Raw genomic sequence first — 72,089 nt, 5'->3', positions numbered from 1 at the left:
CCATGATGGACCCACTAAGAACATCTACTCTATTGAAGGTCACTTCATTGATGAAATGGAAAGTGGGAAGAGCACATTCATGGCCCTCCATCCTGATGAGGCCCATGTATTCTTCCTACCTATAAGTGTTACATACATTGTTGAGTACATCTACATGCCTGTCACTGACTACGCTCGTGATCGACTAGTCCGGATCGTCACTGATTACATCTATACCGTAGCGGATAGATACCCATATTGGAATAGAAGCAGTGGAGCGGACCACTTTTTCGTCTCTTGTCATGATTGGGTAATATTTATTTTACAAATTGTGCATTTTTTTTAGCATCTTTAGCTAAGTCTCTTTTATTTTCTTTATCTTATGAATTTTTTTTTAATAAACAAATTTGGTTGGTTCTAATTAGAGCAAAAGTCTGCCCAAAGTCCAGATGTTCAATACTTCAATTAAAGTTTGTGATTTGGTCTTGGGCTGGTCCAATTCAAAGATCAAAAATCTTAAACTTAAAGCAAGACTCGTGGTCATGGTCTCGATTGAACTTAGTGAGTTGTATAAAAGACTATAGAAATTCAATATATTGTTAATTTGTTATCAGGCTATATAATACACTTAAAAATTTATTTGGGATAAGATTAGCACATTCTCAAGTGCACTAAGTTTTGGATTTGACTTCCATAATAGGAAAAGCCTATGAACTATTGGTGAAATAAAGACTTAGTACTCACCATATGATTTAATGTACCCAATGTGATATCTTATTATACTATTCACTCTCTAATCAACTCCACTTTTAACTTGATTTGATCATTGGATTAGTGAAACACAAGTAAATTTTGGAGTATACCTAAATTTATCCTCTATCTACAAAGAAGTAGTCCATCTAGGTTGAAGATTTGGTCCAGTTTAGTTCAATTTTCATTTTTCGAATTGTTCTTCTACTTCAAATTTTAACTAATAGTCTGTCTCATTTTTCTATCAAAGTAATATAGAAAGCTTTTCTCTATCTCTTGGGTGTAATAAACATAAATCATCCAAATGTTAATCAACCACTAGATTACATATTTATCTAGTAACGCATCTTCTTCTTGATATTCCAGGGACCAGAAGTATCAAAAGATGATCCTAAACTTTTCAAGAATTTCATGAGAGTACTATGCAATGCCAACACCTCAGAAGGATTCCAACCAGGAAGGGATGTCTCATTACCAGAATATAACTTGGAACCCATTAAGCTCAGCCCACCTCGCAACCTTGGCCTAGCCCCTAATAAGCGTTCTATCCTCGCATTCTTTGCAGGAGGGGCCCATGGAAACATAAGGAATGCTTTATTGGAGTATTGGAAGGACAAAGACGCTGAAGTTCGAGTCCATGAGTACCTTCCCAAGAACCAAAACTATAGTAAACTTATGGGACAAAGCAAGTTTTGCTTGTGCCCAAGTGGGTTCGAAGTGGCAAGCCCAAGATTGGTTGAGGCAATTTTTGCAGAGTGTGTTCCAGTGATTATTTCTGATTATTATGTGTTACCCTTTAGTGATGTTCTTAATTGGAGCAAGTTTTCGCTGCATATTCCATCAAAGAGAATACCAGAGATTAAGACAATTTTGAAAGGCATTTCAAACAGCAAGTACTTGAAAATGCAGAAGAGGGTGACAAAAGTGCAAAGGCATTTTGAGCTGAATCGGCCGGCTAAGCCATTTGATGTTTTTCATATGTTGCTTCACTCAGTATGGCTTAGAAGACTTAACATTAGGCTGCAATAATTTCCTTAATCAACTTTGTGCATAGATTTCTAATCATCATTTGTATGTTTTAACTGTTTATGTTAAATAAAATATAAGAATGCATGATTATTATTTTTTATTTAAAGTTAAATACAACAATAATATTATTAGCAAAAAAAAAATACAACAATAATATTTGTTAGTTATTACTTGTAATCTGCATTTTCTTCTATTGAAGTTTTCAAGATTTTTAGTTTTTACTCATAATCTAAACTCTAAACACACAAAACTTCATGTTCAACACAGATTTTGGTGACCATTATTTTACGTTGAAACACGGCCTCTATGTTGGCTGGTTAAGTTCACTAGGACTCTAAATCCTTCGTTAGTTGACAACTATTAATCATTTAGCTAGAAATATAAAATATCTTGCAACATAACATTGTCAATGCATTTAATGTTCTACACCCATACCTTCCCCTAAATCAGCTGTAGCAACTGTTAAAAGTATTTGTGTAGATTGTGATATGAAGGAAACAAAGTGGATTATTTGTTTCTAAAACATATCCTACATTTTAAAAAAAAAAAAAAAAATCGTGAGTACATAAAATAACACAATCGTTAACAAATAAAATAATTAAAATAATCTATGGACATTTATAAAACACATGTATGTGTGGCGCACTAGGCACATGCATTTTTTTTTTTTAATAAATAAAATGAGATGCATTGATCATTACTCATGATTTTATACCAAAGAAAAAAAAAAAAAAACTTATTTTTAAAATGTCACTGCTTTTTTGAAGTGCTATGAATAAATATAAAAAGTCACAATATTCATAAAATTAAAGGTGCCGTGATGTTCAAAAATGTATTTTGTACACGCATTGTAAGCTTTTTCTCCCTAAAAATGTTATATTTTAGAGTTGTTGGACTCAATAAGACCTGGCCCAATTTCATAAATTTTCATTAGCCCAAACTAAATTCACTTATTTATGAATTGAATGATATAAGGCCAGCCCAATTACATATATAAAGTGATTCAATATGATCCAAACAACATACAAACATATCGTATGATACATAAGTCTCTCCAATATAATACTCATCTCTTTGCTCCCAATTAAATAGGTACCGTACAGTACTATCAACCATGCACCAAAAGAAGAATGTTTATGATCAATGACCAGATTAATACAACTTACAAACATTCAAAGTCAAATAACTTCAAGAAATTACAACCAAAATAAGAAAATAGTCCTAAAAATTCATACACACAAACACGCATAAAGAACCTTTTGTGAAATGATTTTTGATAAGTTTAGGACAAAATTGTGTTTTAAGTTTTAACATACCTAGTTGGATCAAATTCATACCAAACCCACCTTTGGGTTTCGATGAATTGATGGGCTTGAATCTAATTTTATCAATTCTAATTAATTGATCAGGAAATGACTTGCAGCCCAACCTAATTTGCAGACTTTTTTTTTTTTTTCGGAAAAATAATTACAATATGATGCTAACCCCGCAGCTCGAACCCTTTCTCCCTTAGACCCCCAATAACTTTGTACATGGGGAGGTGCCAATTCAGCTACAAGGCCTTTGACAACCTAATTTGCAGATTAATTGTACATGAATATATGTTTTGAAACAGTCTTTTACATGAATTTCGTTACTATATAAAAAGAAAAGCCTAAGAACACATATTTTGCCACAACTTACACATATCAAGTGATAATTGGATTACTTTTCACCAAATAAGAGTGGTGGACTCATGTGTAAATGATGTAATCTAATCAAAAGTTTACACTACTTATGTAATAAGTTGTAGCAGAGTGTGTCGCTATACAAGAATTGCATTTTTGTTTTTTTTTAAATTGTAATAATTCTAAAGACACTCAATTTCACACTTAATTTCATAATATATTAAGTGGTTGATTGTGAGTGATGGACACTTTACACCACCCAATCCTTTAACACGACCCACCACTTTTATTCAACCGTGCACAATCCACTGCATCAATATCAATATATTGTGAAATTAGGTCTGTGGGGCCAGAGAACTTATGATCCGGCTCACGCTCTACTAGGGCCTAGGGCCCGTGCCGAGGAAGGTATTTGCCGAAGACGAATAGGGAAAGGCCGAAATGCCTGGGGGCACAGCCGAGGATGACCCTGTCCTCGACATTCCAAGACTTCAAAGGGAAGAGCAACATCTCGTTGAAGGTTGCCCCCAAAAAGCCCCCTGAAGAAGAGGCGAGTAGAATGAGACCCACGTGGGGGTACGGTGCGGAACTAGTTCAAGGTAAATACGTCCCCTCCGCATTAAATGCGCCCGCAAACGTCCTAACCATATTAATAAGAAAAGACGCCTGAACAGGGTGACTTCAGTCATCGCAACTAACAAAAAGCAAGGGAAGGCAGTTGATGGGACGGGTACTTAAGTAGGCACCTGCCTGATCAACAAGTGGAGGGCTAGGATCAACCAAGAAGGGCTATATAATGTGAAGGTTGAGGCGCCAAAAAAGGAGACTGGGAAAAAAGGCCAAGAACCAGAGCCTCCCAGACCGCCTCAAGGAGAAAGACTCCTCGAGCGAACACGATTTAATTCTGTATGAACATTATGACTAACCACCGTCCGGTGACCAAGGCCTAGCCTTTCAAACCCACGCTCTACAAATGATATTGTTTGGGCCTTTTTACGTGCGAACCCACTATCATTTTGGGTCGTTACAAATTGAGTCCTTACAATTGGCGCCGTCTGTGGGAAAGGCTTGTGTATTGGCACAGGCGGTCGGTTGAGACAGTCCCCCCGTCATTTCCAACAGGCGGTTGTAGTGTTCTAGCGTAAAGTTCCACTAGGGGCTACGTTTCTTCACTAGGGGCTACGCTTCGAAGTGTCAGTGGCGCGGATGGTTCTAAGGGCTTGGCCGAGGAGCTAGTCTCCCTAAACCAATGTCCCATGCCATAACCGAGGGGTTAATTCCCCCAACTACTTAAAAATTAAGTTTTTGACAGAACCAAGGTATTGCATGGTCCTCGGACTCAAACCTATGGGGAAACCAACTACTTAAAAATTAAGTTTTGGACAGAACCAAGGTATTGCATGGTCCTCGGACTCAAACTTATGGGGAAACCAATTACTTAAAAAAGCTAAGTTTTGGACAGAACCAAGGTATTGCATAGTCCTCGGACTCAAACCTATGGGGAAACCAACTACTTAAAAAAGCTAAGTTTTGGACAGAACCAAGGTATTGCATAGTCCTCGAACTCAAACCTATGAGGAAACCAACTACTTAAAAATTAAGTTTTAGACAAAACCAAGGTATTGCATGGTCCTTGGACTCAAACCTATGGGGAAACCAACTACTTAAAAAAGCTAAGTTTTGGACAGAACCAAGGTATTGCATGGTCCTCGGACTCAAACCTATGGGGAAACCAACTACTTAAAAAAGCTAAGTTTTGGACGGAACCAATGTATTGCATGGTCCTCGGACTCAAACCTATGGGGAAACCAACTACCTAAAAATTAAGTTTTGGACAGAACCAAGGTATTGCATGGTCCTCGGACTCAAACCTATGGGGAAACCAACTACTTAAAAATCAAGTTTTGAACAGAACCAAGGTATTGCATGGTCCTCGGACTCAAACCTATGGGGAAACCAACTACTTAAAAAAGCTAAGTTTTGGACAGAACCAAGGTATTGCATGGTCCTCGGACTCAAACCTATGGGGAAACCAACTACTTAAAAATTAAGTTTTGGACAGAACCAAGGTATTGCATGGTCCTCGGACTCAAACTTATGGGGAAACCAACTACTTAAAAAAGCTAAGTTTTGGACAGAACCAAGGTATTGCATAGTCCTCGGACTCAAACTTATGAGGAAACCAACTACTTAAAAAAGCTAAGTTTTGGACAGAACCAAGGTATTGCATGGTCCTCGAACTCAAACCTATGGGGAAACCAACTACTTAAAAAAACTAAGTTTTGGACAAAACCAAGGTATTACATGGTCCTCGGACTAAAACCTATGGGGAAACCAACTACTTAAAAATCAAGTTTTGGACAGAACCAAGGTATTGCATGGTCCTCGGGCTCAAACCTATGGGGAAACCAACTACTTAAAAAAGCTAAGTTTTGGACAGAACCAAGGTATTGTATGGTCCTCGGACTCAAACCTATGGGGAAACCAACTACTTAAAAATTAAGTTTTGGACAGAACCAAGGTATTGCATGGTCCTCGGACTCAAACCTATAGGGAAACCAACTACTTAAAAATCAAGTTTTGGACAGAACCAAGGTATTGCATGGTCCTCAGACTCAAACCTAGGGGGAAACCAGCTACTTAAAAATCAAATTTTGGACAGAACCAAGGTATTGCATGGTCCTCGGACTCAAACCTATGGGGAAACCAACAACTTAAAATCAAGTTTTGGACAGAACCAAGGTATTGCATGGTCTTCAGACTCAAACCTATGGGGAAACCAACTACTTAAAGGAAATTTGGACACCAAGTTGGTCCTAACGACACATATGACATTTCAGGTGATGCCTATATCCCCACTGAAATAGGTTCAGACATGAGTTCAATACCCTATGGGTGCGGGTGAGCTAGCATTCTGAAACATGATCCTAAACATGTCATATGCACAACCATTCATACATGTTAAGATAATTAGCTCAAAAATCATCAGCGATAGTAAGCATCGACGAGGGCAACTAGCATGTAATCAAACAGAAAAAGGAAGAAAAGAATTTCATATGCGTGTTCAACAGGTTCAACTACAGGCAAACTACAAAGTTTTCAAAATAAAAGAAAAACTAGTTAATCATTGAACTAAAAATAAATACGAAGGCTGGCCGGGGTTTCTACTTCTTCAGTTCTGTGTCGGCCACATCCTGGGAAGGCAGAACAGGACTGGTTTCGACGCCCTGGAGGATAGTCGCTTCTGGAGAAGGCTGAGCGGGATCGGTGTCGGTACTCTTGAGGACCTCAGTAAGGGGAATTGCCTGCAGGGGCTGGGCAAGGATGGCTGGCTCTTCAACATCAGGGATCTGAGCGCTGACCATAGGCTCGGCATCTTCTTTGGGCACCTCGGGATCCATACTTTCGGGTGCTTCTATCACATCAAGGAGCTCTCCCCCTTTTAGTGACTCGCCAGGAGGGACGCTGACCTATGCAGCTTCTGACTGAGTGACCCCTCCCTCGTGTTGATCGCTCACAGCCTCGGAGCTGGTGGAGGCGGCCTCACGGATGGCTGTAGGGTAAAATATGCTCTCCGCTTTCCACAAATCAGACGAAGCATCCACCCTAGCTCGCTTTAAGGCCTCTTCCCAAACCTGGGAGCAGTATAGCCTGCATACTCCGGGAATTTGGGCTTTAAGGGAGGCTTGGGTTTCAGCTACCCCCACGTTGTAACCCTCATCCTTGGCCGTTTCCTTGGAAGCCTCAGTCTCGTTTCTAGCAAACTCGCCTCTCGCTTGGCCCTCATGGTTTCGTCTCGGGCATACTCCACCACGCCTTTATCATTCTCTGCCAAGATCAGTCTTTTCTTTAAATCACTGATCTGCTCCTTGGCTATTCGCAACTGATCCTCGGCTTCGAGTAGACGTTTTGTCTGTTCCTTGGCCTATTTTTGAGCACCATCTAAACCCGCCGAGGCACTATCTTTTTCTCGGATAGCCTCCTTTAAGGCGTCCTTAGCCTTTACGAGGTCGTCCTCGAAAGCTTTGAGAGTTCGTGAGGCGTCTAGGTGTTTGGAGCGTTCATTCTCGGCGGCCTTACTCTGCTTGTTAACTTCCTCCTCCATTCTATATGTGGCCTGGAGAGCCTGTCAAGTAAGGTAAATACATTGTGAATGACAAACCGGGAGCAAGAGTTAATAAAGTTTTAGGTTTCAAGAGCCTTACCATTCCCAAGTACCTCTTCGTACTGAGGAAAACCTCCTGCATCCTCATTTTCTTCAACTCATCCACGTCATTGGGAAGCAGCATAGTTCTCCCTAATGCGTCGGCCACATAACCCCCTTCGCCATCTCCAAGGTCCCTCATGGACGCGGTTTCCAGCAGTGGTCCCCCGTGGAGCATTGGGGCGGGAAGCCAAGCGCTTGGCAAGGATTGGGCTTCGATCCCCTTTCCCTTGCTTTGGGCTGATTGGGCTTCGGTCTCTTTACCCTTGCTTTGGTGCCCAATCTTCAATTGTTTCACACGCGGGGCTTCATCCCTCTCCTTAGAAGATTGAGATTTTCCCCCATCCATGGCTTCCTTACCCTTGGGACTCCTCTTTCTCTTTGAGTTAGTGGGCTCCGGCCGAGGAGGCAGAGCTGGTTGGGGAGGAGCAGGAAGTTTGGGGCGGGGAGATTGTGGCTGCGACTTTGTGGAGGATGACCTAGTCTGGATGGTCTGGGGCTGAGGTGGTGGAGACGGAGCGTTGGACTGCGGTGTTCCCTGCGCACCCTTCTCCGGTTGACCCTCGAGGAGGTCGAATAAGCTGGTCGGGGGCTTTCTCTTAAGTCCCATCTCGGTTTGGGAAGATGTGTCTACTGATGACAATTCCGCCTCGGATAAGGCCGGGTCACCTATATCACCAGCAGGATCCTTGGATTGGTCGGCTAGGTCAAATACCCCAAATCCCTCCTCGGATTGATCTAACTCGCCTTCGTCCTCCGCTACTTGGTGAGATGAGGAGAGGTCCACCAGTGGGATGCCCTCTGGGACAGATGATCCTTCGGAGATTAAAAATCCTGATTCGACCATGGTAATTTTTGGAAGCCGAGGACGGCTGGCTCTGATCACGTGCCTGGGGTCGGCAAATGACTTCTGAAGGGGAGCGTACCCTAAGATTTTGTGAGCGGCTCGGACTTGACCATCCCCGTCATTTATGAAAACTGCCGCTTGAAGAACAGTCTCCAAGTCCACCTGGTTAACTAGGTGAAAGTGTTGGTGAAAAGCGTGTGGATCTGCAAGAAAAACACATGCGCATGGTTAGTTACCGAACCACATCAAATTAAAATGGCACAAAGGATTGGCACCCTTCCATTCTCTATACCCCACCTGGTTCTCCCTTTACCGTGGGGCAGAGATCGCCATCATGCCATTCACCGAATACGATAAGGAAATCTTTGTTTAACCCCTTGTTGGAATCAGGGAGGCATTGAATTAGTCGAACCCTCTCGTCTCTCGTCTTCATATAATAGGATTTCCCCTTCAAATTTTGGAGATTATAACACCAATTCACGTCGTGGTGGGTTAATCTTAGCCCCATCTTTTCATTTAAGGCATCCACACAACCCAGAATCCTAAACATGTTGCCGGTACACTGGGTGAGGGCTAATCAGAAGTGCCTGAGGTAACCCTTCGTTACCGGCCCCATGGGGATTCTCATACCCCCCTCTACGAAGGCGAGGACAGGAATTACCACCTCGCCCGTTCTCCTTAGAAAGTACCACTCCCCCATCTTACAATGCCTCAGACTTACGTTGGGAGGAATCCTGTAATCGGCGATGAACTTTTCCATCGTCTTCTCAGTATCAACCAATTTCCTCAGTCTCAATTTAACCATCTCTACGAGTTACTAAACAAACTCAACTAGTGACGGGAGAAGGAAGGGAACTAGAGAAAAATAAACCCAGAAAAGAAAAAGCACGAGTTAATGGAGGCAGGGAATTTACAGAAAAGAGGAAAGCCGCTTCGGACAGACTTTTTGTGCTGGAGATAGACTTGAGTTTGGACGAAAGTTCAGATGAACCCAAGGTATATGCGCTAGAACTCTTAAGTGCAAAACTGAAGAGACAAATCCATTCCAAAAATCATTTATGCCTCCCATTAAGAGTAACTGCACGATTTTTCCCGCCCATAAAGGCAAAGAAATCCCCACCGTTAGATCTCCATCATGCCGTAGAACGTGGGAAACACAAAGCCGCCCGCATTTAATGAGGCCATGTTTCACCTTCCAAAGTCTCCAGGAATGTGTCTCGGGCAGACGAAAAGTCTCGGGAACCGATAGGTGATAAGGATTGACAGGCATTGACAGATGTCTGATGTCATCAAAACCCTCCTATCCATCCAAGGAGCTGGATAGCAGGATTTTGAGGGACTATTGTGGGGCTAGAGAACTTATGATCTGGCCCATGCTCTACTAAGGCCTAGGGCCCGTGCCAAGGAAGGTATTTGTCGAGGACGAATAGGGAAAGGCCGAAATGCCTGGGGGCACAGCCGAGGATGACCCTATCCTCGGCATTCCAAGACTTCAAAGGGAAGAGCAACATCTCATTGAAGGCTGCCCCCAAAAAACCCCCTGAAGAAGAGGCGAGTAGAATGGGACCCACGTAGGGGTACGGTGCGGAACTAGTTCAAGGTAAATACGTCCCCTCCGCATTAAATGCGCCCGCAAACGTCCTAACCATATTAATAAGAAAAGACGCCTGAACAGGGTGACTTCGGTCATCGCAACTAACAAAAAGTAAGGGGAGGCAGCTCATGAGACGGGTACTTAAGTAGGCACCTGCCTGATCAACAAGTGGAGGACTATGATCAACCAAGAAGGGTTATATAATGTGAAGGTTGAGGCGCCAAAAAAGGAGGCTGGGAAAAAAGGCCAAGAACCAGAGCCTCCCAAACCGCCTCAAGGAGAAAGACTCCTCGAGCGAACACGGTTTAATTCTGTATGAACACCACGACTAACCACCGTCCGGTGACCAAGGCCTAGCCTTTTAAACCCACGCTCTACAAATGATATTATTTGGGTCTTTTTACGTGCGAACCCAGTATCATTTTGGGTCGTTACAAATTGAGTCCTTACAAAGTCTATGAGCGTTATTATTAGCTTTTTTTTTTTTTTTTTTTGTTGGTTTTATAATTGGAGATTAGGGGGCTGTTTGGTTTTTGTGTTTTCATCACCCATAACTCTGTTTCCATCACCCATAACTCAAAATATGTGGGTCCCATGGCTGAATGGTTTATTTGGGGATGTTTTTAGTTTTTGTTTCTATCACTCAATTCTCCGATTTTTGAGTGATGAGTTATGGAAACTAAAAACATATAAATGTGTTTTCAGTTTCCAAAACTCAGCTTCCATGGCATTTTCGTAATTAAACACACATATATGAGACCCATTATCAGTGCAAAGTCACACCAGCCCACCTTTTGATACAACTTGCAACGGCTCTCTTCATCAATGGGAACCAGATCACTCCTTCATCTTCATACAACCATTTTCTTCTTCTTTTTTTTTTTTTTGGTAAACTATACCACCATCTTCATACCACCACCGATCGGAGCTCAGACCCACCATTTTTTTTTTTTTTTGGGCAAACTATATCACCATCTCCATACCACCATCGATCGGAGCTTAGACCCACCATCTTCTTTTTTTTTTTGGGTAAACTATACCACCACTAATCAGAGCTCAGACCCACCATCTTCTCCATCCTTCCTAACTCCATCGTTGGCACCATCATCTCAGTCTCAAACCCATTAATCTCCAAAATCAAGAAACAAACTTTTCAATTCAAACAATCTCCAAAATCTCTAACCCACTACTCTGTTTTTCTCTCTCTTTCAGTTTCAAACTTTTCATCAATGGCGTCGCTCGTCGATTCGGCTTTGTCGCTCATCAATGGCGTCGCTTGTTGCTCGTTGGCTTTTTCAGGGGAAAAACGAAGAGAAAATCACAGAAAAACAGGGGAAAAACGAAGAGAAAAGCAGAGAAAAACGAAGGGGAGAGTAGGGAAAAAAAAAAAAGAAAAAGAAAGTCTTATGACATGGGTCAGTGTGTGGGTCCCAGTTTTTTTAGATTTTTTGGTTGAAAATATAACTAAGTGATATGTGCCAAACGGGTGGGTTTAGGAAATTGGGGTACTTTAAGTGATGAGTGATGAGTGATGAGTGAAGAAAATTGAATGAAAAGTGATAAGTGATTGAAAAAAATAAAAAAATAAAACCCTAGAGTTCCCGAGAATCTTTCGAGTATAAAAACATCAGCCCAAAGCCCTATGGACGAAAAACAGATCCCATATTTTGGGTGGGTAATGGTATCCGACCCGACCCGTGAAAATCATTAGTTTTCATGCCCTAAAACCCTCACTCACACACACGTACGATGTGTCTCTAAAATCCTTTAGCGTCTCCAGCCCCCTCCGAAGTCGTACTTTCACAATTCCACAAAACAAAAACAAAAAAAACCACCTTAAAATTTAAAACTAAAAACTTGGGTCTTCTTCGTTAAGCAAAAGCACTTTGCGTTTGCGTAGACCAACACAGTCCCAAAGCAAAGACTCAGAGAGAGACACAGTGAGAGAGAGAGAGAGAGAGATAGAATCCGAAGCACTGAAAATACAACAATAAAGCATCAATCAGCAAAAACAAATGGCAGATGATGCGGCGGCGGCGGTCTCCGTACCCGAACGTACCTCCATTCCCTCCGGCGACGACTCGGTCTGGGCTGACGTGTCGCCTCTTCTTGAATCCGCATGCAAAGGTTCTTTCCCTTCTTGCCCTAACTCCACTCTTTCTCTCTCGCTTTCCATCTCTGTTTGTTTCCCGAGAAAGTTGTGATTATATATGTTTTTTTTTTTTTTTTCTTGAAAGAGTATAACTCAAGGGGATTCTTCAGTTTGCGTAATTAGAAACAATGGGGTTTTTGATTGGTTGCTGAGAAAATGGAGGATTAAGTGAGGGAATGATGAGGGAAATTGGATTTTTTTTTTTTTTTTTGGTTCGATTGGGAACTGATTGTATGAGTAAAGTTTGAGTTTTTGGTTTTGTCAGAAACTGAACGGTAAAAAATGTGTGGAAAGGTTATTAATTTTATGCTTCACTTGTTGCTGGAATTGTACTGGAAACTAAATAAATGTGAACAATATTGAGGCTTTTACTATTGTTCTTATTTTAAATTTTATGCTTGGTATTTGATGCGACTTTTTTTTTTTTGATTCAAATACTTTTCTTAGGAATGCTAATCTTAACAATAAAAGAAAGTTTACTTATCAAAAAAACAATTAAAGAAAGTTTTACATTTTTTTCACACACACACACATATATAAATTATAATCTTCTCTGTTGCCTATGACATTCACATCAAATGATATTTCCTAGTGTTTTCAATAGAGACGTTTAAGGCTCAAATCCCCCTTTCCTACTTAAAAAATATATATATATATATATAAATATATATTATATATATATATATAATCAGTTGCCAATGACCTTCAGATCAAATGACATTTCCTAATGTGAACAATGGAGACGTCCAAGACTCAAATTCACCTCCCCCACTTAAAATGTGTTTAAAAAAAATCTATAATCCTCTCAGTTCTCCTCCTACCTAAAATAAGATAACACACAGTACTAGATGAAATGGAAATAAAGTTAAGTATGATATTTGTATCATGTGGATGGCCACATTCCTAATTGACTGGCTCTTACTTCTGCATGTACTGATGCCTTGGCTTAGGCATTAAAAGGGATGTGAAGGGTTGGTGTAAGCCTTTCATTTAAAAATTGCATAGGAGAATTGAGATATAAATTGTGGTGCTGTACCCGCGTGTTGTTGGCTTTTCTCTTGATTCTATCTTCCTTTCATAATGTTTGCAGATCTTCGAGACGGTGAACTTATTCATGGAGATAATTTCAATCTTTTTGCTGCAATGTCTGCTTTGGAGGTACTTATTATGTCCTTGATTATACTTAACCTTTTTATGCTATTTTTAGCTGTTAAATATGAATTATGTGTATTCTTATTCAATTTAGGCTGCATTAAATAGCATAGCAAAAATATGTTTTCTATTGCTAATTTGATGGTTTTTCAACCCTTTATATACACACACACACACACACACACGTTTGGTAAGTATACACTTTACTTCCCTGGGGGGGGAGGGGGGAGATAACATGGGCAAAGCCCAAGTACATGGGAAGCATACAGGAACCTTGCCCATTTAAAAGAGACTACTGCATAAAATTAAGAGCATCAATTTATCTAGAAAAGATTAATGAAAGCCAAAATGATGAACTAATAACGAAAAAAAAAAAAAATGAAAGAGCACCATTGTTGGGGCTGTGCCATTTTAATCTCTTTTCTGCTGTTTCTACTAAGGTGTTTCCTTAGTTTTCTTTGCTCAATCTATGCATTGTTGGAAAAATTTCTTTAATATCGCAGTATTTTGTGGTGTGATGCTCTGTTCAAATGTGTGATGCTATTGACAAGTCATTCCTATGATTCCTGCTTGTCGGATGTGACCTAAAGTGAATTGTATGGGATTATAAATATAAAGACTTGCATAATCTCACTGTATTTATAAATAAATACTTGCATAATCTTACTGTTATCATCTTCAACAATGGTTTTTCCACTTTGATTATGTTTAATTTTGTTCTCTATATGCTCAGCCTATACTCATTAGTTTGTAATTGCTATTCTTAATAGATAATGGACCCGAAGATGGATTCTGGTATTGTTTGTAAATACTATTCCATTGATGAAGCCATTGAGAACGGTGCTGCTCCAGTTCCTATTAGCATTAACAAAACTGTTGATGTTCAATGCACTATTGACATCATGGACCATCTTCTAGCGTGTGAGGTATCAGCAGTATTACTTTTCATGATTAGTCTTACCCTATGTAGCAAAGACATAGCCTGACCTTGATTGACATGCCGACTCTATACAAAATTGCTTTTTCTTCCCCTTTTTTGCATTTGTAGTGACTGCTTTTTATTTGTTTTTCTATCTAAACTATAAATCTTCAATGTATGACCTACCTAATCTTTATCTCTAGAGTCTAAAATATGATCCTATATGCAGGCGACATGGCACAAGGGTCATTCGTTGGCACAAACTGTGTTCTCTTGTATCTATCTTTTGAGACCTGATAGGACATCTTCACATGCCTTGCTTCATTCATATTGCAGAGTCATACGTGCAACCTGCAAGGCGGTTATTTCGGTTGTCTCAGATGCACGTACACATGAAGTAAAGTATTCCAACAAATCCCTTTTTTTCTCATCATTTTATAGAACAAATTTTTGGTCTCACTTTCCTCCCTAATTTAAAGTCAACATTGCCTTAAGGAGTTGTTTAATATTCAGGTAATTTTACTTTTTTGTCAAGTACAGACAGTTGGGGAGATGATTTCTAAAACTAAAAGAATGTTGCAGTATTTTGTTGTTATGGCTCCTTGTATGATGTGAGGAGAACAGTAAAAGTGAGAAAGTGAATCTAGTTTTAGACTGCTTGTATGTAATAGTAATTGTTGATTCAAATTATTTTTTGGTATCCTCTTGACCGAAAATCAGTGTTGGTGAAAGTGTGAGGTGCACGTAAGTGCAAAGCATGTGCCTGATTGAAGTAAAGCACACATCTTTAAAAAATATTATGGTAAATTTGAAAAGAATTATTAGTGTACAATATGACACAACTAAGGCCTCGTTTGGGAGGAGGGAATGGAATGGAATGGAAAGGAATAAAAAGAATAATTTTAGAATATTCTTCCCTTCCCCTTGTTTGGGAGTTTTAATGGAGGGAATGGAAAGCTCATTCCCTTGTTTGGGAGTTTAAGTAGAAGGGAATGGAATGAGTAGGAGGGAACATTCATTCCTTTCTATTCCTTTAAAACCTCAAATTTTCATTCCCCCCGAAATTAGGAGGAATGGGAGGGAATGGAATTAAATTTAATGATTTTTTTACTAGAACTCCCAAAATACCCCTGTATATTCAATTATTTATTTTAAAATAAGGGTCCAATAGTAATATTGTTATAAAATGAATCCATTCCATTCCCTCCATGTTGCTCCCAAACAAGATTACTTACATTCCATTCATTTTCATTCATTTCCATTCCTTCATTTTAAAACATCCAATCAAGGTTACTTAATTCCATTCTATTCCATTCTTTTCCATTCATTTCTCTTGCTTAAATACATTCCATTCCATTCCATTCATTTCCATTCCCTTATGATTATTCTATTCCATTCCATTCCCTTCCCTTATGAACTCCCAAACGGAGCTTAAGTGAACAACTAATGATATTAAATTAAGACATAGCATCTTTTATAATTCTCTTGTGCTTTATAAAATATACACAGACAACCATGATATTTGATAGCTATGATCAAAATGAAGTACATGGCTGAATTAAAATATATCCAAAAGGCAAAGGCCAAAAAGTACTAAAATGGTAAGTAGCGACTTCAATGCCTAACATAAGCAATTCAATGCAGTCCTAAAGTATATAATCAGCATCCCCATTAAGCAGATGACAATCATCATTGTCATCGCAAGAGATGTACCCTGCATCATATTCCTCAGCTACTTCATTTTAATTAATAGTCTTTCCATCATTAGTAGCATGTTTTTAACTGGATTTGTCTGGATGCTGGACTTTTTCCTAGTGGTGTTGTGTGGTGAGATCATGTGGTCACTTAGATATATTTCTCAAAAGGTACCATTTGAGCTTATTAAAAGCTCAAAAAAATTAAGTGTACAGAAAGCGCTTTGCTTTAGGTGCGGAAAGTGCTTAAAGGTTGATGCTTTCACTTTGAGTGTGCATAAGTGTGCTTTTACCAACACTGCCAAAGATTTCATTTTTAGTCTAAAAGAAAAGCTTCATTGACTGCATATATTAAGTTATTAACCTTCATTAAATTTCAATCTGTTGTTTCTAATCATCTTTTTATTTAAAAAAAAAAAAAATGAAACATACATATCTAGAAATACTTTCTTGTCTCATTTGTTTGTTTGGCAGGAAGATGATCTTTTTACAATGGCATATGGCCTTCCTTTGGATGGGGATGGAGATGAAAAGTGCTTGTCATTGCTAAATGCTGTTGAAGAAACAATTTCTCGCCAATTGCGTGCTTGCAAAGCCCCCTCGTCTAGAAGAAGAGTTTTAGAAGGTTGTTGTCAGATAACTTGCTTGAATCTTATGTTCCTCCTCTCTTTTTTATAAGCAAGTCATTTTTTGTCAAGATTGCAAGGGATTCAAAGGAGTCACATATGATGAATATGGTTGCTCTTCTTTGTTTTTATTTTTTTAGGCCAGACTAGGATTGGTTGATCTTAAGCGTGAATTGTTACATATTTGATGTAAGACATGTTTAAAAATTTGCCCACAATTTCTTATCTTGTAAACCTCTATGTCAAACATAACTTACCGTGGCCCTATCTGGTTTTTCTTAATTGTAAGACCATTCTGTTGCTATGTTGCGAGATATAAGAAGTGGTTGCTAATGAGTGTCAGAAGGTATGCTAGCAATGGTATGCCAATTAAACTAACAAATTTCTGGGCTATGTGGCAAACATGCTCAATTTTTTTTGGTATTAGTGTTAAGTGTAATAAAAACTTTATCTCATTGTATTAGCTTTTGGCATTGATAGCACTTTCTGCTTTATAGGATCAGGCACACTTTCTCACTGCATGTAAGTTCTAATCTTCAGAAAAAATTTCTTCATGTATTTGCTTGCTATTTTGATGCAGATATGGAGCCCTTACAAACAAATCTTGATTTAGAAGAAGGCTACTGTAAAGCCTTGTTATGCCGCTTACGCTTTCGTAAGGTCTTATCCTGTGTAGACTCTTTAATGTTCTGTAATTTATTTAGGTTATTGTCTCTGCATCATCTATGATCGCATATATATGTCTGCATAGAAATTTATGTTTTATCCTCTGAAAGTATGCTCATGAGCACCCCTTCTATTGTTTTTGGATCATTATTATGTGCTTCAGTACATAGCATCTTGTATGTATCTTTGGTGCTTTGAATATTTATTTGATTTTTTGAAAGAGTTATTGAGAGTTTATGCTTGTAGCCCTTGACAAGATGCATCAGTTAGGGTTATCATTTTTTTGTTGTTATACATATAACTCTTGTATAAACATAAAGAATTTGTTAATTAATTTTCTGTATATGTTTTACCCTCCTTGTCTTTTCAAACTCTGATTATTCCTGACACTGCAGGCTTGAGATCTCTATTTTGTTACATACAAGTGAAAAAAATTAGTTCTGCCTCGTCATTTACTTTCCATGTTTTCCTCTTCTCTTCTCCTGGTGTTTGTACATACGCACTGTTTTATGACCTTTTTTCTAGTGCATAGACCAAAAACCCAGATCAAATTTTGTTTAATTGGTATTTTCAACATCTTTTCTTTGTTATCAGCATTTTTACCATGTTCTTACATCTATGAGGCGGCCTCAAGGGAGAGGTTTGGAGTTGGCAAGGAAACATATAGCTACCTGCATATCAGAGCTAGACTGCATTTATAGATCATCAGATTTTCTTAGATCTAGTGCCTGTGGAACTAGTGAGGATGGCATAGAAAATAGAACAACTGCTTCTGGCTGTCAGCCTATTGGGTTTGATGCTAGCTTAAATTGTAGATTATCTGCACCTACTCCACCGCGTGCAATTAAAATCCTTAGTTGGAAAAAGGTAAGAATTTAGATAATTACTTCTGAAATGTCCAGTAATTGCATTTGTAAGTCTTTGTATCATAAAATCTCTTTTTTATTTATGAAAAGTTTAAAAAAAAAAATGCCAAATGTCTTAAGATTTTTTTGTCTGTGTTCTGCCAGGCCATTGAATATTTTGTGAAACTGCTTCATGATCTAGACATTATATGTTCCTACTCATTGGATCCATCATTAGAAGGTGTTTTGCAGTTTGTGGTTCAGTTCCAAAAATCTCAACCTGATCTGGTTGCAAGAGCTCATCTCCAGGTTGATTTTTACTGCATCTATTTTTATGAATTGATAAATTTTACTGCATCATTAAATTCTTTACTGCATCCCAGTGTACTAGAGTTGGCTCCCTTTTTGCATTTTTAATGAAATTCAGTTGTATTCCAAAAGTTGAACCCTACATGTTAAATGGTATTTCAAACAATACCCTCTCCCCCTGTAGAACAAGGTGGAGTGTGGGGTTGTCTGTTCAAAAATTATTGTGTGTGTGTAACTTACCAATAAAAAATAGACAGAGAAACAGAAAAAAGAAACATTTATTCCAAAAATTTTCTGCATGCTAAGTGGTTGTCTCCCTCTTTATGTTGGTTAAATGCATGGGAGGGGAGGGGTAACCCCATTGTTGGTCGATTAAAAAAAGTGATTTATTTTGAAAAAACAAAGTCCTTTTTTTTATTTATATATATATATATATATATATATAAATATATATATATAAGTAACATAACAAATTTTATTTTAAAAAAAAAAACCAATACACTGGAAATGTACTATAGAGGAAAAATGTCTGCATGCTAACTATTTATATTTTGTTGATAATTCAATAGTTACAATGGGGGAGGAGCGATTTGAAACCTATATGTCTTTGCTGGAAACATCAAGAGGTGCTAGTTGAGCTACAAGGCTCTTGGTGCTAATTATTTATATTTGAACAATCAAGTTCATTAAAATTATGAAAAATACAAACAGTCATGTGAGTAGTAAAAAAGCTGGTGATAGTTAATTACATGAAACTAAAAGCTGATGTTCAGGGTGACACTAGTTGTGCTGTCAAATTCATGAGCCAGAGCATAAACTTGGGAGAGGATTATGTCTTTGAACTAGATTATTGAGAAATTTGTACGTCGAGGTGACATGTTTATACACTGTAGCATGAAGCTTTGACCAAAAATAAGATATTCTGCATTTTGGGAAGCACATAGTGGCAGAGGTAATATAGCCTCACTTACAAATTCCTTATTTGTAATATGTGCTTCTATATGATGCTTATGATTTGCATTAGAATGTTAATAATTCTTGATCTTGTGGGAATGTTTTGATGTCTACTTTATTTGAGGTACTTATTTCTCTGTCTATGTTCTTATGTCTGGATTCTCAACCTGATAACTTTTGAACAGCTTCTGCTGGTTCAAGATGGGAAACTCTATGGACGGGATTCTATGTTTACTGTTATCACCAGAGCTGCAGTGTTGCCCGAAGTTTCAAAGAACCATGATGTTCAGAAGAATGAATATTTTGTGCAATTAGGGCAGGTGAAGACAATATCATCTTTTGGCATAATTATGTATGCCATTGCTCTCTATTCCCAAGTCATTTTAGTAATGATAATCCCACTCTGTCCTCTTATTTAGTTCTATTCACTGGTTTGGGTTGAGTTTGGAATCTGGGGAAATGGTCATTGAAATCCTATTATCCTTATATTACTTATTAAATACACATGCCTGCACGCACGCACAAGAAAGATTTATATTTATTGTAATCAATTTAGGTTAACAGCTTCATCAGAAGATAGCATTGTTAAATTATACTTTTGTTGTCACTTGGCGTGTCTGCAGCAGGACTGCTTATAACATTCTTCTGGTTTGTTGCGGAAGGTGCTTCATCTAATATTCATCTAATATGTGCAATGTCATTATGTAATGCAGTTAGTTATCAATATGCTCAAAATTCTTTGTACAAATGCTGCATGGCAAAGGCGTAAGCTAGGGAAAATGCTACAAGATTGGCGTGTTATGTATGTGCAGGTGTGTTCCATATTTGTAGACCATATTTCACGTGCGTTATTAATTTGTTTGTTCTTCTCTTTCTGAAATTCATTTCATGCAAGTTATCATAACAGGGGGTGTAATCTGATTTTCCGTTCTCTGCTTCAGTGAGGTTGTGGCTACTGTGTTCTTATAAGATTGTATTTTCAAATAGCATCCCATAACTGTCCTTTTTGTTTATTATTGGTAGTTTATCCTGAGAATTTGCCTTAAAAATCGCACTATACCCTGAAACATGATATATTCATAACTTGATGATGTTTGAGTTAACTGTCAACTTTAGATCAGTAATCTGTGTCCCCAGTCCCACCAAAGCTGTATCTTTTGCAATTTGGCAAATATAACTGATATATCTACTTTTATGGTTTGAAGTATGATGTAACTTTAGGAGCAAACATGAATTCTGCATAAGGCGGCTGTTACCTTTGCTACATTGACATCTATACTGCATTATTGATTTTAACTTAAGCCAGGAATCTCATGTTGGCTTTGCAAGAAGAATTAGGCTTGATATCTAATGCATCTATGTTCTTTTATCTGTTGGCAAACAGCTAGAGCTAGCGTTTAGAAAGGAGTTTGGAGAAGTGTCAAGAATTCCAGAAGATGAGGTATGTTAGTCTGCCATAGGTTTAACTGAATTGTTTTCTACCGGAATTGTAGAAAGTGTTTGCTTGTTTGGTCAAGATTTTTATGATTTATAAATTTGCTAAAATTATCAAACCCTGATGCTTTCACCGGTAGGATCTATTTCAAACTTTTTTTTTTTGGTTTTGCAGAACGTCTGTGTGAAAATATTCCAACATATCCTCCTTTGGGTAGAGGAGCAAACATACTGGATAGCTTCGCGTTTTCTCATTTTGGGTTTTGAGTTGGAGCTCTATTCCCCAAGTGAATATTGCATGGTATACTGGTATATGTATGTTGTCTTGATTAAGCTTTCAGAGAAAACACATCTTAAGATGGCAGCAAAGAATGACATGGGTAAGTATGCTCGCTAAGTGGTCACTTGGTACTTTATAAGAAACTTGCAGTGTTTGATGAATCTAAGTAGACACATAAGACCTGTGGATTTTTTGCATCTTTGAAAATGAGGATGTTGGAAAAAAATAGTGAATAATTCCAAACATCTAATATGCTGTGTTCTTTTGGTAGGCTAGGAATTTGACATATAGGTCAGAGAAAGCCTGTAGCATTGATTATCTGATTAAGGTGATTTTGGATGAAGAAACTCTTCAGCAGGTCCCTGTGAATATGTTCTATTTCTTTCTATCTGCAATCAGATATCTGGGAACAACTGAAATAGATTCTTTTGTAATCTGCATGTGATTGTATCTCTATTGAGAAATTTTATTGAGTTTATGATACCCAGTTGGCCAATGAGCTATAGCTCAATTGGCGCTTCCTCCTCCTATAATAATGGGATGGAGGGTGAGGTCGTGGGTTCAAGCCTATTGCGTGCGTAACTTATCAATAAAAAAAACTATTCCAATTTGATGTGTTCCTGTGCTTTCGAACAGGCAAACGAAAGGGCAAGAAGAAAAGGGATTCCCCGAAGGATGTTGCAAGGGAATATCGAATCCCACCAGCAGTCTTGTTTCTTCAATGCCAAATATGTCTTGCTGAAGGGCTCACAATGGTAATTCTGCTTGATTTTAATTTTATTTTATGAGATCATGGATGACCACTTCTATGAAATGCCATTTAAGATGCTTGGGAATAGATGTTGACTTCCTGAACTGTGCAAGGTTCTTGGGTTTCGTGGTTGGTAGACCCATACTCTGGAGAAATTATAAGGTCCTCATGGTAGATAAGTAATGTGGTCCACCATTTCAATAAAAGACTTCCACTTGTTTAAAATTGTGGAGTTTTAAATAAAAACTGAATACTGATTCAACAATTTTAAATAGGTGGGAGTCTTTTACTGGAATGGTGGACAAGTGACGTGGTCCACCATGAGAACGGTATAATTTCTCCATACTCTGGTCAGGTTTATGAAAGAGGTCTTTCTAGTTTAAATTAGAAAGGCCATCATATGTTGCAGATGTGATGACAAGTCTTAAATATAGGTCCTTTGCTTAAAGATATTCTACTTAGATGCACTACTTGTGATTTATATTCAAGAAAATCTCAAAAGTTGTATATATATGTCGGTTCTTTGCAGATGCTTGCTGCTTTGAGGAATGAACACATGATCTTACAAAGTCGAAATCCTTTTAATACAGAGCAAGAGGTATAGCTTCTAAGCTTATTTTCTGTATATTTTTTTTATATCTGAAGTATCCTAGCCATGGTGGGAAAACATGGTATTGGAATAATTTCTAAGCTATATTGAGGCCAATTTCAATTGTTTTTCCACCCCTATAAATTTCTTGGTGTGGATGGAGGAAACAATCTTTCCTGAGATACATCTTCAAGACACTAGTAGAAAGTGACTCCTTTTTTTGCATATGAAATTGATTAATTACATGTTAAAATAAATTTAATTATCTAACTCTTGACAAAGTTCCATCATTATAATCATGTAAGCTATGATATGGACTAGATTGCTTTTTGCTTCTTTCTCCATTTGACTTGCCTCATGGTTTTTTAGTTTAATATGTAAAATTTGTCTTCTCACAAAATTTTTAACTTCTTTTGCAGAGATTTATTCAGCACTTTGAACTTTTACAGAAAGCTTGCATTCCTGACCACGTCTCATTCCACTCATTCAGGGAATCCACAACCTATGCTCGCTTATCCGTAAGTGTTTCATCAACCCTGTATATGTGTTTATAATCCTCTCTCTTTTTTTTTTTTTTTAATAATCCTCTCTCATACGGTCATGACTGATCTCTCTTTCTTTGCCTAGACCCTGGTTATGTATAATTACTTTAAAGATGCTCAGAGGATTGCAAAGGAGGCTAAGAGTAGTTTTTCCAACGACCCTGACAAATTGGCCGAACTCAGAAAAATAGAGCAAGTGGCAGAGCACAATAGCATTGCCTTAAATGTTATTTCCCGGGTAGGAGCCCTCGACCCTACACTAAAGGCTTCTTTTGAGTTCAGCCACCATCCGTACTTCGCTACAGCCGTTGTCAAGAGATCTTGAAAGTGTCCTATATTAATCAACAATTTTGAAAACGCTTTACAGGATTCAGAGGCAATTGAGTCATGCAGTATGGTACTTGTAAGTTGTAACATTACTATTTGTTCAATCAATTTTCCCAATTATTTATTATATTGAGATTGTAATTTTCATTGAGAAACAAATAAATAAATAATAAAAAAAAACAAATCATTTATGTATTAGTTTCTTGTCTTTTTTTTTTCTTGGGTTGGGGGTTAGGGTGGGCAAAGATATAATCTCAACACATGGAAAATGTGTCATCGACCGCAAGACCCTAGGATCATACAAGAAGTTTGTAAATTGGGGGGACATTTTGAATTTGGCATGTGTGTGACAAAGTTTATTAAAAGTCCAAGGTCGAACAGGCCCTTTTTCATCAAATTGCGTTTAGTGTACAATTATTTTTAAAATGGTATTTGAAATATATTAATATGTACTTGAAAATAATACCCTTGCTTCTATAAATTTTGATGCATACAAAATTTCTTCAATGGACAGTCATCATTGGTATTGTTGATTATATCTAACTCCATCAGATGGGGTGCAAAAAGAGTTTGGAAAATTTGTCAATGGTATTATTATGGTAAGAAGTGTCCAAATGTCAGAGTCTCACAACCTGACTATGACTAACAGTTGAAATTAAACAAAGAATGGAGGCAGGGAATAGAGACAGGATAGGACTTGTAACATTACAAAAAGGAGGAAGTCTTACATCTTTATTGTCCGACTATGCAACTAGGATGATCTCAGCTGTCTGAACGAAGTTGCATTATTGAATGATTAGGGATAACCATAATAACAATATTATCATCTTCCCAATTACATCATCCGTATCCATTTAAATCAAGTACAAAAACAACATTCTAAAAAAAAAAAAAAAAAAAAAAAAAAAAAAAAGAAGAGTAGAAAATCATGAATCGTGATAAATATTGATAATTTGATCATCTCTTTTCTTAGGGTTGGCCCAGTTGGATTTTTTTTTTCTTTTTTTGGGATGGCCGGCCCAGATGGATTGAAGTTTTGTTTCACCATAACTTTCATAAAATCACTCAGTCACGTTCTGTTAAATATGTATTCATGACGATTAACCATGGATTACATGGTTTCTTTATGCCTTATATGAATTCAAGTATACAACACATCAAAAAGATTAGAGGATAATAGCTATATCATTTATAAAATGTTTAATTTTTAAGGATTTTTAATCTCAACATTATATTAAAAAATATGAGTTTATGGAGCAAAAAGTGAACAATATCTAATTGACACAAAATATAATATGTATGTTTTATTTAATATTTTTTATAATTCGATAGTTGGGAGAGGGAGGATTTAAATTATAAATGTCTTTGTTTGAAACACCAAAAAATGTTAATTTAGTTAAAAGCACTTGGCATTTGGATGCATGTTAGAGCATTCACAGTGGTGGTTCTTAAAAAAAAAAACTTTTAGCAACTTATAAATTTATTTTATCTATTTTAATACCCTACTTTATAATACACCCAATATCAAATATTCTATTTTTTTTAATCACTTCATTTAAATATTCTTTCTTTATTCTTACTCTCTCCTCTTTCTGAGTTTCTCTATCTTCTTCTCCATCTTTTTCTCTTCTCTACCACTGACATCCTTTGCCAACCACCACCTTCACTGGTATAAATAAATTAAAAAAAAAAAAAAAAAAAAACCTAATCGGTGGTGACTTTAGTCAATTTGGTTATTAAGAGAGAGAGAGAGCAAAACATAAAACACCACACAACCAGAGAGAAAGTATATCTAAAATCAACTTTTGATCTCAAAAACCCAAACCACATTAGTAACTGAGGCTTGAGGAAGACAAAGATGAGGTTGGAGATTGGAGCTACATGAACCTGGATCTCTAAAACAAATCCAATCAATCATTGTTAGGTATCTCCAATGGTGCAATCGGATTGGTGGCAATTGGTTTCTTTGGTTGTGGTTGGAGCATGAACAGCCCTAACCAAAAGAAAAAAGACTAAGGGTCCGTTTGGATACAACTGAAAATTGAAAACACTGTAGTAAAATAATTTTTAAATGTGTGAATAATACCGTAGGATCCATTTTTAATGAAAAAGTTGCTGAAAAGTGAGATTTGTGGGTCCCGTGAACAGTGCACGGGACCCACTGATGTGTTGAAAAGTGGTTGAAAAGTCAAATATTACGGCTACTGTTCATGAACTGTTCATGAACAGTAGCCGTAACAGTGAAATTAGTCTCCTGAAACGTGTGCCAAAAAAAAAAAAAGAGTCAAACGCTGGAAACACAGATGTGGGTAGAAATAATTTCTACCCAAACGCACACTAAAGAGAAGTGGGGAGAGTGCAGAGAGAGGCTCAACCAAAGAAAAAAGAGAGAAGTCTGAAGAGAGAGAGAGAGTGTGTGTGTGTGTATAATAATAAAAATAAAAAAAGAGAAACCAAATAAAAAAAAAAATTTATAACTTGGTTGCTACTCTAAATTGTTAGAGCATTCACAATGAAGATGGTAAAATAGCGGGGGGAAGAAAAAAACTATTTTACCCCTCCAAACACTAAAAACCACCCAACATCAGTGGTGATATATTTAAAATTTTTTGCAAACATGCTATAGTAAGCAGTAAGTTGCTACTAGTAGCAACTTACTATAACTTGTTGTTATCAATTTTTTATAACACTTTTATTTTCTCTCTTCTCCAATCAATCTCCTCTGTCTCTCTTTCTCCGCCCTCTCTCCTATCTTGCTTCTCTGTTCTCTCTCTCTCTCTCTCTTCCCAATCCTAGCTCTTTGGCTCCCTCACTCACTCTCCTTTCTCTCGCCATCAATCTCGTGGGTCTTTGTTGTGGGTTGATTTTGTGGTTCATGGGTTATGGGTCTAGGTAAATTTTGTGGTTCGTGGTTCTCTGTTATGGGTAAAGTTCATGGGTCGTGGGTCTGGGTTGATTTTTGTGGTTTGTGGGCCTCTGTTGTGGGTCAACTTCATGGTTCGTGGGTGGTTCAATTCGTGGGTCTTACAGTGGTTTTTGGTAGGTTTTTAATTAGAGTTACAGTGGTTCAGCAGGTGTGGCTAGGTTTCAGCGGAACAGTTGCTGTATTTTAGTGAATGCTCTTAGAGATAGTAGTTTACTATAACAAATTGCCAAACCTTTTTAAATTTACACCCATTGATAAAGTCTGCATTTTGGTTGTTAAGGCTAAAAATAGCTCTTTGGTTTGGAGGTTTTACCTCCTCCAATATGAATACTCTTAAAAACATTAAGAACATTTACGTTTGGATTTTTTAAATTACTCCAAGACAAAGCTATTGGATAGTATGATACAAAGTTCTCTCTCTCTCTATATATATATATATATATATATATAGATAGAGAGAGGGAGAGAGAGAGAGAGAAATATTTATAAATTATATAATTTTTTTTTCAAGTTACCAAAGATGTTACATTTTGTAGAGTTTATAGTCTACAAGTTTGTATAGATTTATAAATTATATAGTGGGTGGCTTGGCTTATTGTATGAAAATGATATGCCACTAACATCTCAATAATCTAATCCAAAGGGCACACATCATTTCAAAAGAGTAATCTAATTTGTGACTGAATCTTTTTGACCCACTTCATTTTAACTATTCAGCAACACAATTAGTTGACATATAATTTTTTTTTAATCCTAACTATAAAAAACTATACACGGACATAACTTCAATTAAGGACTACAATGATCTTTATTGTATAGACTTTGTTTGGTAAAGGAAAAACTACGATTAAAGATAAAATATATATATATATATATAGATATATTCCTTGGCCGTTAACACTACTCCTTCGCTTCAAAACTTATAAGGTAGAAAATAGGGAGATTTCTATTCGATATGTGACGACTAGGACTTTGCAAGCATGCCGAGGACGGCCAAGGACGTTGCTTGCATGCCTAAGACGTTGACAATTTTTGCCTAGACCAAGTGTTGCCTAGACCAAGTGTTGCACTTGTAGTCATTTTTGGCTTGGAGAGTCCCATATTAGAAAGATGACTTCCCTCCTTCTACGCTAGTGGTACTCTTTCTCATTGGTTCATGCTTTATAAGGTAGAGCTAGTGGTACTCTTTTTCATTGGTTCATGCCTTATAAGGTAGAAGGAGGGAAGTCATCTTTCCGATGTGGGACTCTCCAAGCCAAAAATGACTACAAGTGCAACACTTGATCTAAGCAAAAATTGTCCCCCACAATATATATATATATATATATATAGCTTCCTTTCTACCATGGACTTTCTTTAAAGTCGCAACCAAATCAAATGCAAATGTCAAATCTTGGACTATGGACAGGCAGGCTGAAAATAAAATAGGGGTAACCTGCACGAGAAAAACCTTGTACATTAAAAAATTTAACAAATCAGGCGGTGAACAGATCTTCAAAGGAATCAAAGATGGAGAGTGGGCCCCCACCATCCACATCCATTCGTGTTCCGTGAAATATAGTACAGCGGAGGCCCATTGGTCCATAGGTTGAAGGTGGGTCCTGAAATTTATGTACCCATTCATGGGGATGAAAAGTACCGTAGCAAAACAAACCTCAATAATGGGGTCCTTAATATTAAGCTGCAACGTGCACTTTTCAAAAATAAAATACACATTTCAATAATTTATTAAATAATAAAATATACATTTTAATAGTTTATTGGCAGCATTGCAAAATTATTATTTATTTTAGGGAAATGCTAACGAGCGCCCTTAGGACATTGGTTAATAATCTATATAAAGAAAGTTTTTATGGGAAATGAAAAAAAAAAAGTAATTAATATTTTAACAGCTTTTTTATTTCTTATAAAAGTGGTATTAAAACTTTCCTAAAGTTGATTATTAATGAGTGTCTTGAGGGCACTTGTTAGCAAAACCCTTTATTTTAACATAAGAATTTACTTTTTTTTTAAAATATATTTTAAGTACTAATTTTTCAAAAACACCATACATATTATCTATTTTACACTATATTTTATTAAAATATTAAATTTTCTTGATTTTTTTAATTGTTTTTATTTCTTCACACACACAATAATTACTATTCATTCTCTTTCTTTACCCTTAAAATACGTAAAAAAAATAACAAAAAATTAAATGTAAAATAAATAATGTCAATATAAATTTACATGATTATTGTAGTAAGTTAGCAACTATGCATTTTTTCACAACTTTAGATAAACTAATGTAGGTAAATTTTGACTTTAATTAGCTAAAGTATAGCATTTTTTTTCTATTATAAAAACACCCATGCTGTTCTTACATTGATAAATTTATTGTGATTATACATAAAATTTTGGGATATATTTTGTACAATTTGATACATTATTATTATAAAATGTATAAAAATATTATTTAATAAAGCGTCAAATACTTATGTGCTTTGGACATTTGATGACAAAATCCAAATTACCCTTTGACTTCACTCGGTAAAAAGGCATGGATGAAGGGTCAGTTAGTCATATTAATATTCATTTTTGTGGTGCCTGGCTGTCTGGCTGCGTGGTTGTTGGTTGGTGTATTGTTTTAGTTTTGGGGTACGATCGTCCTTTTGATGGGATGGGATTCGGAGAGGTGTCATTCACATGGGTTATAATAGGGATCACTGTTGGCAGGTTGGTATCTATCAATGTTCCACATGCCCCAAATAGCTGTGATGTGATGTCTTTTGTTAAATACCCCTGGATTTACCATATATTATATATAGCTCAAGATTCTCAAAAAATAAAAAATAGGAAGAATATATTGTAAATTACACCTCTAAAGTTCGGGGTGATTAAATTTTATATCATAAAATTTTAGAATTTGAATTTTATCTCCTGAAATTTGGTGATATTTGGATTTTATATCTTGGCGTTTCAAAATTTGGATTTTACTCCCTATATTTTAGAAGTGTTTGGATTTTACTCCCTAAAGTTTTGAGGTGTTTGGATTTTACACTCTAAAATTTCAGAATTTGAAGGTGTAAAATCCAAAAAATTCTAAATTTTAGGAGGTAAAATCCAAATTCTAAAACGTCAGGGTGTAAAATCTAAACACCCAAAAACTTTAGGGGGTAAAATCTAAATTTTGAAATTTCAAGGTGTAAAATCTAATCACTTTCACACTTTAGAAATGTAATTTGCAATTTACCCAAAATAAAAAGATTCTTATCAAATCCAATTTTATTCTCATTTATTTTAATACTTTTCCTATCAAAAAAATTTAAATACTTTTAACAATATATATATAATTGAGATAATTAAATCTTTTTAAAAATAGAGATAGCTCCTATTAATAAAAGAGAGTAATTTGAGGTGGTTTGGTCATATTTAGATAATAGCGATTAATGTATTAGTAAAAAAAATTATTTAAGTTGAGAAATTTAAAAAAAAAAAAGAGAAAAACTAGAAAACTCAAAATAATATTGATAAAAATAATAAAAATGACTTATCAATTGAGGAAATTATAAAATTTATAAAAATTATAAAATAGAGAAAAATAATGCAAATTACCGGATCTAAAAATGTAGAATTAAGACTTATTTTGTATATTAATTGGTTGTAGGCTTTAGAGCTAGATTTCTAGTAGTAATATATGCAATAAAACTTATACCATTTAAATGGCATGGAAAATGTACACCTTGTATTTGATTCAAAGTTTCAACAAACCTTTTTTAGAAAATCAGGTCATAGAAAAAGACAATGAAAAAATAGTAATAAATTATTATATTTCAGATTTGAATAAAACATTCGGTTCTAAAGGAGTATCTAAATAAATTAAGTTATTTATTATTATATTTCACATTGACTTCCTCGACCAAAATAAAAATTATTATCTCATATAATTATAATTTAAAATAAATTTATCTCTAGTCATTTAAAATCATACATACAAATTATATATGAAATTAAGACCTGATCATCTAAATTAAATAAAATTATACTGTCGAGATTTAGTCAAGCATATATGTTTTTTAATATGTGTGCTTTTTAAATATATATAAGACACAATTATTTCTGCACCGTTTATATATGTGTGAGAGGTGGAATTTATGTGTAATATATATGTGTGTTTAGTACTGACTTTTCTTTTTCTTTTTCTTTTTTCTTTTTTGTTTTAGATGCGGGCATGCGGCTTACTTATAAAATGAAAATCATGACAGTTAAATATCATACAACTGTTCTTATTATTTTTAAATTAAAAGAAAAAGTCATAAATATTTTTTAGTCGAAGTATAGAAATTAAGAAATTAAACCTTTCGTTATTGCAGATTCCATGTTTTGGACAAGAAGGAAAACTTCCTCCCAGAGGGGATTTAGAATAGTAATTAAATAGTAAATACTTTTTTGAGTTTTATACTCTTTCGATATTCTATAATTTGGCATTGGTACTGAACACGGCAAGATAATTATAATAAATATTCATAAACAAAAAAATCACTGTTTTAGAAATCTCCTCAATTGAGATAAGATTTAAATTTTTTTTTTTTTTTTGGTAAACGATAAGATTTAAAATTTCAATCTCACTATTTTTTTTTATGCATATAATAACACTATTTATGCACCTCAAATGATAAAATTTTAAATTCACAACTCTTTATCATGTGATCTCATTTAATAAAATTTAAAAGGAAGTTGATATTCTTTATAGATATGATAAAATTTTAACTTATAAAATCCACTCTATGATAATTATTCTTTATTATCAAGTTAAAACATCTATTAGTTTATTGTGTAGACGATGTTCGAATCCCAAATCACTTATTCAACGAGAAAATCATTGTTCTATTGATGGTTATTTACTTCATAGATCAAAATAGCTATAAATAATTAAGGGTACCAAAGATAATAAAAGATGACTGTCATAATAGCATTCAATTCTTTTAAAAGCTAACAACTTTATTTTAACTATTTATAAATGCTATCAAGAATCATGCAACTTGGTGACATTGTCTGATTTCTCTTATAACTTATAAGTAGAACTAGAATTCCCTCTTCTCCACTTGTATTAATTTTTTTAAAAATAATTATTAAAATACCAATAAGTTATATGGTTTGAGAATATTTTGTCCCCTCAAGTAATAAAAAAATCTTATGAGATGTCTCGTTGAGTGCTACTCTCACCACATATGAGTCTCACATGTATGTTGGATTCATCAAATTTTAAAAAGTTGCATTATGAGACGGTCACATAAAATACTTTCTCCCTCCTATAAATTAGACAAATCTCTCCATTTATATGGATCAAAACTCAAAAGCAAAATTAAAAAAAATATATATATTCAAGCTGCTTTAGAGCCAAACGGTTGCTTTTGAACGAGCTGGACTCACCCATACCACTGCCCATTGATTCAAAGAAAAGCTGAAACGCCGATTATTAAAGCCACTTTTAATTTAATAGAGGCCCATCTTTTTATTCCAATATCTTGGTTCGGAGGGATGAGATGCATCGGGCAGTAATGCTGAGAATAGTCAGATATTTTTAATCAGCTTACGTTGAATATATCTATAGTTTGAAAGTTTATTTTTAGATACTTTTACTTGGCATTCATTATTGACTACTTAGAATTTCAAACGACGGCAGGTGATAGATATGGAAATAATTTAAAATTGATATCAGAACGTATGAATTTTCTTAGATTCGTTGCCAAGGAATAGTATGGTAAACTTTTTTTTGAGAAGAATAATCTTATGGTAGACTGAATACAGAATGAATGACTTTTGTAATATTTAATGGTAAATATGTGATATTTTTGCTGGGAATACCTTTTGCTAAAATTGAATGAGAAATTATATTTCTATTCTTTTATTTTTTTTTCTTATGTATATGTATTTTTGACGGATTATTATTATTATTATTATTATTATCACAGACAATGAAAACATAGAGAATCAAAAATAAAATAAAATAAATTGGTGCCTCCAATTCATCATGGCAATAATGTTCAAATTTTAAATTTGTAGGTGTACCTTTTCTTTTTGTTGCATGTGGCAATCATTATACATTAAACTGAGTAAGTAAATGGTCCCCATCCAATTCACCACTTTAAAATAGAGTTGTGCTTTTCTCAAAATGGAAAGGCCAGTTTTGTAGTTTTATCAAAAAACAAGGTTAGGATCAAACTGTAATTCAAAACTAGCTGTCTTTAGCCACAGCTGGAAGTACTAGTTTTTCTTTTCTTTTCTTGATTCTAAGCAACCTCCCTTTCTTCCCATTCCTGGTTCTAAAGACGAGAATTTGTTACTAAAGAGTAATCCTTAAGTTACTTATGGTTTATAAGAATAGATCTTGTACATATAGCCATTTATTGTCTTTAAACACCTGCACCCACATGGGCCATTTGATTAATAGGACAAGCAACACTTATAAGTGTGTGTGTATATATATATATATATATATATATATATATATATATATATATATATTTATATTTTATCACTCTTATATCCAAATAATCGAATTTGGTGGAATTCAAACTTCTTGTGGTTTAATGGTATTGTTTAGTTCAAATCCTCCTTACTCTACTCGTTGTCTTGATTTAATTATAAAGATTAATTATTAAGAGTGGACGTTATATCAAAAAAAAAAAAAAAAAAAAAAACGGATGTCATAGGTCGATACTTTGAAAAAAAATATTACTCATTATAAGTAAAAAAAAAATACTCATGGTAAGTAAAAAGATCAAATTTGTAAAGTTACAATTTATCAAGAAAATTATAGCCTGTTTTGTGTATGTGTAAATATTATACAAATAGATCAACCTATTCTAGAAACTTGATTCTGTTCAGTCTCATCATCTTGGTACACTTGTATGGTCTAAGTACTTGTTTGGAATAGATTAAATCATTATTATTATTCGAAAAAATAAGTTTGAATAAAATTATAAATGTACCTAAAACGAAAATGAGTGGTTAAAAAACTTTATATAAGATTATAATCTACCATTTCTATATATAAACAGTAGAAGTCTTTAACTTTTTCTAAAAATTTTGTAATATTAATATATTACTACACAATTTTTTGAAAGCTTGCATTTTTCCTCATCATATTTCATATTTGGCTTTTAAATTTAGAAATAATGTTAAACTGTGTTAATTCAGACTGTTTAGAACTCATTTTCTTTTTGGAGAAAATAATTCAACACTAAACAAACTTGATATTTTTAAAATAAATTCTAATTAAACTAGATAAGTTCTTTTTGTACAAAATATCAAATTTAAATTTTTTTAATATTTAAATACCTATTATTTTAGACATATATGATATATGAAGATTGTTGGGTAAAATATAATAACCACTCCTAAGGTTTAGGCTAATACCAAGTACTATCAAACTTTTTAAAAAGTATTCAATTTTCTCCTTAAGCAAAAGCAACACTAAACTCCGTTTAAAAGTTCGTTACTCTTTTAAGTACTCTACTTCTTTCCAAAAAAATTTCTTGGAAAAAATCTTAGGTACTTCTCTCATATTTATGGTGGACTCTACCATTAATTTAATGAGCGAACCCCATCATTAATTTGAGAGAAGAGAGCACCATTTCACTATACTCTAAAAATACATAAAAATTATTCATTTTTTTTAGAAGAATTACTCATTTTCTTAATGGCATAAAATTGTATTATAATAATTATATGCACAAAGAAAATGTTTGAATAATCAATGATAAATAAATAGTAGTCAAAGATAAAAAAGGAAAAGAAAAGCCAAGAAATTTTCAAATAAAGAAAACCCAAGGCATATTTTTTTAAAAATATCATACTACCTTACATAGCGAAAACTAAGTATAACTTTTGTATTTTACCTTTTTCTTTTTAATATCAAATTTTTGGTGCATTGCCGAAGTTGACTTTTCGTCGTTGAATTTCTTATCCATGTTAACCATTTATAAAAATGTTTGTAATTCATAATTTTTTTAATGAGAAGTGATACGTTAATTATATTTTCACAACAATTTATAAATGTTATGTTGTTATTAATTCTAATTTAAAATTAAAATTGAAATTATTTTTTTGTCAACAAATAACAACTAATAACATTGTAACCACTTGAAACTTGTTGTAAAAACGTTATAAAAATATTATAGACGTAACATTTCTCTTTTCTTTAATAAATAGATCAGCTCGGGGTTACTAACTATTTTGGTTTAATCAGATAATTAAGTTTAAGAGAGGATTTCCTTTTAAAAAAAAAAAAAAAAAGGTGTTACGTCCACAACATTTTTATAACAAATCATAGGTGGTTAGTTGTTATTGGTTCATATTTGAACCTAACACCAAAGTTACTTTTTTATACCAATAATAATAATTAATAACAACCTACTACTTAAAATTTGTTATAAGAATATTATAAACATATCATTTCACTTAAAAAAAAAAAAAAGAAAAAAAAAAGGAGAGGATCTCCTTGTAGCAACGTGGCGAATCAAAAGGGAGAGAGTGGAGTAAGAGGCAAGAATGAAGCATAAGAAAGAGAGTGCAGAGAATCAAAAAAGTCTCTAATTTTTTACTCTACTAAGATAGGATAGGATAGAGTTAGAAAGAGAGGATAATACAAAATTTCTTACATTTGCCGTAGTTTTCTGACACACAGACACATAAGATCGATAAATAGATAGATAGAGAAAACTGGCATAGATATACACAATAAATAAAAAATTTTAAAAAAATACCCAAGAGTCTTTTTCCCCAAAAAAAAAAAAAGTAAAAAAAAAAACACTACATTATTATTATTATTATTATTATTATTTAATTAAAAAAAAAACACAGTGTCAGACGCCGACGACCCAACCAAACCGAACTCAATTGTTTGGTCGACTTTTCTCTGGTCGCAGACACACCAGTCTCCACCTCTCTTTATATTTCTCTTTCTCTACTCTCTCTCTCTCTCTATCTCTCTCTTCCTCTCTCTCTCTCATTGATTGAGTTACAGGTAATTCGAGCTTTCTGATCTCTCTCTCTGTCTTTCTTTGCTTCTGTGTTTTGTCTATGTTTATTTTGTTTTTGTTTTTGTTTTTCAAATATTGGAGCTTTAACTATGAATGTAATTGTTGAATTGTACCGTAGATTTCTTACTCTTTTACCTTTCTTTCTCTTCAGATCTTTGATGAGTATCTCTGATGCTTTTGTTTGTTTTTAGAATCAAACTTCTTTTGCATTTGTGGCCTCATTCTTCGTTGTTTTGGTGGTGGTGGTTGTTCTGTCATGCATATATATGCTTTTATTCATGTGACTTCGATGAGTTTTTTCTATCAGAAATTTGGAAGCTTGTGTCTTTTTTTCTTTTCAAATAGAATAATGATTACTCATTGATTGTTTATAAAAATTGTTGAATTTTGGTTTTTAATGGTAACCATTTTGTAGTCAATGATGAAATTCTATCTGGGCTGGATCTGATTAGAGTTAAAAGAGCTTCATTCTTTAATTTTAAAAAAATTGTGGTTTGTTAAGGAATTATATTAAACTTTGGTGTAGGTTTGTGTTTGATGTCACTAAATTTGTTTTTTGGGGAGTGGGATTTTGTTTTATTATGTTTGGGTGGGTAATGGGGTTTTATACAAGTGAACCCAGGTTAAGTGTTTTTTGTGTTTTATTGTAGAATTTCAGGGTTGAGAAGTAGAGAATGTCAGGTGGGGGTACTCAAAATAGCTTGAGAAAAGCACTTGGAGCCATCAAGGACACCACCACAGTGTCATTGGCTAAAGTCAACAGTGATTACAAGGTATACAGGTTACATACAATGCTTTTGAGGGCTCTTTGAACTGTGGATGTATCTAACTATCTGGGTGTGGCAAAAAACTTTGCAGGAATTGGACATTGCTATTGTTAAAGCCACGAATCATGTTGAGAGCCCAGCAAAAGAAAGACACATTAGAGGTGGGTGCTCTCTCTTGTTCTCTATTGGAGATGGGACGCAATTATGTGCTTGATTCGTTGGTGATCTTTAAGTAGAAGTAATTTGTTGAATGGGGCCCTGATGGATTTTATTATTTTTTCCTTTGCAGCTATTTTCTCTGCTATTTCAGCTACAAGACCTAGGGCGGATGTTGCTTACTGCATCCATGCTCTTGCTAGGCGGTTAGCAAAGACACATAATTGGGCGGTATGTGCTACACCTCAATGATACTTTATCATAAGATGAATGAGCATAGGGTTTTATCCTTCATTATCTGAAGTAAATCAAGAATTTCTTTATCATTCTATAGACTATAGTTGTTTTAATTTTGAATAGGAGAAATAATAAATGTGATTAAATTGTTAGGAGCCCTTGATTATATAGAGCAGTGTTCCTTTATGCAATTGAAGGTATAGCTTGTAACCTTTAGGGGGAGACTTCATGTATGGTCATATTTTTTCAGTTATTCTGTATCTATAGTTATAATGATCTTGGTCTTCATCTTCCCTATCAAACAAATCTAGCCAAAAGAAGCCACTTTAAATATAATGTTCATAAACTTTGCTATCCTACAGAATTGTGCATGTGACTAGAATGGTCTGATGTGAGATGCAAGTTGTTTCCTTAAGAAACCAATTAGTTAAAAGAAATTGTGAAACAATAAGGTACTCATGTGCGGTTAATATGCTTTACCATTGGAGTAATTTCTCATTATTGACTGCATTTATTGTTGTCCAGTTTGTAATGAGGGATTTGATTTAATGAGAGTGGTAGTAGTGATAGTTAAGCACTTCAGAGTGGTGATGACTGTGGTTTATATATGAATATTTGTTGATCTGGTGATGAACTACATGATTATTTATTCATTATGTATGATTATCAATTTGATGTATGTGCTTATTGTTGAAATTTGGTTTACTGATTATTGGTTGTTTAGGTTGCATTGAAAACTTTGATTGTAATTCATCGTGCTTTGAGGGAAGTTGACCCCACATTTCATGAAGAACTCATTAATTATGGAAGAAGCAGAAGCCATATGCTTAACATGGCTCATTTCAAAGATGATTCCAGTCCAAATGGTACCAAATTCCTCTCACCCATTGTAGACACTTTTCTATTGAAGAATTGGGTATTTTATTTTTATTTTTGAGATTGTTTTGATCTGCTCTGCAGCATGGGATTATTCTGCTTGGGTCCGTACTTATGCCTTATATTTGGAGGAGAGACTGGAGTGCTTTCGTGTATTGAAGTATGACGTTGAGACAGATCGCCCTGTAAGAAGTTTGTTCCTTTTATAAAGATCTTTCATTTTTGAATTTTGATTTCTCACTTTCTCTCTCTCTCTCTCACACACACACATTTAAATTGGTACTTTCCAGCTAAATATTGCATTTTGACAGTTCAAAATCAAGAAAGTGTAAGCTTTTGATAGGTACTAATAGGTTAATTTCTGACGAAGCTAATCAGGAAGTGATCCCCCTCTTCAAAATGGTAGATTCAGAAGGATCAAATTTCGTCACCCTTTTCCTCCCTACACTCTTTATAGTAGTGTCACACTGGCATTGTTAGTGAATTACTTGATGCACAAATTCTTTTAGTTCGTGCTGTCATTTTCAAAACTGCGTCAATAATACTTGCCTGTGTCACTTTTTGGATATGGATCATGCATTACAACTTATCCCCCTAAAAATGTCTTTGAAAGGGCTCTGCAAGTGGTTTCCAGCACTATATCTCAATTGTAGTTGCATGCTCTTCTATCCTCTTTATGTAACTTTGCTTGATATGCGTGAGTCTAAATTTACACAATTTGAAGGATCCTGCCAGATGTTTATTTCTACATTTCTCTTGCGTTGCATTTGACTTGTGAAACTCTAGATTGGTGATCTTGTGGAAGAAGTAGATTATAGGAAATTGATAGCTGCAAATTTGATGCAGAGAACGAAAGATCTGGACGCTGCTGAACTGCTTGAACATTTGCCATCTTTGCAACAGCTACTTTACCGTGTGCTTGGTTGCCAGGTAATTTCTTGAGTTCAATCAGTTCAAGATGGATGTGATTATGGTAGAATGTTATTTAAGCACAAGTTATGGGTGCCAGCACATGTCAATTATAGGTTAAATTTAACTTTTTTATTGGGTGCTATCCTTTGTGGACTTAGTCTAAATTTAACATGATCCTAGACTCTTCTAATGGGAAAATTTGATGATACTTTGTGCAGCCACAAGGGGCAGCAATTCACAACTTTGTGATTCAGTTAGCACTGTCATTGGTGGGTGAAACTTGTAACCATTTTGCTTATCCTTAATTTTAGCTTTAATCAACTTCACATTATTCTTGTTTCCCCTGACAGAATTTTATCATTTAAACAGGTTGCTATAGAAAGCATTAAAATTTACCAAGCTATAAGTGATGGTACTGTCAATTTGGTTGATAAGGTAGGATGCAATCTTGGCTTTTTATGTAAAAAAATTGGATATTGAGCATAAAAGTCTTTATGATAACCTTAATTTCTGACAGTTCTTTGAGATGCAACGCCCTGATGCTTTGAGGGCTTTGGATATATACAGAAGGGCTGGGCAGCAGGTAATATCTTCTATGAATATTTGTTCTAATACAGACTGTTGTTTAGTTTTAATGGCATAGGAATTTACTTTATGTCATTTTCTATTCTCTATATTTTCAGGCTGAGCGACTATCAGAATTCTATGAAATATGTAAAAATCTTGATATTGGACGTGGAGAGAGGTTTATTAAGATTGAGCAGGTTTAATGTCTCACTGGTGGTGCCTTCTGGAACAGATATTTCTGTCTTTGAGTTTTTTGTCGTTGATTTTAACTAAAATTTTTTATTGAGAGAACTATTTGTTCTTGTTGAAGCCCCCTGCATCTTTTCTACAAGCCATGGAAGAGTATGTGAGAGAAGCTCCACGGGGTTCATCATTTGTCAAGGATCAAGTATGGAACTTCTCTTTGTCAAACTTTCTTAGATTTGGATATGAAGATTTTAACTAGACATAATTTTCTATGTTGCTTTATTATATGAAAACGGGAAAGCAAAAGAACATCAGATATCCTTAATAATCTGTCCAAACCTAGCTACTGGTTGCAACAGCAAAAAACTACAAAATTTTGGCTTATTGTCACTAGGGCAGGCTTGTGTAGGTTTGCAGTTTGCACACATGACATTTCATATTTTGTTTGATAACAAAAACAAAATATGAAACTTCATGTTTTGTAATGTTTAGCCTATATTTCTTTTTTAATAAAAGGATAATGCACCATTCTGTGCATATTGGACAATTAGGTATCAGTTGGAGCGAATTGTGTTCATTATTCACATTTCCCGTTGGGTTTCCCCTAGAGTTCTCTTATTTTTTTTGGAATTTTTTGCATTATCTTTGTGGCATATGCCACTTAATAGTTGTTTAAATGTTATCTTTTTTGGAAAACTTTAATCCTAGTGAACTGTGGAAAAATTCTTCAACATTTTGTTTTAGTTTATTGAAGGAATTGTAATCTTGGTGTCGTCATTGTTCAGAATAATAATTGTTCTGACCATATCAATTTGTTCTGATTCTTATTTTAAACCATGTAGGTGGTTAACAATAAAATAGCTTCCCCCAATGTAGTCTTGGCCATAGAAGATAAGAAGTCCCCAGAGGTGCAGGAGGCACGTCCTGAATCGCCTCCTCCACCTCCAGCTGAACCAGTCAAAAAAGAAGATGCTGTAACCGAACCACCTGATTTGTTGGTAATTCTCAAAATCTTTCTTTCGTGTATTTTGCATACTGTTATATTGGAAAGTTTTCAGTTAAGCTGAATCTTATGTTTATGTGTAACATATTTTTATCTCGGAAAAATTAAAATATAGTCGAACACACCTTTTTACTGCTAGCATGCCTATAAACTTGATGAGTCCTTCATAGTTTCCCTAAGGTGACCTTTTTTTCTCGGTTTCTAGGGTATGAATGATCCGACTCCTGAAGCTGCAGAACTAGATGAGAAGAACGCTATGGCTTTGGCTATTGTTCCAGTTGGTAAGTCATTTTTCCATTTTTTAGTTTATCCAATTGATTTGTAATGCTTAGCCTGCACTGAAGGTTGAGAACTGAATTTTGTCCCAGATAGAGTCAACTTGAACTGGTTCTGTTCCAGGATTGAGAGAGATTATTCTAAATAATAAAGCTCTAGCTGGAAATTTAAGGAAATTGAGAATATAAGCTTTAGTTTGCCAATTGGATTAAGCTTTAATCAAGATTTAAAAATTTGTAAATTTATAGGGGCGAGCTCATATGTTTTCTGCTGGTGGTTGTTACAGATATTCATCCAACATCTACTGCTCCAATTCAAGCTAATGGAACTACAGGCTGGGAGTTGGCGCTTGTTACAGCTCCAAGCTCAAATGAGACTGCTGCGGCTGCCAGTAAACTGGTATTTAAGATGTTTACATTTTCTTACATTTAACGGCTATAGTAAACACACACACGCTCACAGAGATGCACAGCAAACACAAGTTAGCTGTTTCAGTAATGAGCGAGATTGCTGTTTTGCTATTGAATGATGCTTTTGGCTGAGCATAATGACTGATACTTCACTAATTCTTTCCAACTCTATTGATATTGAAAATAGGCGGGAGGATTAGACAAGCTTACACTAGACAGCCTTTACGACGATGCAATCAGAAGAAGCAACCAGAATGTAAGCTACAACCCTTGGGAGCCAGTCCCAATGGCTGGTGTCATGATGCATCCAACAGCACAAGATCCGTTTTATTCCTCAAACACAGTGGCTGCACCACATAATGTACAAATGGCAGCAATGGCCAACCAGCAACAGGCTTTCATGTTGCAGCAGCAGCAGCAGATGATGATGATGGGTCCACAACAACCACCGGCTTCAAATCCTTTCGGAGCTCCTTATGGAGCCACTGTCCACCCGTATGGCTCAGGTATGCCTGTTCAAGCGTACAATCCATATACAGGCCTTATCTAGATCATTTGTCCAGAGAAACACATTCTTTATCAGGAAACATGTGGAGATTAGTCGGTTCTATAAATATTGAGAGTGCAAAATATGAAGATTAGATAGATGTGTACCATATGTTGTGTATGTGCAGTAGTTAGCTAGGGTGAGATTCTTTGTTTAATAATTAGAGGGGAGAGGGCTTTGGATCATTTGATTATTCTATGGACAAGAAGGTTGGTAATAATGTTTTCCTGACTACTTTGGATTTTGGAATTTTTTGAACCTGCTCTATTGTTCATGCCTAAGCAGGAAATTTATTCTTGTTAATTTCTGATATTCCTCTCTTCCGCCCTCTTTTTTTGGTCTTTTATTATTTATTTTTATAGATTATAGGAATGATTTGTAAACTATGGCTGTTGATACTACATTCATGTAATGAATAGGCATTTCAATTTGTGGCTCCTGGTCAGCTTTGGTTTGACATTTATTTCCACTGTCACCTCTTATTTTCAACTATTTGTTAGTGTACTTTTGTGTTTTTTTTTTTTAATATACTTATAATAAGGTCTATAACTTGTTGATTGAGAATCCTACAACCACCATTACTTCCCAAAGATGGCAAGGTCTTTTTTTTTTTTTTCTTTGGTTTGGTTTAGACTTTTCTTCCTAATAACTTTCACATTATATTTCAGTTAATGAATGTACTTGATTAACCAACCAACCAATTGTTAATCAACCAATAAAAGATATCACGTTTAAATTGCAATTTGCTGCCTCCTGTTTTTGAAGCTTGTAGGCACGATTGTTGTATTGCTTTTGTTTTTGTTTAGCCTTATTGAAATGGCAGGTTGTCAAAAAGAGATATCACATTTAAATTTTTGAAGGGTAGTTTGGTGAAGAGAAGGAAGATTGAATTAAGCTTCTAATAAGTTCCATTTCCTACCCCAAGGAAATATTACAAACAGTTTGTTGAAACTTGACATAATTTCTAACAATTTATTTTTTCAATGGTTAAAGCTTATTCGATGATTAGTGCATAATAAAAATAGTATTAATAATTCAATTACATAAAAAAGATAGTGTTAGTTGATTTATCAAATTTTAAATATAAAATATAAATACTTATTTATTATTATTAGTAATATGTGTGATATTAATCATGTTTAATTTTACAGTGGATTTATAAATCTTTATAGTGAATTAATATTGATAGGAACTTTCCCATATTCCTTACGCAATGGCTCACAGTGACAGATATCCTGAATTCATGTACTTGGCTCTTGTGGATTAGACAGCCCAACGCCCTTAAAAACTGAGTTTGGCTTTGGGACTTGGGAGTGATGTGATAGTGATGAGTGATGTTTCCAAGGCAATTGACACACTCAAAAGTTGTTGGCCTCAAAAGGATCAAAGGTCAACACTGCTTCTACTTTATGCGCTAAAAATTATGATAAAAAGTGGGTAAAATATTATTTAAATAGTATAATATAAAGTAAAAACAATTTTTCTTTCTTTCTTTGGGAGGAAAAGTATATACAAGCTGAACTCATAAAATCAATTATAAATATTACCGTAAAATGTACAAATAAAAAAAAAATGATCAAAATGAAGACCAATATCGTTTGCTTAAAATATATATATATTTTGTTTAGGTTTATTTCAGATGCACCCCTTATATTAACAATTTACTAATATTATTGTTAAACAAGTTTAAGTTCGAGAATTGATGAAATTATTATTCTTTTTGTTGTATACCCCATCTATTGTGATGGATGGAAAGTGACCAAATTATTTAAATAAAAAAAACTATCTAAAAATTTAAAACTAATTTTAAATATTTTTTCTTTAAATTAAAATTAAAACAAAAAAGACAAAAACACATTTAGTAGTTTCATCATTTTTGAAAAATCATGATCAAGGTTGTTAAAATTGGACTGGACCGTATGGTCGGACCGAATTAATCAGGAACGGGTCATCATTACGGTTTTTTTAACATAAAAAACCGGAATTATCTCTTTTGCAGTGAACCGTCTGAACTTCGATTCAACCGTACGGTTTGTTGAACCGTGCACGGTTTTTTCGGTTTTCTTCTCACAAAATTTTGCTAAAAAATCTCTGTCTTGATCTCGTTTTTCCACCACAAAAAGCTCTACCGTCACTGGATCTAACCATTAGAAGGATCGATTTGCTTGTTTGGAGATGAAAGATCGAGAGGGGAGGGAGAGAGAGAGAGGCGAGAGTGATAGAGATAACAAAGTAACAGAGAAGGAAAACTGATAGAGAATAGGTGGAGTGAACAAAGTGAGAGCACTCACAGCAGTGGTGCTATATTGCTATATTGTTATATTTTAGCTCGTCAAACACCAAAATGATGCTCCAGTAGTGGAGCTAAATCTATTTTTTTTAGCTCCATTACTACAGTGCTCATCTATAGATAGATGTGCACTGTTCATGAGAGCTAAAAAAATATATATTATTTTATTCTACAGGTGATTAAAATAATTCCACTTGCACTTTTTTTTTTTTTTTTCATTCATTTATCTGTACCTCTCTCTCTCTCATTCACTCTTATCTCATCTCTAACTCTGAAGCTCATTTCTCTCAATTCACTCTCTTAACTCCCACCGAAGCTCGACGTCACCGACCCACCAGCCGTCCCAAACCGCCGATCAGCCTCAGACCCACGCCGCCATCCGCCTTAGACCCATGCCGCTGATCGCCTCAGACCCACTTCTCTCTCTCTCTCTCTCTCTCTCTTTCTCTCTCTCTCTCTCTATTTTTAGCTCTGATCGGGTCCCACATTACCCGACTCACCTCAAATTGGAGCATTTCGTTTTGCTTTGCACTTATCATCACTGTTTATGATCACTGATTGATGATCGGTACAAGTCTCGTCGGCCGGTACCGAATCGGACAGAGTATTAGGCATGGGTTTCGTTTGGCTGTGTTGATTTTTCTGGTTTTTTGTTTTGTTCTTCTTCATTGGTTTGGCTGTGTTGATTTTTCTGGGTTTTTGTTTTGTTTTTCTTCACTGGTTTTGATGGGCACGGTGGGGTTGTGGTTGTGCAGTGATTTTTATGGGTTTGATGGTGGTTGTGGTGGTGTGTTGGTGGTTGAATGAAATATTATTTTATTGTAGTGTTTATATTATTTTATTGTGTTAAAAGGTAAAATAGCTCTACTGCAATAAAGTGTGAGAAGATAAGAGCAACCACATCAATCCATGTATTTTACACATCCATTTTTACACTAAAAACCTACTTTTTCTATTTTACACATTCACTTTTACAAAACACCCACATCAGTTCATCTATTTTATCACCTCCTTTATTTAAATAATCAATTTTCTCAATTTTTTTATTATTTCCTCAACCAACCCCTTTATTATACGCGTGCGTTCTCATTTTTGCTGATACAGCTCTCTCTCTCTCTCTCTCTCTCTCTCTCTCTCTCTCTCTCTCTCTCTCTCTCTCTCTCTCTCTCTCTCTCTCTCTCTCTCTCTCTGAACCCATTTTTTCTGATACAACTCTCTACACCCATAACCCATCTCTATACCCAAATCTGAATTAACTCTCCCTCTCGGTCTATACCGATCCACAGCTCCCTAGCTCCCTAGCTCCGATCATCTCTATACCGATCTCCCTTTCTGAATCATCTCTATATCGATCTCCCTAGCTCTGATCCACAGCTCCGATCAGGCAAGTACCGATTCCCCTAGCTCCGATCCACAAGCACCGATCAGATCCGACCAAATCAGATTTGACCGAGATCTCCCTGCTCCGATCCACAAGCACCGATCAGTTAGTGTATCTTCCTAGCTCCGATCAGGCAAGACCTATACCCACGAGCTCTGATCAAGCGAGACCCACGAGCTCCGATCGTTCCAGTCAAGTGTATCTCTGTGTTTTTTTTTTTTTTTTTTTTTTTCACTTTTGAGCAAGTGTATCTCTATGTTGATTTGTCTGTGGATGTGTTTGGGTTAATTTTCAGTTGATTTTGGGTTAATTTTCAGTTGAGTTTGGTTAATACTCTGTGCTAGATTGCGGTGTTTAGTGGTGGCGCTAGGTTTAGTGGTTGGGTGGTTATTATGGCGCGCTGGGTTGTTATAATGGTTGGGAAAGAGAAGTAGTTGGACAGAGGAGAGAAAATAATATAAAAAAATCGTTTACACGGTGAACAGTAACCGTGTATATATGCACGGTTACTGTTCATTTTGCAAGACATCATGTATATTTAGACATTTTTACATGAACTGATATGGAAAGATTTTGGGATAAAATGTGTAAATTAGAACACTTTTTATATTTTAAATGAGTATTTACGAATTGATGTAAATGCTCTAAAATAGATAAAATGAATTTTTGTATAGCTAAAAAAACTAAAGCGGATGCTCCAATAGAGAAAAACGAGAACTAGGATTTGATATTGGAAATACGGGAATGGTTTTTATTTTAAATTTTTTTTACCTAAAAAGTCACGCCACACCCTCTCAGCTTTTTATTATTTCCTTTCCCATCACTTGACCAGTTGACTTTTTTTGTTTTTTCTTTATAAGAGATGTTTCTAATCTTTGTAGTAAATTACAAAAAGATTTTTATTTTTATTTTTATGAATAAATTACAAAAAGATCATATATACTTTATCATCTTTAAATATTATTTTGGTTAAGATTTTTAAATTTGATTCATGTATTTTATTTATTTTTGTATTAATAAATTAATAAAATAATTATTACATCATTACAGTCCGACCTCGATTGAACTTTAAAAACTTTAAACCTCTTTTATTTTTGGTTTATTGAATGATCTGGATCTGAAAACCATGCTCATGATTACGGGTCAATAACATTAAATTAATAAAATAGGATACATTATTATCCCATTAAGAATACAATTTTAGGTAATAAATTGACAACTTCAAATGAAGCTTTAGGAGAAAACCTTTCTTACCTCCTATGGTTCTCCACTTCTCACTCCTAACCTCTAACTCTTCCTTGTCCATTTTATTGTAGTTGAGGATAATTTGGCGCATCTTTTATTATTTAAGAAGTTGATTATAAATACTAGAAGATAAGTAGATATACTGCCTCTAAGCTTGAACCCACTCTCCCCCTCTTCAAGTCCAAGCACTAAGCACTAATAGTGCTTGGGAAGGTACTAATTTGCCTCACATGTGGTTGGTTTTTGGTGCATTTTTTTAGTTGAATTGGTTAGCACTTAGCAGCCAACTGCGAATCACAACTTTGTATTTCAGCAAATAATGCTAACATTTTTCGGGGACAATGTTCTTAAGTCATAACTAATATCATAATTAAGCACTCAACTTCTAGGATCTCAATCTTCTTAAAATCCATTAATTACATGATACTCAATGATTAATTTATGAGAATTTCACCATGATAGTATTTTTTTTTTTTTTTTTTTTTTGGTTTCCCACAGTGTATCCTCAAAGCTTTCAACCAGAGACTAATCACTGTTCGTGCCAGGTCGGCCCACGAAGGGGTAAAGTACTGGCCCAGAGATTCTTTTCAAAGTGCAGGTAGCAGGACTCGAACTAGGGAGCACACCTAGTCGAGCCAAGTACAAGCACTCTGAGACCAAGCGCCGAACCGCTTGGCCAACCCCACCATGATAGTATGGTACCATATTATGAATTTAAGAGAATGAAAGTTAATAATAATGTATTTTGTTAATCTATTTTTGCCCATTTTAGTTTAAGATTAATCTTTATACTTGTGGGGGTTGGGTCTACAGCCCTAAAAAGGTAACCAAGCAACTCAGATCAAGTAGTTGAGTAGTCGAATAAGGATAAATCCAAGGAACCAAGAATGAAGACCTAAGCTGAGTATTTGATCTTCATTGAAGTCCTTATTATGGTTATGTTGTATTTAAAATTTTAAACAATCAAATAACAAAAGTTTTACTTTCTCAAAAAAAAAAAAAAAAAAAAACAAAAGTTCTAAAATCGTGCTTAATAATTGGATGTGGGCCAAGATCTTCATTGCGTGGTTGAGATTTTTAATGAGAAAGAGAAACGGTGTAAGTTGTCAAATATTCTCCAAAGAACAAATGAATTTGGCTTACTTTGGGTTATACTATATCCCTCTTCCATAAACAAACCAAACAATAGTGGTGGAGGCTGAGTGGTGGAGGCTGAGTGTCAGCCCCGCCAAGAGCAATGAATCTACTATGTTGGAACTGTCGGGGGCTTGGGAACCTCCAGACAGAACAGGAGCTTGGGGATTTGATCCGGGCACAAGATCCCTCAGTCGTGTTCTTAGCCGAAACATGGCTTGATAAAGCAAGGCTAGAAGAGATACGTGTGAAGTTGAAACTTGGTGGCATGATTGAAGTATGTCGGGAAACAAGAGGAGGAGGTATTGTAATTTTTTGGAAAAATGATGTCGATTTTTCCTTAGGCACCTTTTCTCCAAATCATATCGATGGCATTTTGAACTTTGGGAAGGAGGATGAATGGAGGTTTACGGGGTTTTATGGGGAGCCAGAAACACAGAATCACCATATATCATGGACTTGCCTACGGAGATTAAAAAGGAGGAATGCGATCCCTTGGTTGTGTGCAGGTGATTTCAATGAAATTATACGCAGTCATGAAAAAAAAGGAGGAAGATTGAGGCCTGAAAGACAAATGGGTGATTTTAGGGATGTCCTTGATGAGTGTGGGTTTAGAGATCTTGGTTTTGTGGGAGGAAAATACACATGGTGTAATGGTCATCCGGATGGTTTCACTATTTGGGAAAGACTAGATAGAGCGGTAGCAACGATGGAGTGGATTGAAAAATTTCCTGCCACTAAAGTGATGCATTTGGAGTGTGGTTCATCGGACCATAAACCTATCCTTATTTGTTTGAACGGGATACCAAAAATCCGTCAAAAACCATGGCGGTTTGAACACATGTGGATGGGGGAAGAAGGATGCAATGATGTGGTTGAAGAAGCATGGGTACACGAAATCACTGGGCAGGCCATGGCTCGGGTTGAAAGCAAAATAGGGCGCTGTCAATCCAAACTGACATGGTGGAGTAGAATGGCTATTGGAAATATAACTCGGCAATTAAAGGAAAAAAAGGTGCAGCTACGTAAGGCTGAAGATGCAGCTATTGTTGGGAAATCCATGGGTAGGGTATTTCGGCTTAAGAGGGAGATCAATGATCTTCTATCTAAGGAGGAAAAAATGTGGCGACAAAGATCACGTACCCTATGGTTACATGAAGGGGATGGAAACACTAGATTTTTCCATAGCCAAGCTACACATAGATATCGAAGAAACAGAATTGAAGTGATCGAAAATCTGGTTGGGGAAAGGTGTGAAGAAGAAGGGGAGATAGCAAATATATTGATAGCATTCTACACCAACTTATTTACCTCATCCTCTCCGGATTTGATTGAGGAAGCTTTAGAAGCAACTCCATTGGTGATTACAGAAGAGATGAATGATGAACTTGCTGCCCCCTATCAAAGAAGTGAAGTGGAATTAGCCATAAAGCAGATGGTTCCTCTAAAAGCACCTGGTCCGGATGGGATGCCTCCAGTATTTTTCCAACATTTCTGGCCAACTGTTGGTGAGGATGTGACAGAGGCAATCCTAACTTGCCTTAATTCTAGTACGATCCCTTCTTCAATCAATCGAACCTTCATCACACTCATTCCGAAGGTGAAGAGTCCGGTAAAAGTTTCTGAATTCCGCCCTATAGCTCTTTGTAATACTCTTTACAAGATTATTTCTAAAGTCCTTGCAAATAGACTTAAGAAATTATTACCATGTGTTATTTCGGAATCTCAAACTGCCTTTCAATCTAGTAAAGCTATATCTGATAATATATTGGTGGCTTTTGAAACCCTACATCATATGAAATCACAAAAATCTAAAAAGAATGGCTTTATGGCTATGAAGTTAGACATGAGTAAGGCGTATGACAGAGTTGAATGGAAGTTTTTGATGATGATCATGGAGAAGATGGGATTTTGTGAAAAGTGGAGGTCTCTTATTTTTGAGTGTATTAGCACTGTGTCTTATTCGATTTTGGTGAACGGAGAGCCAAAGGGAGATATAAGACCTACTAGGGGAATTAGACAAGGCGACCCTTTGTCACCCTATCTCTTTTTGCTATGCTCGGAGGGGTTGAATAGGTTGCTTCAAAGGGCAGCCCATAATGACAAAATAAGGGGCTTTTCTTTATGCAAAAATGGCCCAAAAATCTCACATTTATTTTTTGCAGATGATAGCTTGGTGTTCTGTAGAGCTACCATGTCGGACTTACAGGAAATCCAAGCCATTCTATCCTTATATGAACGTGCTTCAGGTCAAAAGCTCAACCGGGAGAAAACCTCTATATTTTTTAGCAAGGCAGTAAGTGTTGCAAGAAGACAAGAGATTTCAGATTTCTTGGGGGTTTCGGAAGTTAAAGAGTATGAAAAATATCTTGGCTTGCCGGCGGTGGTAGGAAGGAATAAAAAGGAGAGTCTAAGATACATAAAGGAAAGGGTTTGGAATAAGATACAAGGGTGGAGAGAAAAACTATTATCCCAAGCGGGTAGAGAAACCCTATTGAAGGCGGTAGTGCAAGCAATTCCATCCTTCGCAATGAGCTGCTTCAAATTACCGGTGAGCTTATGCAATGAGATTGAGGCTATGATCCGAAAATTCTATTGGGGGCAGAAGGGGGAACAAAGAAAGATCCATTGGAAAAAATGGGGAATTCTTTGCAAACCAAAGGTGGAGGGAGGCATGGGATTCAAGGACCTGGAAAAATTCAACGATGCTATGCTAGCTAAACAGGTATGGAGGCTACTACGGGATCAGAATTCTCTTTTCTTCCGTGTCTTCAAGGCCAAATATTTTCCAAATGGTTCGGTCTTGGAAGCTTCAACTTCATCGGGGTCATATGCATGGCAAAGTATCATGAAAGCCAGGAAGGTAATTTCTGGAGGAATGAAATGGAGAATTGGTGATGGCAACAAGATAAGTCTGTACTGTGACAATTGGCTTCCAGGCGGAGGGTCAGCCAAAATAGTTTCTCCACGGGTACCTGAGTTAGAAGGGGCCAAGGTGTCGGCTATTATATCCCAAGACACAGGAACTTGGGACCAGAACTTGGTAACTCAACATTTCCTCTCCTTTGAAGCCCAACGCATAATGTCCATTCCTTTGTGCTTGACAAACCAGCGGGATGAGTTAATATGGCCGGGCTGTACAAATGGGGAGTATTCAGTGAAATCTGGGTACAAGCAGCTGTGTGAAGAGGAAAATATGTTGGAAGCATCGGCGTCGGATGCATCAGTTCAGAAAGCCTTTTGGAAACGTCTATGGAAGTTACGGGTGCCAAACAAAATTAAAACTTTTCTGTGGCGAGTTTGCTCCGACGCACTACCTACAAAAGTGAATTTGAAGAAAAGAAAAATCCTTGAAGACACAAGATGTAGCGCCTGTCTTTCTGCTCAAGAGACCACCCTCCATGCAATATGGAATTGTGATGAATTGAAAGAAGTTTGGCTCCCCTGTTTCAGCGGGGTTAGAACAGAGTTTCCGAATATTAATGAAGTACAGGAACTGATTAGCCTGATTGGAGTACAAAAGCAGAGGCTGGAACTATTTGCGGTTGTGGCTTGGTTTGTTTGGAATCGTCGGAACAAAGTACGGATCCAAGAACCCAGTTTGGACAAGAGCAGATTATTCAATGCAGCAGCTCAGTACCTCTCGGCGTTCCAGTCGAAATTTCCGGAAAAAATGGCTAAGTCCCCTGCGATTGCAACGAAGTGGAGTCCACCATTGGGCGAGGGGTATAAAACCAACTATGATGGAGCAGTTTTTGAGGAGGCGGGAGAGGCAGGGATAGGTGTGGTGGTGCGAAACGGAAATGGCGAAGTACTTGCTGCACTTTCAGAAAAAATACCTTACCCCGGCACAGCGGAGTTGGTGGAAATCCTAGCTGCAAGAAGGGCGGTCCAGTTCATTGTTGAATTGGGCATGGCACAGTCAATATTTGAAGGAGACTCAGAGAGTGTCTATAAGGCATTGAAGTCGGGTGATGTGGGTCACTCCGCATTTGGTCAGTATGTGAAAGACATAATGTCTATTTCCGGTTCGCTTCGAACTTTCTCTTTCTCTCATATTAGGAGGCAGGGTAATTGTGTGGCTCATGCCTTAGCAAAGAGAGCAAGATTTGCATTTCCATTGTTAGTCTGGATGGAGCATGTTCCACCGGATGTGATTCCCTTTGTACTTTCAGATCAGTAGTTATTCTAATAAAGCTTCATCGTATTGATCCTCAAAAAAAAAAAAAAAAAAATAGTGCACCATAAATTCGTGTAACTTTCAATGGACACCACACTACCCTACACTAGAACCACCGCACACAATAATACCCACATGGGTGACAATGATATATATAGCCCCTTGACCCTTGTTTTCATTAACGTGCTTAATTTGGAATTTCATTCTTGTGGTCAATAACTTCCTTCACCATATAATAAATTAATAATTATCACAAAGCTTTCAAGTTCTAAATGTGCAAGGTAAAGTTTAAAACAAAAACAACAACAACAATGAAAATGTGAAAATGGTACAAAATACAATCACCATGAATGAACTAGTATACGACTACCGACTACGACTCTACCACCGAAAAGACTCAAGAAAGAGACAGAGTCACGGGTTGTATAAGAAAACTGACGTGGCAACTCAACTCCAACAAAACATCCTTTGTTCCTAAACAACAACAATGTCGACAACAAAGCGAAGCAAAACAAAAACCCAAACTCTTTAATTTAAAAAAAAAATTAAAAAAATAAAGCATTACTCTCGGCTTCTCGCTAAATAGTTGTTTAGATAAGACTAGAAAGCACTTTGAAAAAAAAACAAAAACAGATAGCTTCAGATTCAAGTACCTAATCCTCATTATTCGATTATGTCCTTGTTTCTCAATTTCATTAACTCAAATTTACAGTAATGTCTTGGCTATTCAAATCGTTCCAATCCGACGGTCCAGATTCGTCGGAGCAGGATCACGATGATCACAGCCCATCCACCACTCCACGTGGCGTTAAAGACGATCTCTCCGCCCTCGGCCAAACCCTCGGCCGCCAGTTCCGCGGCGTCGCCAACTTCCTGGCCCCACCGCCACCACCTTCTTCAATCGCAGCCGTTGATCCCTCATCATCATCATCATCATCATCAGAATCACAGTCGCAATCTCAAGCTCTCGTTGGAATTCGCAACGATCTTGTTGAAATCGGTGGGAGCTTGAAGAGTAGGTTGTCCCTTCTGTCCAGTGCCAAAGCCGTGAGTGAGATCTCGAAGCTCGCTACCAACTTGTTACTGCTCGAAAACAACGAGGAGGAGGAGGAAGAGGAAGAAGAAGAAGAAGCTTTTCGACAAGACGAGGACGACGATGATGTTCCTGGAGTCACCGATGATGTTCTCGATTTCGTTTCGGAGATTTCCACGCGACCCGAGCTCTGGACCGATTTTCCTTTACCACTCGATAATAATGGTAGCTTTTATGTTTATCTGTAAATATTTTTGAATTGATTAATATTAGTGAGTTAGGTAAAATAGCATGGCATTGGCTTTGACTTTTCTATTTAGTTTCATTGCTAAGGAATTAGATAGTGAGATAGTTAAACTTTAGTAGCTACTTGTTTCCAATTTTTCTTGTTGGATTTTGATGGGCTCTTATTGATCCTCAACGGACTAATCGGATTTGGGACACATTTATTTATTCTTTGTCATAGTATTCTATCAAATCATACACTTTATCACCTCGTTAATTAACAAGTATTTAGTTAACTTTTCAATTTAGAAAAGAAAATGAAATGGGCATAGTCCTTATATGCATTAGGAAAGCGAAAGACCACTGGAGAAAGAAGAAGAAACAAATAGCTTACAAATTGCACAGAGCCAAGAACTGGGCTTGGTGGGATACAGAAGGAATCTAAAACCTTTGAGGATTAGTAGGCTATGGAATTTATCAAACAAGATGATACCTTTTCTTTGTCGTTGGCGACAGCTAGAATGTGGTTCTATTATGGTCTAACGATGTCAGTTACAATTCTATTGATGTAGTAGTATACCGTGGATTATCAATTGAAAATTTGCTGACTGCTTGTCAAAACATTTGTGTTCATGAAAGCTGATGATCATTAGAGCAAAGCTTTAGAACATTGCATATTTATATTTAAGTCATGCATTTCTGTTATCTAAGAGGATGGAATAAATGAAAGGAGATGCACATTAAAAAAATAATTTTTACGGGTTGGCTTGTTTTATTGCAGATTTCAATATGTCTGATGTTCAGAAAGAACATGCTTCAACTGTTGAACGTTTGGCCCCAAGTTTGGCGGCTCTCAGACTTAAACTTCAAAGTTATATGAGTGAAGAACAGTTTTGGATAATTTATTTTATATTGTTGCTGCCAAGATTAAGTGAACATGATTTTGAGCTTCTATCTACGTCTAAGGCAAGAATTTTTTTCTCTATGTTATCCTTTGTTTCTTTTCAATTGCATTTGCATGCATTATAAACTCAAATATAATATGCTATTGGCAAACCCACGGGCAGATTGATAATGGGCCTGGAAATGATCTTATGGCATGTTGTCTGGCTTTTCAGCGCAAAATTATGCCTATTAGGTGCAAGCATCATACTATTGGAAACATATTTTCTGCAATTTACAGTGATAATTGAAATTGTTGTCCTTCACAATGCTAAACCCAATGTGCCAGCCAAAAAGTAGTTCTTCTTCTTCCAAAAAGGTTCTTTGGCATGACGTTGGCATGTTTTGCTCATAGGGAATTCAATGATTGGGAGTTAGCGGCTTCTTACTCCTTTCTTCATTTCATCCAAACCCGAATTCCAAGGGGTGGAGGGTGTGACAGACTTTGTTGGGATCTTAATGGCAGTGGGAAGTTTGATACTCGGTCTTTTAATCATAAGATTCGAAATGCAGCTCCTCCCACTTTTCCTTGGAAGGGAATTTGGAAAGTTAAGATTCCTAAAATGGTGACTTTTTTTATGTGGACAGCAGCCCATGGTCAGATTCTAACTTTGGATAATCTTATGCTTCGTGGTCGCCCTTTGGCGAATCGTTGTTGTTTGTGCTGTAACAATACGGAATCTATGGATCACCTATTATTTTTCTATCCGATAGCTCATTCTTTGTAGATGTATATGATTCGGCTGTTTGTGATCGAATGGGTCATGCCAGGTTCAATTGTGGACTTATTGTTTTGCTGGTATCATTGGCTTGGGAAGCATAGTTCTGATATTTGGGATTTGGTTCCAGGTTGTTTAATGTGGACTATTTGGACTGAACGGAATAGGCAGTCTTTTGAGGATGAGGGAAAAAATGTGGTTCAGTTATTAGAGTATTGCCAGCGGACCCTCTTTTATTGGTCTCGATGTTGGGGTTATTCGGATAGTTCTACCCTTTTGGATTTTCTTTCATCTATTAGAATAGATTAGGGGATGCTTTTGTCTTTTTGTTTCTTCTTTTCCTTTGTTCACTACCGTGAACTCTTTGTGTTTCTCTTGCTATTCTTTTATCAATAATATTCTCTTCTTACTTATCAAAAAAAAAAGTTAGTTTTTGTGCATATTGTATGTGATTTTGAATGCTTCTTTGTATGTTCGAGCTTTTGTTACAAATGATTGTGATACTTGTGACCTGAAGTTCCTGTTATGTGACTCAATTAAATGGACCCATGATATGCGTGACTTGTAATCTTTTATGAGCCCTGTCATGCAACCCAGTCAGTAATTGTTGTTGTTGTTGTTGTTTTTTTTTTGTTGTGGTTCTTTTCTTCTCTCTTGCTCTCGCACCATGCTTTCCTTCAGCATTCAACTTCATTGTGTGCCACCCTACTTGTAAACATTATAGCCGCCTTTCACTAATCCCAAAGCATAGGTTGTGGAAAGCTGTGTTATGTTCTGCTGAAGGGTTATCCCGTGATACTGCTGGGATGGTCAATCCATCATCTTGCTCTAGTATTACATGTTTGTGGATTATATTTCTAGTTCATATTACTGAAAATCTTGTTTCTTCTGTTGTTTTGATATTAAAAGTCCATAGATACATTTCCCCGTCTTTCTGATGTAAATGATGCTCTGATTCCTTTTCTGTTTCTTCTAAACTGGCTATTAAACGTTTAGTTTTTGTACTTAGTATTTAGATAGAAATTAGTTGTTGAAAGAGTGAACTATTACTTCAAAGGAATTGGCTGTTCTGTGCTACTAGTACTAAATAATCATTTTATTTATATTTTCATTATATTTAAAGTTTTTCCCATGAGAGTGATCAAAAGAAAAAAAAAGTAAAAACTGCACTTTCAAAATGTCTACTGTTATATTTGTCCAGAAACACTGACCTTGAGCTTCCCATGTATAGTATGGTTCAGGAAATTTGTTTATTAAAGCTAGTAAAGAAAATATATATGTTCTTTCCCACTTTCATTTTGTGTAAGAAACTTCCCTTTCAAACAAACCTTTTTCAAACAAATGTATCTTTGTTGAAATTTGTTTCTTTGCAGATTCTTGAAGCGAGGGATGTACTTCTGCAAAAGCTGCAAAAGAATGCACAGTTGGAGAATGATAACAGTAAGACTCTTGATAGATCTCAAGATAGTAGCAAGGCAAGCAAGCCACAAGGGGAAAATATGCAATCTGATTTAAAAGTTGATTCAACTGATATCAGAAGAGCAGAAGTTGCAATGGATGATGAAGGGGATACTGAAAAGTGGTTGGAAGAGGAAGATATTGAAACAGGGACTTCTGTGCGTGCTCAAAACAAAGTTGAACATGAGGAGGACGTATCGTTCAGTGATCTGGAGGATGATGATAATGATCTTTCTAATAGACTCTCATGCCTTAGTCTAAAGCAGCAAAAGGAAGGCCATTCAAATGGATGCAATGACTGGGTTCAACTCAATCGAAGTCCCGAGACTCAGTGTGGCCATGGACAGCAAAAGGAAGGGCAGTCAAATATTCGAGATAAAGATTCAGAAGGTGAGGATTCAAATGACTGGCTTACTGTTGATGATTTTGACTAAAGTTTGGCAGTTTGTTTTGTCCTTGATTTATTGTAAAGTTTCTACCATTTTTTTTTTCGATCCCTGGGGGTTCTGTGCCTAAGAATTATTTATTGTTTATATTAATAAGTCAGTCTTCATATAGAGAATTATCCATTGTTAAATAGCCAGATTTAGGTTGTATAGAAATTGGGACATTTAAGTTCACTCTATTATGTGGCTGTGCTCTTCCTGTCTCCGCCACGACAGTCATCATCAATGGCACAGGCAGATTTTTTGAGGAAGGAGAGGAGAATAATGTTCTTAAGCTATAACTAGTATCATAATTAAGCACTCAACTTCTTGGATCCCCATCCACTTTAAATCTATTTTGTTCTAATCACGTGTAGATGGTTAATTGGGGGGAGTTTCACCATGATTGTATAGAGCTATATTATGAATTTGAGAGACTGAAAGTTAATATCAGAATCTTTCACCCATTTTAATTCAAGATTAATCTTTATACTTGCGGGGGCTAGGGTCTACAGCCCCCAAAAGAATAACCAAGCAATTCAAATCAAGTGGCTGAGTAGCGGAGTAAAGGAACACAAGAAATCAAGAATGAAGACTTTTGTTCTACTCATATACAAAAAGACTAGGACCCTACACTTACCCAGTTTGATACAACTTAGGCATGTGACAAACGGTGATTGAATTATTTTTCTCTAAGTTTCAGTGGTAGATTTATGTGAAAGTAATGTAATTTATTCGCATTAACAAATATGCAAGTTGTATCAAAATATATGAACGAGTGTATGTCGATAGAAAAACCGACTCAAGTAATGAATCTTATATGGGGTTGGGCAGCACAATTACTGTCACAAGAAGTGCCCATGACCCCTTTTACATCAACATTTATTGCATCTAACAACTACCACACTATTTTATCTCAATTGGGGAAAATTATACCATGTATTTGCAGTGTAGCTTCCTCTCATAGTGGGTGGGCTTCATTGATGTGTGGGACTTATCCACTGTAAGAGGAAGGCTACATGTAGCAAATGTATGATATCCTGCTCTTATCATAGTTCCGTGGGTTATTCAAATTTTACTCACAATAATTATTTGCAATCATCTCTGAGCCAAGTTATTGTTTTATTACGTAAATTGATGGAATAATCACAAAATGACTGAATAAGTCAAGTTCACAAATAACAAAAGATAAGAAATATTTTGTATAATAATTTGATTTGGGACTCACTAACCAAGCTCTACATTGCATAATTGAGATTTTTTGTGAGAAAGAAATGGTGGAAGTTTGTTTTATTTTTGTTTAATTGATGGAAGTCCTAATATTCTCCAAAGAACAAATGAATTTGGCTATTTTCGGGCAATACTAATACTCTTCTTCCATAAAGATATCATAGTGCACGAAAACCATCATACATGCATATACACAATTATCAGATAGCTTCAACTTCAAATCCATTCCTTATTCATTGGTTATGTTTCTCAAATTCATTAACCCAGTTATTCTCTCAAATAGAGAATGATTACAAGGTCATACTTTATGCACAGAACTCCCACTTTTGAGAGTTTGTTAGAGGTCATGATAGGTAGTTTTATCCTGAAAATTTTAAAGATATTTGCAGACTCAAATCCGCAACCTATCACTTTTGATGAAAGACATTTGTTATTCCATGTTCAGCTGAGATATTAAGATATTGCATAGTTGGGTTTTTTGTTTAAAGATATTGTATGTAGTTAAAGTAGTAAAATTTAAGAAAACATCCAACTTTTAGGGTGCATCCTAGTGGTCCGAGGCTTTGGATAAGCTGTAGACCCAGACATCTTGGGTTCTATCCCCACTAAGAGTTCTCCTGGATTAACTTATACACGATTAGCCCTGCCTTGGTGAGATTCCATGTCAAAAAAAAAAAAAAAAAAAAAAAATCAGATAGTCTTGTCATAAGCTCGCAGACACTTTTGTAGAATGAAGATGTTACTTTAAAGGAAGTGGAAGGGACCCCATGTGGTTCCTCAATTAAGCCAATTTTCACAAGAGGTTGCAATGATCTTGGATGGTGATGTTATAGACAACCGTGATCCTTGCTCAGTGGATAAGGATGATTTCATTTCTGATGTGTTGGATCCACCATCACAGGGAGCAGTGAGAAGTTGGAACTTGCGTTTTCATAGAGATTTTCATGATTGGGAGAGGGAGGCAGTGTATTCTTTTTTTGATCGTATTCATACAAAATTGCCTCGAGGGTTGGGGGATGATAAGTTGTCTCAGAGGTTAAATAGGAGTGGCCATTTTGATGTTCGCTCTTTTTATAATGCTATTGAGGGAACTGATGCTTATTCATTTCCACGGAAGAGTGTTTGGTGGGTGAAGGTCCCTAAGAGGGTGTCTTATTTTTGTGGTCAGCTGCGTGGGGTAAGATTCTCACAATACTTGCTAAACATGGGTTCTTCAAGGGCATGGCTGCTGTTGAAGACAACCAAGATTCCTTGATTGGTTGTGTTGTGTGGCGAAGGAACCGAGCAACTTCAAATACTGATGTAAAGAAACTGAATAAAAAGAGTTGTTCCTTGACGGAGCGGCCTGTCAATTCACCTTCTGACTCTTCTACTCAAAGAAGTGCAGAAAATAATTTGTCTCATACACAACCCACTACGAGGACAGATGTAAAGATCAATACCCGGAGAGAGTTGTGCAAAGCCAACCCTTTCCCCTTCTGTACCCTTTTGCAACCTGTTTAATGTGATGACAAGCAAAAAAATTATCATCTTTTCATCAGAAATATCTATGATTCAGCTTTAGCATTTAGCAATTAAATCTGTACTAGTTGTTGATAATTTCCAAATTACACTTTCTGACTCACCTTTTTCATGCCTGCCAGTCCAGTTTTAGAAGACCCTTCTTTCCAGCAAAGTGATATTACCTGAAGACAAATGCTAAGATTAATTAAATCTCATGTGAGCGTACAACATGCAACATGTTGGGTCTCTAGGCAGTATAAGTCTCAAAATGCATCAAAGATATTATTCATAGGAAATAGAATCAAGAATCTTATCATGCAATAAGTATAATACATATCCTAGCATTGTAAAATTGTCAGTAGTATAATACATATTATACTTATAATGCAATAAGTATAATAGAGTGAACCCAACATGTATAATACATATCCTCGTAGTGGATATTCACCTGATTTTTATCACTTAACCTGCCAACTGATTCATATTTTTATAGCAACCAATATGATTGGTTTTTATTAAATTAGCTGGTCAATAGTTAATGAAAATTTTCTTGTCTCACTCAACCAGACATGATCTTATGGCACATAATCCCATAAACGCAGGATATCTGGGTGCACAAGTCGTTATTGCTCAAGATCTTTCACTGTCCATTCTTTCAGTTAATGGTGGGTCAAGGACTAGACTAGATATGACTCATTGGTTATCTAGCTGATTCATGTCTACAAAACAGAGTAGCAGGAAAAGCTTGGGTTGGATTTGTGCAAGGTGTGGAGATGGGACCCAAAAAAAACTCAGAATTCAAAGAGGGATCCAAACCATCACACTAAAACTCTCTTATAACTCACAAACACAATCATCAAGCAGCACCACAAATGTAGTTTCTTTATAACCTATGACCTATATATGCAACTTTGCAAGTATGCAATATGTGATTTTGAAATAGCATGAAAGCTCAACAAATCCAAATGCTGGCCATTGTCTAGGGTCAAAATGCTTCCCCTGCTTTTAGGCAGTTGAAGGATCTTCTATTAATTTATATATTAACAACTAAACACTCTAGCACACATAATTTACAGTAGAATTCTATATTGGCATTCATTAATAAATTAATTTATTTTGATAAAAGATTAGCAGGGAGAGAGGGGATTTGAACCCTAGATATTTTTGTTAGAAATACTAGGATATCCAACTAGTTAAGTTACAAGGCACTTGGCTTATATTGACACTAATTTATAATTCTTCGTTTCAAGGATTCTCCAAAATCACCGTATCCGCCCAATTATAAATTAACATTAACTTTCGAAACTTCAATATGACCACAGTGAAGATCTTTATAACAATTTTGGCAAAAGAAGCCTCCTACCACACAAATCTGGTATAGAGAGCACCCAAAACAAACAAAAAAAAAAAATCCTCCTTTTATCACACAATCATGCTAAATATTACACAAGATGAGATCTCTGGAAGTAGATAAAAAGGAGGGAGGGCTCAACTCCTATCCTTCCCAATGAACACATAACTATCTGCAATTCTCGCATGTCAACATCAGCAGAATAAACTGTAACACCTTTAATGCACAATCCAGTTCCGCTGACACCTTTAATGTACACTCTTGTACCTCCTATAAATTGCTTTCGGTCATGCATATCATCTAACTCATGAAGTTAATAGAAAATCAGACACTCTTGTTCAGAATCTCTTTCAGTTTACAGTTAAGTCACCCCAGGCAATCTGATTCTATATTAGCAGAAACTTTTCATAAATTGCCGGAATGCACCACATTTGAATTCTCAATTGCCTCCAAAGTCCTTTGATCCACCAGTGAGTTGAAAAAATCATGGTTGTTCTCATTTTGTCTTTTGATTCTAACAAACTAACCATATTTTCTCCATCATTTCTGTTTTTTCTTTCCTCCTTCCACATTTTAATAGTTCATCCACATAGCATCTAAGAAAATAACTATATTGATATAACATGCATTTTCTATCACTTTCTGTGATCATTTTATTCTATCAGAAAATAACATTCATTTCTTTACATTATTATCATTGAAGCAAATGAAACTTACAATCCAGTTGCCTCATGTACTAATCATCAGCAAGCGAGTAGCATAAGCAAGGCAGATCTTCAATAATTTACTTCTATAAAACTAATTTAGACCCTAAAATATAAATTCTTATTTCATGATGATGGGCAAAAGTAAGAGCATCATACCATCAACCCTCGGTTTCGTGAGTGAGGAAGATCTTGAATATATTTTTCAAAAGCCTCTAACCTCACTTTGCCTTTTACTTCTACAGATTGACACCACTTGATATTAGGCATCCTCACAACGCTACACATGAAGATCATCGTACACAAGGTTAACAATAAAAAATTTAACCCTTTCTAGATTATACATACATGGTGGATATCATGTTTGGTTGTTGTTTATTATCCCAAACAATTGGGAATGTGGTCTACAAGACAAATTGCTTGAGATGGAGTTCTATGTCGCACTAAAGTGACCTTTTTTTCTCCTTAAAATAAGAGCATGCTAAGTGATTAATGAATTATATGTCCCACAAGGCAACGAAATTTATGTGCATGAAGCATTCCAACAGCCAGCTTTAATCAAATGAAAGCAAAAAATCAGCTTTATATCCAAGGTCTATAGGGTCTATAGGAAAAGTGGAAATGTATTGGCAATTGAAGTGTAATAGTAAACAGAAACCATGTTCCGTGCTATGATGCCTAAACTACTATTTACTTCACTTCAAACAAAAAGTGTCTTCAGATTAGTGCCCACTGCAAACAGCGCAAGGATAAAGCAATATTAGAAGAAATCCCTTATAATATTAGAGGGATAACTTCCAGATAGGTTGCTTCCATCAAAGCATGAAAGCAACTTATAGAGATTTCATGTTGTGGACTGCAGACTACAGTAGGATCAACTTGTGACTCATTCATACGGGTGTTTGACAAATAGGGGAGAGGAATCTGGAGGGTGTGGTCAGTCTGCACAAATAGGGGAAATGCATAATTTAGAACAATCAAAAGATTACTAGGACAGCTAAATCTTCTTGCAGATTTTCTTACAAAAGAGGAGGAGACATTAAAATAATTTTATTTTTCCTTGCATTAGACACCTGCGTTCCATTCTACTACAATCTCTATCCTGTTAAAAGAACAAGCAACAATGATAAATGTTACATGGACAAAAATCCAACCATGAATTTCATTTTCAAGTGTCTATTAAAAAAAAAATTGAACTTTTAAAAGAAGATGAATAAACCTCTTAAAGAAGGCAACTGCAAACACATTTACAGAAGAATTCAACTGAAGGGACCCATCCCAGAGCTTCTCAGCAAATGTGGGAGCCACTTTTCTGACAAGTAATTTCCTTCTATCGGTGGACTTTAAAGAACCACGTGTTAGATCATGCCTAATATTCACAGCAGCAGAACAACTACCATTTCTAGGTGAAGTTTCTTCCAAAGAATGCTTAATATTCTCAACTTCTGATCCTTCTTCTTTCTTCACTATTTGGCTATTGCTGTCTCCATGAGCTCTACCATTTTCCTTTTTATAATTATCACCCAAGCCAACACCTAAATGGCCACTGCTAAATTGGAGTTCATTTTGCAGTGACATATCATTTTTGTATTTTTGTTCAACAGACGCAGGGGCCAACAAAGAGCCTGGTCCAACAGTAGAGGCAACTTCTTTTCCTTCACAATTTGAAGCCTGATCACTTTGAGGCAGCACGCTTGGGGATGCAATGCTTATTTTCTCAGCTCCATTTTTGTAATATCCATTACAATTTTGTCGAGTTTCCGGGAGATTATTCTGACCATCAAATTGATCTTTCTTAGATTGATTCCTGACGCCAACTGTTTTTATGGACAGTTGACTTTGATTTAAAAACAATTCAAGGGAATTTTCTTCAATCTCTTTAGGGAAGCCATATTCATGAACAGATTCAGAAATGGTGAGCTGCTTATCAACAGCTATTAACTTCCTCTTTCGTGATGATTCAGAAGTTCCTGAATGAGGTGTCAGTATCCTGTTCTCCATGAACGCACCTTGACTTAGAGCATCTCCAACAGAGAGCTAAATACAAAATGCTCTCTACTTTAGAGAGTAAACTCACAAAATAGGTTACTGTTTATTTTCCAATGGACTCTCTATATCCGGAAATTTTTTTGGCTCATGAACGGTAGCTCATTAAGTCTGATGGGTTACTGTTCATTCTTCAAATGTTTTTTTTTTTTTTTTTTTTTTATTATAATAATAAGGTATTGAATAAAAAAATGTTAGAAGATGTGTAGTTAAAAAAATAATAAATAATAAATGAAGAAATAATATTTGAATGAGATAGAGAATTTGTTAGAAAGTGTATTTGAAAAAATTGGTAGCTAAAAGGTAAAAATCACTATTTATTCTCCAAATAATACAAAATTTTGCCTAATTTGCTGGAGATGTTCTTAGGTGTATGCATTGCCTGACCTGGTAAGATTAAGTGCTCATGTTTCTCATGCCACGTGTTAGAAATCCAATCCACCAACAAACTTAAGTCCTTGCAAATAATTCTTCTTACACTAGATCTGTATTCAGGACATACAAATTCAATCAAGGCCCAAGTATGCAAGAATTCAGTGATTCTAATAGGTAAGTTATTGTAGCTGCCAACATTTTCAAGTTTGGCAATTTGCAAAGGTATTCTGTCTATACTTTTCAGTTTCTTCTAAAAACCAATTTTGTAAGATCATACAAACATATATCCCGCTGGATAAAACAAGCAACTCTACTTGGCAATAAAATTTTTTTTTGGTGGTGTTTACTAGTAAATAAGAACAATTAAATTTCAATTAGTAAATCTCTGTTGACCAAAAAAAGAAAATTTTAGTAAATCTCTGAAGCATCAATGCCTTTGAACCCTCTAAACTTAGCAATCCAAAAGGTACCCAAGACTGAGCCTTCTTGGACAGACTTGGCCCTTAGAAAATAAATAGGCCTTGACTTTTGCCACCATTCTCTGGTGGTGAGCACACCCTCAAAATGAGAAACTTAAGACATGGGATTTCAATTTTTATTTCACATATTTTCCGTTAGCCTAATGAAGAGCATCCTAAGCATATCATCATCAATCTTCAGTTAATTCTATTAAAGTCAGGATTTGGTGCAATGGCGAGTGCTTTCCACCAAAAGTGATATACAGCGTGTTCGAATCCGAGAATCAACCTTTCAAAACAAAAAAAAAAAAAAAAAAATGACTATACAAAACGGAGTTTTGTATACTATGACCCAATGGTATTTTATTATGAGAATGGACTACTCGGTGCACACAAAAATGAACACAAAGTAGCCTAAAAATACGAAAGAGTTTTCTAATATCTCCAATCTCCTCCATCACCACACCACCACCACATTAATTTCTTATTGTTTTCTAATAGACATTATTGTTTTCTAATATTAGCTTTTCTTATGGCATGTTGTCTGACTTTTCAGCGCAAAATTATGCCTATGAGGTGCAAGCATCATACTATTGGAAACATATGTTTTCTGCAATTTACAGTGAATTGAAATTGTTGTCTTTCACTATGCTAAACCCAATGTGCCTGCCAAAAAGTAGTTCTTCTTCTTCCAAAAAGGCTCTTTAGCATGATGTTGGCTTGTTTTGCTCAAGGTTTAGTTTTTGTGCATCTTTTATGTGGTTTTGAATGCTTCTTTGCATGTCTGAGCTTTTGCTACAAATGATTGTGATACTTGTGACCTGAAGTTTCTGTTATGATGCAACTCAAATAAATGGATCCATGATATTCTTGACCTGTAACCTTTTATGAACCGTGTCATGCAACCCATTCAGTAATTGGTGTTTTTTTTTTCTCGTGCTCTTGCACCATGCTTTCCTAGAGCATTCAACTCCATTGTGTGCCACCCTACTTGTAAACATTTTAGCTGCCTTTCACTAATCCCAAAGTATAAATTGTGGAAAGCTGTATTATGTTCCGCTGAAGGGTTATCCTGTGATACTGCTGGGATCGTCAATCCATTATCTTGCTTTAATATTACATGTTTGTGGATTCTATTTCTAGTACAGATTACTGAAAATCTTGTTTCTTCTGTGTTGTTTTGATATTAATACTCAATAGATACGTTTCCCTGTCTTTCTGATGTAAATGATGCTCCGATTCTTTTTCTGTTTCTTCTAAACTGGGTATTAAACGTTTAGTTTTTGTACTTCCATATTATTTTGAAAGAAATTAGTTGTTGAAAGAGTGAACTATTACTTCAAAGGAATTGGCTGGTCTGTGCTACCTAGCCTACTAGTACTAAATAATTTGTTTCCATTTTATTTATTTTTTCATTATATTTAAACTTTTTCCCCTGAGAGTGGTTAAAAGAAAAAAAAGTAAAAAATTGCACTTTCAAAATGTTTACTATTATATTTGTCCAGAAACACTGACCTTGAGCTTCCCATATATAGTATTGTTCAGGAAATTTGTTTATTAAAGCTAGTAAAGAAGATATCATTTTCATTTTGGGAAAGAAACTTTCCTTTCAAACAAATGTATCTTTGTTGAAAGAGGAAGATATTGATACAGGCACGTCCGTGCGTGCTCAAAACAAACTTGAACATGAGGACGACGTATCATTCAGTGATCTGGAGGATGATGATAGTGATCTTTCAAATAGACTATCATGCAATGGATGCAATGACTGGGTACAACTCAATCGAAGTCCTGAGATTCAGTGTGGCCGTGGCCAGCAAAAGGAAGAGCAGTCAAATATTCGAGATAAAGATTCAGAAGGTGAGGATTCAAATGACCGGCATACTGTTGATGATTTTGAATAGAGTTTGGCAGTTTGTTTTGTCCTTGATTTATTATAAAGTTTCTACCATTTTTTTTTTTCAATCCTTGGGATTCTGTGCCTAAGAATTATTTATTGTTTAGCTCATTTTCATTGAATATGTTAAAAATTTTAACATCTAACATTTAAAAATGAGAAAATATTGGGTCAAGCTGTGGCATAAAACACTTGTTTTACACCATTCAATAGCCTTTTGCCACGTCACCCATCACTTAAAAACAGAACGATTTCAATAAAATAATAATAATAATCACGCTGTTTTTCTTTCCTCTTTCTCTAGACTCTTCCCATCTCTCTCTCTCTCGCTCTCTCTGTGTGCAAGCCATCCATGGCGTCTGATCTGGAAATTAAGGCCAAGGAAGCCTACATCGACGACCACTTCGAGCTAGCAGTCGAGCTCTACTTCTAGGCCATCGAGCAAAACCTTGAAAGCGCTGAGCTCTTCGCTGAACGCGCCCAAGCCAACATCAAACTCAACTGCTTCACTGGTTTTTTAGCCTTCCTTTCCTACCCTTTTTGAGTTTTTCTCTTTCTTTTCTCTTTTGGGTACTGAAAAAAATTGTGGGTCTTAATTTATTGATTTGTTGACTGTCTTTTTTTTTGGTTGCTGAGAAAACGTGAGGAAAAGAAAATTGAAGATGTGGGTGGGAAATAAGTGAAGAATTTTAAGTCTGTTGTGTTGAATTGTTGTGTTTTTTTAGTATTATTATTGTTGTTGTTGTTGTTGGAATTCAAATCTTCTGTCCCACTTTTCCTGTTCCACTCTATACTCCACCAATAAAAGCTTGCCACGTGTTAACATAATTAATTAAATACTATAATTATTGACTTATTAATATTACCATTATTAATTAATAATAGTATTTAATTAATTATGTTAACACGTGGTAAGCTTTTATTGGTGGAGTATCGAGTGGAACAGAAAAAGTGAGACAGAAGATTTGGACTCGTTTGTTTGCGCTTGTTTATTCGTGCAGATATGGCAAGTCCTTATTCTTTCCCAATTTTTAATGCTCATATATAGTTATCATACAACCGCAATTCTATGCAAGTTCTTTCATTCTTTTCAACTTTTAATATTCATTTAGTATCATACAACCATATATAAATTCTAGTAGTACCTCATTTATAATTCTTATTGATTGAATACACAAGGGGAGTATTTGCATCATAAAAGAACATACCAAATTTGGTTTTGATGGTAACCAATAATAGATTGTCATTTAAGATTTCATTGTGAAATTGTTGTCAACGTAACAATATTCAATTCTTATGCTTCTTATCAAATCAAGAGCATCATCAATTATTACCGGTATACACCATATATGAAATTGGAAAATTATGTATTGTGTAGGTTTGATAATGATGTCACACGTTCGTTAGTAATTATATCTTGTGAGCCTTAAAAGGATTAGTTATTGGTAGGAGAAACTTTACTTTCTTGCTTTTTTTAGTGGCAATAAATGTCACCTGTCTCTTAACTTGATTTTTTTTTTTTTTTTGGTTGAAAGGGGGTTAACTGCATTAATATAAACTAGCCATAAAGGACGAAGTATTGGCTATAAGCCTTAAGGAATATAACCCCGATGCATCCGAATTCAAAATATTACAAAGTTCTTCTGAATAAGAAAAGTCTAAAATAACAAAAGTCCCAGCAAAAGTGCAGCCTCCTTTGGCGAGATAGTCCACTCCCTTATTCGCTTCCAGGAAAACATGTCTAATCCTGGCTTGGTGAAATTGACGGAGGAGGTACCTGTAGTCATTGAGTAGAGAAGAAAAGGAATTAATGGAGGCTTTGGTAGAGTGCAACAGATCGACTACAGTTTTTGCATCCAACTCAACAAGGATATGGGAGATGCCGAGTTGGGATGCAAGCCGCAAACCATCCTTTAGCGCCCAAAGTTTAGCAGTCACGCTAGAAGCAATCCCGATATGTCTCATGTACCCCTTGATCCACTTCCCTTGATGTCTCTTAACTTGTAGATAAAGAAGGATGGTTGCCAAGAAGTTAATAAAATACTCTCTTTTCATATATATATATATATATATATAAACTACTCTCTTGACTTGTGCAGAAGTTATAGGCTAAAAATAACTTCATCTTTTGTCTATAAAAACCATAAATAGGTTTTGAACTATAATAAAAAAATGAAAGAGTGTAGCTACAAAATTGGTTGTAACCTTACTTAATAATATAAACATCACTACATATTTTAAAAATCTAACTAGTATTAATTGCATGCTCTTTACGCCCTTAATACATATGTCAAATTTTGTGTTAATCGGATATTATTTACTATATGATTTATAAGCTTATATTTTATGTATAATTTTAAACTACAAAAATTTATAATTTAAATAATTTATTGATGACATAGCTATTGATTTTTAATTTTCTAGATATTTCTTAAGCTTGAATAATAAAAGAAGAAGATATAATTCAATGATAAATTTGTCAAAATTCACCTTCAATAAAAATATCTTGAGTAAAGTTGTAATTTAAGGCTACAAAATTTTGTAGCTAAACTTTGTCTAATAAAAAAATATAATATTGTTTTATATTGAAAAGTAAATTGCTAAAAATTATACTACAAAGATGATAATTGGTCTATGAAACATTGTGGTTGAGCAAGTAGATATTAAGTTATTTTTCTAGATATTTCTGTGGGTTTATAAGAAACTAGACAACTTTTATATGCATGTTAGAGTTTATAAAGATAATACTTCTCTTCAAAATAAATTTTCGTGTGTGCGCTGTTGATAGTTTGTGTCGATCAGGCTTTTATTGAGGGTCAGTCAGCCCATCGCTCGACCTACTACCACTGGGTTATTGGTTGAAAAATGGTTTCAACAGTTATCAATTCGAATCTAGTTGGTCAAATTGGTTGGCTATAAAAGCTATAAATAACTTTAATACTGCTCATGCAAATTGGTTTCTAACTATAAATCATTTCTTTATATTAAGAGTAGTCGAAATTAGTCTCTTAAGAGTAGACAAAATTTAATCTTTCGAGAGAGGTCTGAGATTTAGCCTTAAAAGTTATACATAAACTAATTTATATATATCTAAAAACTGAAGAACAGTATTTATTGTTACTGCGCTTTAATTGAGTCACATCAACGTTCACATCATTATCTTTTTTCTTTCCAATTTTCTTATAATTTTTTTTGACGCTTACTTTTTTAATTTTATTATAATAATTACATTTTCTCTAACCTTTCTCATTCTCTTACATTTTCATCTACCCACTACACTTAACCTTAATATCATTATTCATCTTTCCCTTCATTGTCCTTTATTTTGTTTATTCACCTTTCCCTTCCTTACTTTTTTATCTCTTCACTACCCTCAACCTTAATATTACTATTTATCTTTCCTTTCATCTTCCTTTACTTTTTTGCCTCTTCATATTCACATCATCTTACTATAAATTTGTTATTCTCTTTTCCATTCTTTGCATAGTTTTCTCCCAAAAAAAAGGTTATCTCTCTCTCTCTTTCTCACAATATTTTTTGGAGTATTTTTTTTTTTAATTTTTCCTTCATCTCTGCTTTAAGTTGATAAATTTTTGTGTTCATTATAACTCTACTTTAGGTTGATGTGGTTTAATTTTGTGTTTTAAGTTTTGTTGTTCTCTTTGATTGTTAAATGTTATACTATTGCGTTATAAAAAAATTAAAAATAACATATAAGAATATAATATATATTATTCTATTACATAACATGATTTGGTTAATTTGGTGTTTATTGTTATATATTTTATTTTTACTTTTTTTCTTTTAATCTTATTTTATTCAATATTCAAACTTAGCCACATCCTTCATATAATTAAATTGTTTGTATTTTTTTATTTAAAAAAATTATACATATAATATTTTATTTAAATTCAAATAAATAAAATTGTACTCATTTTTTTTTTTAACATTTACACTTTTTCCAATATTTTTCATTCTCTTTACATTTTCATCTCCCCACTACCCTCTATCTTAATATCACTCTTCATCTTTCCATTTATCTTTCTTTATTTTATTTCTTCTTATTATCATCCTTTTATTTTAAAATTGACATTCTCTCTTCCATTATATGCATAATTTTTCCTCACAAAAAATTTTATTTCTCTCTTTCTCTCTCAATTTTTGTTGTTGTTGTTGTTTTTTTTTTTCTTTTTGCATCTCTACTTTAGGTTGATAAATTTTTGTGTTTTTTAGAATTCTACTTTAGGTTGATACAAGTTAATTGTGTTTTAAGTTGTTTTTTTGGTTCACTTTGATTGTTAAAATTTATCATATTGCATTATGAAGAATGGAAGATAGTATGTAAGAATGTAATATTATTTTATTACATAGCATGATTTGGAGAGATAATTAATTTGGAGTTTATTGTTATATATTTTATTTTTACTTTTTTTCTTCTCATATTATTTTATTTAACATATTGCATTATAAAAAATGATAAAATTAATTAGTCACTATCATTATGGAGTAGTAGTCTATGGTTTTATATATATAAATAAATTAAATATATAAAGTTTATATATGTAAAGATTCACATTAAATAATATATATATATATATATATATATAAATGTTTAAGAAAAGGTATATGTATGGTTTTTATTAACTTAAAAGACAATGAAAAATCAATTGTTAATAAATAAAAACTAAAACAATAATATTATCACGTGCAACGCGCGAGTCTGTGATTAGTTTGATTATTATATTTGGTTAGTCAAGTGAGGATTCTCATTGAATATTGTATTGTCAATATTGTTATTTTTCGAACTATATTGATGCAAGCACCTTCCAAGTATAAGTTTCTTTACTTGTCACTCTCTTGTTTAATTTGTTATATTGCAAAGTCCTCTTGATTGATTGAGGTATTTCTGAACCATATTCTTATTGTAAAATTCTTAACATTTGGTAAAATAGGGATCACTAACTCTTTTGCAATTAAGTCAAGAATACATTCCTCCCCCATCGACGCTCAAGCATTTAGAACTGTACCTTTCTTATTCATCTCAAGTTTATACAACCCTTATAATTGGCTTGCTATGGAGTTCTTGTCCAGACAAACTATCTATGCTTTCAATTGGCCAACCAAGGGAAGAATTCTTCAAGGTAAATCGATGAAGCGTTAAAGATAGCACTTAGAGCATCTCCAATAGGCTCTCTAAAGCCTTTTTTGGAGAGCAAAAGCACCAAAAACAAAATCCAATAGCCTCTCTATCTCTAAATTTTTTTTTAGAGTTGCTACAGTAGCTCTCTGGAAGAAGAAAGCACTATAGCAATTACTGTAGCAGTTCTAAACATTTTTCTCAATTAAAATAATCAGCGGTTGAATAAAAGATTATTATTTTTCCTCTTTCCTCCCTTTCTCTTTCATTCTTCAATCTCTCTTCTCATTAGAAAACAAAGGGGAAGCAATTCTCTCTCACAAAATCAACACAACTTTCTCTCACAAAATCGATCTAGCAAATCCTTCAACCCCAAACAAAAATTAGAACAATATATATATATATATATATAGAGAGAGAGAGAGAGAGAGAGAGAGAGAGAGAGAAGCTGATCTAACCCAATCCGGCTGCATGCATAGACTCTTAACAAGTCGAACCAAAAGCATGCACCTATGTCTTTGAAAACCTTCTTGATCTATCGTTGGAACGCAGAAAAACTGGCAAAACCAAAGCTCCAAAACTACCAGATCGATCTGAGAGACTTTGGGTGAATGGTCGTTGATGATCTAAATGATTTTAGCAATTGGCAAATAGAAGAATTTTTACAACCAACACATGAGTATACGCTTGGCTGAAGAAGAAAAATCTACTAGAGAAGAAAGGCAAAAGGAAGGAGATATTTTCTCTGTGAAAAATGAATGGTGGAGGATTTAGTAGTACTGAGAAACGTGTATGAAATGCCTAAGATTGTACCGAGGCACTCTCCACGGGGAGAGTCAAATATACCGTTAATTGGCAAAAAAAATGTATCTTATGTGACAATCTCATATACAAATCATCTGTTTCACATTTTGTATTCCATTTTATGCTACACTAATCATGCTATGCTATGCAAGTGATTTATTATTATTATTATTATTATTATAAAACTTTGGTGATTTTATAGGGAAAGTCAAATAAATACATGACAAATTGTGATTGGTAGAATATAAAGTAAAACACAAAAAAATTGTCTTCGTATTGAAATACCCTCTTTGAGACAAGAGGCTCTTGGTTTCATCATTAAAAAATGGTTTGTGTTTCTTTCTCTAGCCTTT

General features: G+C 35.2%; 4 protein-coding genes and 1 long non-coding RNA gene across 5 annotated transcripts in view; 4 read left to right on the top strand and 1 right to left on the bottom strand.

The window, feature by feature from the left end:
* The window catches only part of LOC126715465 (probable glycosyltransferase At5g20260), a 5,320-nt gene extending 3,462 nt beyond the window's left edge, over positions 1-1,858 (top strand). The window contains exons 3-4 of the mRNA XM_050416064.1: positions 1-289; positions 1,096-1,858. The exon at positions 1-289 is cut by the window's left edge and continues 66 nt beyond it. Coding sequence (XP_050272021.1) covers positions 1-289; positions 1,096-1,758 — 952 coding nt within the window. The 3' untranslated portion in view covers positions 1,759-1,858. The remainder of the gene's footprint in view (positions 290-1,095) is intronic.
* A 9,966-nt stretch (positions 1,859-11,824) lies between these two features.
* On the top strand, positions 11,825-23,508 carry LOC126715464 (uncharacterized). The gene is made up of 16 exons (XM_050416063.1): positions 11,825-12,197; positions 13,313-13,380; positions 14,145-14,300; positions 14,523-14,690; positions 16,462-16,612; positions 17,194-17,273; positions 17,874-18,146; positions 18,290-18,433; positions 19,573-19,707; positions 20,101-20,199; positions 20,772-20,828; positions 20,997-21,201; positions 21,738-21,856; positions 22,382-22,450; positions 22,861-22,959; positions 23,069-23,508. The coding sequence occupies exons 1-16, from the start codon at positions 12,086-12,088 to the stop codon at positions 23,306-23,308; spliced, it is 2,175 nt and encodes a 724-aa protein (XP_050272020.1). The 5' UTR covers positions 11,825-12,085; the 3' UTR covers positions 23,309-23,508.
* Positions 23,509-35,081: 11,573 nt separating this feature from the next.
* LOC126715463 (putative clathrin assembly protein At5g35200) lies at positions 35,082-41,636 on the top strand. The gene is made up of 16 exons (XM_050416062.1): positions 35,082-35,246; positions 35,913-36,035; positions 36,121-36,190; positions 36,319-36,416; positions 37,147-37,288; positions 37,383-37,483; positions 38,145-38,228; positions 38,429-38,479; positions 38,580-38,645; positions 38,728-38,793; positions 38,894-38,974; positions 39,088-39,165; positions 39,806-39,961; positions 40,172-40,247; positions 40,529-40,641; positions 40,840-41,636. Exons 2-16 carry the CDS (start codon positions 35,937-35,939, stop codon positions 41,200-41,202), a joined length of 1,644 nt encoding a protein of 547 aa, XP_050272019.1. The 5' UTR covers positions 35,082-35,246; positions 35,913-35,936; the 3' UTR covers positions 41,203-41,636.
* A 10,306-nt stretch (positions 41,637-51,942) lies between these two features.
* On the top strand, positions 51,943-56,503 carry LOC126715460 (uncharacterized). The gene is made up of 3 exons (XM_050416061.1): positions 51,943-52,687; positions 53,469-53,653; positions 55,722-56,503. Exons 1-3 carry the CDS (start codon positions 52,144-52,146, stop codon positions 56,238-56,240), a joined length of 1,248 nt encoding a protein of 415 aa, XP_050272018.1. The 5' UTR covers positions 51,943-52,143; the 3' UTR covers positions 56,241-56,503.
* Positions 55,442-65,472, bottom strand: LOC126715461 (uncharacterized). The gene is made up of 2 exons (XR_007651870.1): positions 65,414-65,472; positions 55,442-55,559 (listed from the first exon to the last, which is right to left on the bottom strand). It is a non-coding gene; the product is annotated as an uncharacterized LOC126715461 (long non-coding RNA).
* Between the last annotated feature and the right edge of the window lie 6,617 nt (positions 65,473-72,089).

This window comes from Quercus robur, chromosome 2 (assembly GCF_932294415.1).
Source record: "Quercus robur chromosome 2, dhQueRobu3.1, whole genome shotgun sequence".
Taxonomy (NCBI): Eukaryota; Viridiplantae; Streptophyta; class Magnoliopsida; order Fagales; family Fagaceae; genus Quercus; species Quercus robur.
Note: the sequence above shows the minus strand (reverse complement) of the source record. Positions and strands in the feature narration are given on the sequence as shown.

What these genes read in the sequence shown, in the direction of transcription:
- LOC126715464 (XM_050416063.1), top strand. Translation starts at nt 12,086, where the DNA reads ATGGCAGATGATGCGGCGGCGGCGGTCTCCGTACCCGAACGTACCTCC. An exon ending in ATTTTGTGCAATTAGGGCAG is followed by an intron (nt 19,708 to 20,100) that starts GTGAAGACAATA and finishes TATGTAATGCAG; the next exon opens with TTAGTTATCAATATGCTCAA. An exon ending in CTTTTAATACAGAGCAAGAG is followed by an intron (nt 22,451 to 22,860) that starts GTATAGCTTCTA and finishes CTTCTTTTGCAG; the next exon opens with AGATTTATTCAGCACTTTGA.
- LOC126715463 (XM_050416062.1), top strand. Translation starts at nt 35,937, where the DNA reads ATGTCAGGTGGGGGTACTCAAAATAGCTTGAGAAAAGCACTTGGAGCC. An exon ending in ACAGAAGGGCTGGGCAGCAG is followed by an intron (nt 38,794 to 38,893) that starts GTAATATCTTCT and finishes CTATATTTTCAG; the next exon opens with GCTGAGCGACTATCAGAATT. An exon ending in TTTGGCTATTGTTCCAGTTG is followed by an intron (nt 40,248 to 40,528) that starts GTAAGTCATTTT and finishes TGGTTGTTACAG; the next exon opens with ATATTCATCCAACATCTACT.
- LOC126715460 (XM_050416061.1), top strand. Translation starts at nt 52,144, where the DNA reads ATGTCTTGGCTATTCAAATCGTTCCAATCCGACGGTCCAGATTCGTCG. An exon ending in TTTACCACTCGATAATAATG is followed by an intron (nt 52,688 to 53,468) that starts GTAGCTTTTATG and finishes GTTTTATTGCAG; the next exon opens with ATTTCAATATGTCTGATGTT. An exon ending in AGCTTCTATCTACGTCTAAG is followed by an intron (nt 53,654 to 55,721) that starts GCAAGAATTTTT and finishes GTTTCTTTGCAG; the next exon opens with ATTCTTGAAGCGAGGGATGT.